This window comes from Ascaphus truei, unplaced genomic scaffold (genome assembly GCF_040206685.1).
Source record: "Ascaphus truei isolate aAscTru1 unplaced genomic scaffold, aAscTru1.hap1 HAP1_SCAFFOLD_395, whole genome shotgun sequence".
NCBI classification, from domain to species: Eukaryota; Metazoa; Chordata; class Amphibia; order Anura; family Ascaphidae; genus Ascaphus; species Ascaphus truei.
The window spans coordinates 2874-74962 of record NW_027456725.1 but is presented as its reverse complement, the minus strand read 5'-3'; the positions used below and the strand labels follow the sequence as shown (position 1 = coordinate 74962).

At 50.2% G+C, this 72089-nt stretch overlaps 1 protein-coding gene across 1 annotated transcript; it reads right to left on the bottom strand.

Moving 5' to 3' along the window:
* Positions 1-50498: 50498 nt before the first annotated feature.
* On the bottom strand, positions 50499-71475 carry LOC142483927 (von Willebrand factor A domain-containing protein 7-like). The gene is given in 8 exon segments (XM_075583850.1): positions 50499-51565; positions 53290-53455; positions 56682-56818; positions 64774-65029; positions 66165-66249; positions 67788-67808; positions 67811-67915; positions 71190-71475. Coding segments are annotated over 8 exon segments (1314 nt in total). The 5' UTR covers positions 71356-71475; the 3' UTR covers positions 50499-51187.
* Between the last annotated feature and the right edge of the window lie 614 nt (positions 71476-72089).

The following is a 72089-nucleotide window of genomic DNA, read 5'->3' as shown; positions in this document are numbered from 1 at the left end:
TGTCTCCAGTGATTTTTGGAGCTTAGCATGGAGCTCCTCTAAAAACTCCTTTGTGATTCTGCCATCTGGCGAGGGGGGAGTCTCAGCGGGGCTCGCCGGGCTAGTGAGGCCTTGTGTGCCTCGTGCACCTGATGTCTGGGCGCCATCTTGCCGCCTGCTTCCCGCTTCAGCAGTTTGTTTAGCAGGGGTAACGAACCTTCCAACCCCCTGGGGCTGCTGATTTTTTCCCCTGTTCGCCATCCCTGCAGATTCAGGGAGGGATTGTATACAATTTAAGGTGTTTTTGGCCGGGTGGAAAGGTCTAAATTCAACGATTATACAGAGGGGTCTCCAGAGCTCGCCCTCTACCCGACTGTCCTGGTTGACGTCATAGACACGCCCCCGCGATCAGGTATACTTTAACCAGGGGCCCTTTAGGATTAAAGTGAACCGGACATAGTGCAGACTGTACATAGAATATTTATAAAAACAAGCAAAATCCAATCAACTCACATGGTGATGGAATTAAACAGGCGTATAGATCACAGTGTGGATCTCTGCAAACCGGAAGAGTGATGTCTCGACTGTTCCTCTGTTCTGGTATGCGTGTCACGGATGCGTCTCACCGCGGACCGGAAGTGACGTCATCCGCTTCCAGAGGCTCCAGTTTCGTCTTAGGGCATCACTCTACGCGTTTCACCTTGTCGGTTTCTTCAGGAGTGATATTGCATGGTGTATGAGCAGTTTAAATACTCTAACCTCTACTCTCATAGGTGGGGAGTAAATTGGATAATCGAACCACTTAAGTATAATTGAGATAGCCAAATGTTGCTGGTATAGACAATACTATGTTAATTTAATGAACATATCATGATAAAACCTAATTACAAACATGTTTATACAATAAAAATGGCATTAAATGGCCATGAGTAAGATAGCCTAAGCTATAATCAAAGTTAAATCTATTGCATCTGACATATGCAAAAGACCCAAAAAACCTAAATATACGTGCATTTAATATTAAAAAACTGTCATTAAAACTGATAATATAAAATATAAAATATAATGGCGCAAATCTAGTAGAAAGAACAAAAGTGGAAAAACATGATTAGGGAACAAGGCAGAAACCATATTAATATTGGTGTTATAAAAATGGTTTGAGATCAAATTCTAAATTTAAACCTGAAGGTGCTAGTGTTTTTAACTCAAACATCCAAAATGATTCTCTTTTAAGAAGGGCTACATTCCTATTGCCACCTCTCCAGTTGGGCATGACTTGTTCAAAAGCTTTGAATGTTAACCCTTTAGGATCTGAGTTATGCACCAATAAAAAGTGATTAGAAACACTATGTGTTGATATTTTCCTCTTTATGTTACTAATGTGTTCTAATATTCTAGTTCTAAGGGGGCGGATCGTTTTGCCTATACTGCTGCGGCCGAGTTTATTCGAGCATTTGCCCGTTCTCGGCCGCGGCAGTAACCTGGCGCGCGCCGGAGGATGCCGGGCGCGCGCCGAAGCAGCGGAGGAGCGCCCTCCGATCGGGGCTTTCTTCCTCCCGCTGCCGGGTCCGCCGGGTCCCCCGGAACCCCTTGCCGCCGTCCCCCACATCGCGGGACACCAGGGCTCCCTCGGGGAGCCCTGGACGCGCGTGCAGGGGGTGCAGGCACCCGATGACGCATGACCGCGCATCGGTGACGCGCGGCACGCCGAGGGGCTGCCACTAGCAAGCCGGGAAATCTCCCGGCTTGCGGATCTGGCCGCAGTGTGATAAAGTGTGTCGGTAGTGTATATTGTAGCCCACATGAGCATTCAATAAGATAGATGACAAAATTTGATCTACAATTCAGATGTTGTTGAATGTTATAATTTTTATGTGTCACATGTGATTGAAAGCTGTTAATATCCTTAGAACTAAACTTGCATGCAGTGCACATTCTACAGGTATAAAATCCCTTAGGGGGATCTAACCAAACAGAGCGAGTATGTACAGGACCCTTTCTAAGGGCACTAGGGGCCACTAAGCTTTTAATATTGGGAGCTTTTCTATACGCCATTTTAACTCTTTCAGGCAAGTGTTGGCCTAAGATGGGGTCATTCTTTAAAATAGACCAATGGGAATTAAGAATGTTGTTAATCTTGTGTGCATCCCTATTGTACTGCGTGATGAATGGTACATGTATCACATCACTTGGTACATTTTTGGCTGCAGGGATAAGCATGGTTTCCCTTGGTGTATTCGTTGCCTTAACCCAAGCTTTTCTAACCACATCATCCTTATATTTTCTCTCAGCAAACTTCTTGGTCAATACCGTAGATTGTTCTTTAAATATTGTATTGTCAGAACAATTTCTTTTTATTCTTCGGTATTGTCCATAGGGGATATTTGCAATCCACTTATTTAGATGACAGCTGGATTGCAAAATATAATTATTTGCATCAACTTCTTTAAAGAAGTTTTTTGTTTTGATGCTATTTCCCTCCAGATATATGGTAAGATCCAAGAAGTTTATACTGGAAGAACTTATGGAAGATGTGAATTTGAGATTCAATTCATTATTATTAAGGTACAAGAGGAATAGATCAAGGTCCTCTGATGTACCCTTCCATATAAAGATGATGTCATCTATATAGCGCCGCCATGTGACCAAATTTGCGTCCAGACCTATCCAAGACCATATATACTGATCTTCCCACATGGCCATCAAAAGATTGGCATAGCTGGGCGCAAATTTGGTCCCCATGGCGGTCCCACACAGCTGTAAATAGAACTCCTCACAGAACCAGAAAAAGTTTTTCTTCAAGACAAATTCAATACAAGTAATCAAAAAATCAATTTGAACTTCTGGAATGGTACCTTCCTGTTCTAGAAAATACCAAACGGCCCTACATCCATCTTTGTGTCTTATTGATGTATATAGTGCTGTAACATCAGTTGTGATCAATTGATAATGTTCTTGCCATTGGATATCTCTAAATAATAGAATTACATCTGTTGTGTCCTTCAAATAGGATCTTTGCTTTTTGACAATATTCTGTAAATAGCTATCCAAGTATTCCGATACATTGGCTGTCAGAGACCCTATACCGGAGATAGTTGGTCTCCCAGGTGGGTGTGTAGGATTCCTATGAATCTTTGGTAGGAAGTAGAAGACGGGGAACACTGGGTCCTCTATATTTAAAAATTGGAACTCATGATCTTCCAGTATTCCCCGTCTTCTACCATCCTCTAGGAGAGATTGTAATTCTTTTTTGAAAAGAGATGTGGGGTTGAATTTTAATTTCTGATATGTATCAGTATCCCCCAGAATCCTATTGGATTCCTTCATGTAATATTCATGATCCATGATGACCACACCCCCTCCCTTATCTGCGGGTTTTATAACTATTGTTTTATCCAATGACAATTCCTCTAATGCTATTTTTTCTTCTTTGGTTAGATTAGAGTGTTGTTTTGTCTTATTAGTGGTTAGGGCCTCTAAATCCTTAGTCACCAACTGAAAAAAGACATCTAGATGGTTTCCTTTAGCAAATTTAGGAAAAAAATGGGATTTGGGCTTAAATTTGGAATGAACAAAGTCTGTTGTAATTGACTTTGAAGAAGAAGGTCTTTCTATACTATCACTACATGTATTTGTCCAATTTCTGGTTTCTGCTTCTTTCCCTAAAAAGAATCTCTTTAATGTGAGAGACCTCAAAAAATTTTGTGCGTCTACATAAAGACCAAATTTATTTGGTCCAATGGTGGGAGCAAAAGTAAGTCCCTTACCTATAACTTTATTTTGACATTCAGTAAGAGTTTTGGTGCTTAGATTAAAAATATTTTTATTTTGTATGCTTAATACATTTTTCTTGTTTTTCCGTAGTCTACCCCCTCGTCTCCCTCGGACATGCGTCTTTTGTTTTGTTTTTTGTTTGTATTTGGAGTTGTCAGGGGGTGAAATGGGTTCCTGGTCTCTCATGAACTCATGCACCCCCTTTGTTCCAAAAAAAGGGGCTGTTCTTTCTGTTGCTCAGTGGTTGGATTCTCTTTATTAGAGATATCCATAATATCACTGATCTCCAAATGTTTAGTTTTCTCTTTAGCTTTTCCTGCTTTTGGAGGGTTTTTTACTTCTACTTTTTTAGTTAAAATCTGGGGTAAGAAACCAGCATGCGTTTTGGGATAATTGTCACTAAATCTCCCCCTATATGAGGTATCCATTGTGGAGGTAGATATAGGTTTACTTTCTTTGGGATCACGACCGTTTTTAGAATTTTTGTTCCAGGTCCTTTCAATACCTTTTTCATAGTCATCCTGATCCCTCCTAAACTTTTGCAATTTGATTTCAATTACCTCTTTTTTAAAAACATCTATGTTCTTTTGCATTTTGGCATCTCTCTCTGTGAAATCTTTAATGTTGTCTAAGGAACCTAATTCTAATCTTAGGTCCTCTATTTCTTTATCCAGTACTTTTAAATGTTTCTCTTGCTGTGTCATAATAATTTTAATCAAATTAAAAGAACATTCGTCTTGAGCACTATTCCATTTAGCTATAAAGTCCTCGTCACTTAAATCCATTGATGGATTTTTTTGGACCCTAAGTCCTCTGGGTATAATTTTATACTCTACATATTTTTTCAAAAACAGTAAATCGAGCCACTTTTTAGTGTCACGTATTAGTGTACGCTCTAATTTAATACAGGTAGTGTTAATCTTATCCTGATCTTCTCTAAAAGAGAGGTTGGCGTCTTTGAAATATGTATCTAAATTTAGGTTTCTATTGGTTCTGTTCTGAAACACATTAGAACTAGCCATTTGTGATTACTGTGATACTAACAGGTGCAGCCTTGATACAAAGAGGGGCAAAATGTGTACAAAAAACTTATCAATTAGTCGCGCTCAGTGTATATGGTTTAAATAAACATCAAATAAACCCACAGTGTAAAACATAAAATAAGGTAGTTAATGGTGATACTTATACAACCACGTGTGATATATGCCGCTGTGACCTGATGCAGGACTGCTCTTTCAATCCTCGTGGACAAGTGAAGGGTAGAAATCATCAAGAAGCGCAAATCATGTGGAAAACAAAAGACAACAAACTTATGGTGCAGTATTGTGTGAATTCTGTGTGGTAAATGGCACGGTGAAGTGTTCAGAATACTCACAAACGTGAGAGGTAAGTAGGCATATAAAGGTATCTTTAACCCATGGGATGAAGCCAGGTGTTAGGATAGGAACCACACTGATGAACAGGTACACTGTAGCGATCAGGTACACTTTAACCAGGGGCCCTTTAGGAATAAAGTTAACAGAGAGTAATTAGAAATGAGGTATTATTATTATTATTATTATTGAGGTATTATGTAATTGGTGTGCGTTCAGAGGGAACTCCTTTTGCGGGAAGTCTATTCTCCCGGCCAGCATTTCCAGTTTTTTAATTAGTTCCCTGTCCTCCACCCGCCCCCCTCACCCACTCACCGTAGACAGGTTTAGATTGCATTGTGATTATGGCTATTACACAGTAGTTACATAGTTACACTTTTACATTGTCACATAGTTACACAGTTACATAGTTACATAGTAGATGAGGTTGAAAAAAGACGTACGTCCATCAAGTTCAACCTATGCTAACTTTAGACATCAGATACTTTATCCTATATCTATACTTACTTATTGATCCAGAGGAAGGAAAACAAAAAACCCCAGAGTCCTATCATCCAATGATATCTCATACGGGGAAGCCTCTCCTCATAAGTTAGATTGTCCATCCTCTTTATTAATTTGGTGGCTCTTTTCTGCACTCTCTCTAGTTCCATAATGTCTTTTCTTAGGAGCGGTGCCCAAAATTGTACTCCATATTCAAGGTGCGGTCTTACTAATGCTTTGTAAAGGGGCATAATTATGTTTACTTCCCTTCCATCCATTGCCCGTTTAATGCAAGATAAGATCGTGTTTGCCTTTGCAGCTACTGCCTGACATTGGGCACTATTGCTAAGCCTGCAGTCTACAAGCACTCCTAAATCCTTCTCCATCAAGGATTCCCCCAATATATCTCCATTTAATTTGTAAGTCGCCTTTTTATTCTTGCTTCCCAGATGCATAACATTACATTTATCTGTATTAAACCTCATCTGCCATTTACCTGCCCACGTTTCCTGTCTCTCCAAGTCCTTCTGGAGAGAAATGTCCCCAGGAATCTGACCTGATTCCCGGATACATTTTTGGGGTGGAACCTGACATACAATGCTCCAAACAGTGGGAACTCTAGGGAAGAGGTACGGCTCCGTCCAGTCGATGAGGGGATTGTGGGTCTGGAGCCAAGGGAGACCCAAAATGATGTCCACGGAGGGGGTGTGAATAACGTCCAGTTGTATGGTCTCAGAGTGGAAGTCTCCGGTCGACATCCTAATGGGTGCGGTTTGGAGGGAGATAAATGTGGGCTGCAGTGGTCGACCATGGTCGACCTCCAGCCCTACCGGGCGATCCTTGGGTACCAAGGGTATTCGGTTCCTGATCGCGAATCCCTGATCCACGAAGTTTCCCCCCTGACCCTGAGTCCAGGAAGGCCCGTGTGTTGGTTCTGAAGGTATCTCCGGAAATGGAAATGGGAAGATGGATCCTAGTAGACCGTTGAGGAGGGGGTAAGGATGCGGTGCCCAGCATGATCCTCCTGACTTTCACTGGGCTGTAGCATTTCCTGGCCTCAGCGAGCAGGTAGCCACGAGGTGCCGGTGTGGCCGCAGTATAGGCACAAACCCGCACGCCTCCTACGTTGCCTCTCGCTTGGCGAAGACTGGTCCCTCCTAGCTGCATGGGCTCATCTAGAGTAGGTGCTGAGGAGCACACTGATCCTGTAGACTGAAAGAAAGAAGGTTGTGTACCTCGGGCACATTTGCCACTCTCCATTTTTCTCTCCCGAAGACGCTGGTCCATGCGGATGCAGAGAGTTACCAGGTCCTCAAGCCCGGCAGGTCGGTCGTGGGACGCTAGTTCGTCTTTGAGGCGTTCGGAGAGACCCTGCCAGAAGACTGCAGATAGAGCCTCATCATTCCAGCCCGTCTCAGTAGCCATGGTCCGGAACTCCAGAGCATAGCGAGCCACGGTACGATCCCCCATGGAGATGTTGTGCAAAGTGAAAGCAGCAGTAACCTTATGGCCTGGAGTACAGTATCAACCACCCTCCTGAACTCCGCGATGAAGAGAGCGATATCCGACATCAGGTCCCTGCGTTGCTCCCAAATTGGAGAGGCCCATGCCAGGGCGTTCACGGTCAGCAGGGATATGATATACGCCACCTTAGATTGTGGGGAAGAAAAGTGAGAGGGAAGCAGCTCAAATTGTATCGAACATTGGTTCAGAAACCCCCGACATCCTATGGGGTCGCCTGCATACCGGTTTGGGGTTGGCAACCGCGGTTCAAAGGTCGGGGTCATAGGAGCTAGAGTCGCTGGAAGTGGTCCGGGATTAATGGTGGTGGTCAAACGTCTTACCTGGTCAGTAAGGGTACCTAGGTCTTGCTTTAATTGGTTAAGTTGTTGGTCCTTACGGGCGAAAGATCCGGTTACTTGTTGAAACCACTCTTCATGTGTGTCTAAATCGTCGACCCACCCCAGCGGGGTCCATGTTTGTTGGGCTGAGCATATTGTCACTCTGCGCTCACCACAAACAGGACTAAGAACGCGGGGCTGGGGTGGGGATGTATAGGCACCGACCTGCAACCACGCAGCCCGGTCCGGAGTGCATAATCCAAGTCGTGTAGCTGGGTCAGGGTTGGAGAGGTCAGGGTTATTCAGGTACTTGCCGTGATTCAGTGTTGGAGAGTTGAGAGTGATCGATGTCCGTAAGCCGGGGTCCAGGGTTAGAGAGGGTACGTAGCCGGGGTCAAAGGGTTGGAGAGAGTAGGAATCCGAAGTGAAGCCAAGGTTCAGGGCTGGTGAAAGGACTGGTGAAACGCAAGCAAGGGTCAAGGCACAAACTACACAGGAACAAACGAACTGACCGCAGCGAGCACACGCATAAACCAAGTTTATGCTCAGCAATGAAGGAGTGGGAGAGCCCAGTATAAGAAGGGCATGGAGCCAATCAAGGAACAGGGGTGTGAGGGAATTCCTCCAATGGCAGAGCACAGAGAGGGTAGTAGGGGATCCACATCAGGTGAGTGCATTCCGGCGATCAGCTGATTGGTGATTCAGTGATGTGCGTGTGGGAGGTGCGCGGCGCGGCCTGATGACGCCACGTGATGGCGTGAGTGTGTTGCGTCCCTGGCGGGGTCGCGCCTCTGTGCCGCTCCTTCTATGTGCGTGCCAGCTGCGACCGCTACGTTCCTCGGCATGCAATGCCAGCCGCGACCGCTACGTTCCTCGGCACGCAATGCCAGTCGCGACCGCTACGTTCCTCGGCACGCAATGCCAGTCGCGACCGCTACGTTCCTCGGCACGCAATGCCAGCCGCGACCGCTACGTTCCTCGGCACGCAATGCCAGCCGCGACCGCTCCGTTCCTCGGCACGCAATGCCAGCCGCGACCGCTACGTTCCTCGGCACGCAATGCCAGCCGCGACCGCTACGTTCCTCGGCACGCAATGCCAGTCGCGACCGCTACGTTCCTCGGCACGCAATGCCAGCCGCGACCGCTACGTTCCTCGGCACGCAATGCCAGCCGCGACCGCTACGTTCCTCGGCACGCAATGCCAGCCGCGACCGCTACGTTCCTCGGCACGCAATGCCAGCCGCGACCGCTACGTTCCTCGGCACGCAATGCCAGTCGCGACCGCTACGTTCCTCGGCACGCAATGCCAGCCGCGACCGCTACGTTCCTCGGCACGCAATGCCAGCCGTTACCGCTACGTTCCTCGGCACGCAATGCCAGCCGTTACCGCTACGTTCCTCGGCACGCAATGCCAGCCGCGACCGCTACGTTCCTCGGCACGCAATGCCAGCCGTTACCGCTACGTTCCTCGGCACGCAATGCCAGCCGTTACCGCTACGTTCCTCGGCACGCAATGCCAGCCGCGACCGCTACGTTCCTCGGCACGCAATGCCAGCCGCGACCGCTACGTTCCTCGGCACGCAAAGCCAGCCGCGACCGCTACGTTCCTCGGCACGCAATGCCAGCCGTTACCGCTACGTTCCTCGGCACGCAATGCCAGCCGCGACCGCTACGTTCCTCGGCACGCAATGCCAGCCACGACCGCTACGTTCCTCGGCACGCAATGCCAGCCGCGACCGCTACGTTCCTCGGCACGCAATGCCAGCCGCGACCGCTACGTTCCTCGGCACGCAATGCCAGCCGCGACCGCTACGTTCCTCGGCACGCAATGCCAGCCACGACCGCTACGTTCCTCGGCACGCAATTCCAGCCGCGACCGCTACGTTCCTCGGCACGCAATGCCAGCCGTTACCGCTACGTTCCTCGGCACGCAATGCCAGCCGTTACCGCTACGTTCCTCGGCACGCAATGCCAGCCGCGACCGCTACGTTCCTCGGCACGCAATGCCAGCCGTTACCGCTACGTTCCTCGGCACGCAATGCCAGCCGCGATCGCTACGTTCCTCGGCACGCAATGCCAGCCACGACCGCTACGTTCCTCGGCACGCAATTCCAGCCGCGACCGCTACGTTCCTCGGCACGCAATGCCAGCCACGACCGCTACGTTCCTCGGCACGCAATTCCAGCCGCGATCGCTACGTTCCTCGGCACGCAATGCCAGCCGCGACCGCTACGTTCCTCGGCACGCAATGCCAGCCGCGACCGCTACGTTCCTCGGCACGCAATGCCAGCCGTTACCGCTACGTTCCTCGGCACGCAATGCCAGCCGTTACCGCTACGTTCCTCGGCACACAATGCCAGCCGCGACTTCTACGTTCCTCGGCACGCAATGCCAGCCACGATCGCTACGTTCCTCGGCACGCAATGCCAGCCGCGACCGCTACGTTCCTCGGCACGCAATGCCAGCCGCGACCGCTACGTTCCTCGGCACGCAATGCCAGCCGTTACCGCTACGTTCCTCGGCACGCAATGCCAGCCGTTACCGCTACGTTCCTCGGCACGCAATGCCAGCCGTTACCGCTACGTTCCTCGGCACGCAATGCCAGCCACGATCGCTACGTTCCTCGGCACGCAATGCCAGCCGCGACCGCTACGTTCCTCGGCACGCAATGCCAGCCGCGACCGCTACGTTCCTCGGCACGCAATGCCAGCCGCGACCGCTACGTTCCTCGGCACGCAAAGCCAGCCGTTACCGCTACGTTCCTCGGCACGCAATGCCAGCCGCGACCGCTACGTTCCTCGGCACGCAATGCCAGCCGTTACCGCTACGTTCCTCGGCACGCAATGCCAGCCGCGACCGCTACGTTCCTCGGCACGCAATGCCAGCCACGACCGCTACGTTCCTCGGCACGCAATGCCAGCCGCGACCGCTACGTTCCTCGGCACGCAATGCCAGCCGCGACCGCTACGTTCCTCGGCACGCAATGCCAGCCACGACCGCTACGTTCCTCGGCACGCAATTCCAGCCGCGACCGCTACGTTCCTCGGCACGCAATGCCAGCCGCGACCGCTACGTTCCTCGGCACGCAATGCCAGCCGTTACCGCTACGTTCCTCGGCACGCAATGCCAGCCGTTACCGCTACGTTCCTCGGCACGCAATGCCAGCCGCGACCGCTACGTTCCTCGGCACGCAATGCCAGCCGTTACCGCTACGTTCCTCGGCACGCAATGCCAGCCGCGATCGCTACGTTCCTCGGCACGCAATGCCAGCCACGACCGCTACGTTCCTCGGCACGCAATTCCAGCCGCGACCGCTACGTTCCTCGGCACGCAATGCCAGCCACGACCGCTACGTTCCTCGGCACGCAATTCCAGCCGCGATCGCTACGTTCCTCGGCACGCAATGCCAGCCGCGACCGCTACGTTCCTCGGCACGCAATGCCAGCCGCGACCGCTACGTTCCTCGGCACGCAATGCCAGCCGTTACCGCTACGTTCCTCGGCACGCAATGCCAGCCGCGACCGCTACGTTCCTCGGCACGCAATGCCAGCCGTTACCGCTACGTTCCTCGGCACGCAATGCCAGCCGCGACCGCTACGTTCCTCGGCACGCAATGCCAGCCGCGACCGCTACGTTCCTCGGCACGCAATGCCAGCCGCGACCGCTACGTTCCTCGGCACGCAATGCCAGCCGTTACCGCTACGTTCCTCGGCACGCAATGCCAGCCGTTACCGCTACGTTCCTCGGCACGCAATGCCAGCCGCGACCGCTACGTTCCTCGGCATGCAATGCCAGCCGCGACCGCTACGTTCCTCGGCATGCAATGCCAGCCGCGACCGCTACGTTCCTCGGCACGCAATGCCAGCCGCGACCGCTACGTTCCTCGGCACGCAATGCCAGCCGCGATCGCTACGTTCCTCGGCACGCAATGCCAGCCGTTACCGCTACGTTCCTCGGCACGCAATGCCAGCCGTGACCGCTACGTTCCTCGGCACGCAATGCCAGCCGCGACTTCTACGTTCCTCGGCATGCAATGCCAGCCGCGATCGCTACGTTCCTCAGAGCGGGACATAGAAACTTTTCGGAGTTCCGAATCCTTGAAGCTGCTATTTCAGACGAAGCATCTTTCTTGTGTTTCGTATTTGCCGCAGATGGTTTGGCGCTTAGAATCTGAGGTCCTGATTGGCTGCAAGCTTTCTTATAAGGTTTTGGGTCCCATTCACAAAACCTGCCAGCCAATCAGCGCGTGGGAACTGTACTGCCAGCCAATCACTGACTTGCCGGCATCTGAAGCCGGGCGGGCACTGATTTCGATTCTGCTAAGGGGCGTGCGCCAACCTGGCACATCTGCCTCTTAGCATAGCCAGCCCACCGCTGTTCAGATGCCCCAAAGTCTGGGCTTGGGCAAATGGTTGCCGGATAGCCCTGTGTTTGACCAGGGTGGGGGTACTCATTTTTAAGCAGGTTACCCCACCTGTTCTAACACCTTGGCATCGGCGTGCCTTTCAAGTCCGGGACTCGAGGAGACAGAGAGGCACCGACGTGGTGACCATCTGCTCCCTCGGAACCACAGACCTAGAAAGCCTCAACACAGTTGTAACGTATAATCACATATACATTCTATACCTCCACTTAATAAAAATATCACCCAAATATTTCTACGTTCTGTGTGGGTGTTTCCCTCCAACTGCCTGCCAATTTATTCTCAGAGCTCTGCGGGCTTCCTAACAGAAGTTAGCCAAAATGGTACTGTTGAACAACGCTTAGCCGCCCTCCCAAGCTCCTCGTGTTTTCACTGGAGCTGGACTTAGAAAATATTTCACTCTCACCCCCTTACACATGGTGGGAGATACGCCGAACCCTCATACCGGGTTCTGGGGAGTTGGGCATATACTGGGGGGACCCTTAGTACACCGGGGGGCTCCTGGGACGTGACCTATCCCCATGCCCCAGTTTGCTGTTCTGGTCTGTGCTGAAGCAGGGAAGCTTGGCGGTGAGTCGCGTAACAGCTTCCTAGGGAGGATTTCGTCTGGTGGTCTGTGTCTTCCTGTCCCCAGGAATCGGGTATGATTCCGGGGTACATTTTTTGGGGTAATCAGCAACTCTGGTCCCCTTCTACCCAGACACCCCCTGATAACATTTTTACCGTAAAATCCCCCCTGAAACGTACGCCCTGTGAATCTCCGCTGGTGGACTCTCCTGGAACAGTAAAACACACATAAATCGTTCATTCCAATACAGATCACATCCATAACTGGGTTGCAGAGCTGACACTTCAAACTCCCCAATATAGCTCAGGGGCACCCAGCCGGGCACAACCCGCGGAGTCTGGCTCCTCCACGTCTGCTGAGGCCAACAATCGCCCGAGGACTTCCATTCTTCTCAGGACATGGGTACTTGAGCCTTATCCTCAGGCACAAATGTTCTTCACACCCGGTGACTTTCATCTCCGATGTCTGAGTAGACATGCTGGCACCAAAGTGGTGGTAGCCCATGGGTCAGCTCGGAACATTGGTTTTGAAAGACCCAGCTCATTATACTGTGCACAAGCATATATGTTTATTAAACACACTGTTAATTAAAATATACACTTTAAAATCCTAAGTCTTTCTGGTTATGGGGAATAGAATAGAAAGCTGCACATTATTTTCTACAAGCCATATTCCCCACACACTATTACATAGACTTAGAATGGATTCTAAGACTCCCTTCACCTTATATTTATGGTTGGAGCACCTCAGAAACCCTATACAGGTTCTGGGTGACCAGGGCATTTACTGGGTATTCCCGTTAACCCAGGGACCCCATGACTGTTTCAGGGACACCTAATGCCCCATTTCCCTTTCTGGTCTGTGCTGAAGCAGGGAAGCCTGGCAGTGAGTCGTGTAACTGTTTTCAAGGAGAGATATTGCCGGGACAATGTGCCTATATGTATCTGGGAATTCGACCTTTTTCCCGGGTAAATTTTTGGGGGTATCCAGCAACTATGAACCCCAGCTAGCTTGTCTCATTCTGACAAAACTTTCTCCGCAAAAACCCCCCTTGAAACTCATAGCCTAGCAATCCCTGCTCGCTGGCACTCCTGGAAAGATTCAAACACAGTAATTCTTTATTGTCGCATAATTTTACAGAATGCATGTACAATAGTTAGGTTCAAGAGCTGACATTCTAGAACCCAAAAACATGGATCAGAGGTAACCAAATGGGCTTAATCTTAATTGTGAGCCTGGTAACCCCCTCACTGCCACACGTAGCATTTTCAGGTTCACAGCAGTGATAATCCCTGAAGGGAACACCCAGAGTTTGAGGCCCATGTAGGCCCATCCTGAGCTTTACCCCCTTGTAGGATAAAGGATAGATGTTATCCTCTCCACAAGGGGAGGGAAGAGAGCTCTGACTTCTGGGAGAGTGTCAGTATATACCCTGGAGGATGGGCTTGTAACCCTGCCCCATAACAGGGCAGGTCTGATACCGACAGGCATCACATTATGGCATCTGACCCAGCCAGTATCCTCCCCAGGGATGACACTCCCAGATTGTTGTTAGGCCCACCCCTGGATACAGCCAGTGTATCCAGGCTGCAACAACAAGCTAGGCCTTCATGAGAGAATTTACCCTTCACAGTGCCTGTACCTAACAGGACTTATACTGCTAGGGCCCAAAAGAAAGATAATAGCCAGAGGCCTAGGCTATATCCTCTCCCTGGTGAAAACTCTCACGTCCCCCCGCTGAAGAATACAGTATACACTCTACCAATATACTGTACCAACAACCACAAAATTGAACCTAACACATATGCATTTAAGTAACATGACAATGCAAACAGTATATGGTAACCACACACAACGGGTGCCTCCCTTTTTGGAGATATATAAATGCAGAAAAGCAAAACACAGACACCCTGAACACTTGAGAGGAACAGTACTTCTGATATCTTACACAGATTGTCTGTGGTTTGCTTTTCTGCATTTATATATCTCTCCTGCTCCCTCTGGGAATTTTCTATTTTGCCATTTAGCAAAGCATACTGATTGTGTTATTTGTGTGGGGGCTGTTCATTTCCTTTTGGGGCCTGACATTGTCTCTGTCGTGGGTGGCAGGGAAGTATGCCTCTGTTCTGCTGGAGCGAGGGGGAACGGGCCTGACGAAGGGGTGTTCCCCGAAACGTTGCCCCCCTGTTGTTTCCCCTTAGTGTACCCACCTCTGTGTTGTCCTGTTCCCCTTTTTTGTTTCCCCCCCCCCTTTTTTCCCTACCAAACCCCCCTTCCTTATCTCATTTCCCCATTATATTATATTATGCGTTTTTGATTTATTGCTACTTCTCACTTGATTGGCTTTAGGGTATGCGGTTCTGTTTTAGTTTTTTTGTGTGATATATTAAATTATAAAAAAAAATTGTTGGTATTATCCCGTTCTTGTATCCTGATTTCTATAGACAGTGAGTGCTGGACAAGTTTTTGTATTTGTTGTTGTATTGTATTGTATTGTTGATGTATTGTATTGTTGATGTATTGTTGTTGGAGGAATTGGGTCCTCTTTTGTCCTTGGCACCCTGCACTGTTACTGTTTTTTGTGAGTGCTGTTTATCACTTTTTGTTCTGACAATTATTGGTATCTTAAATACTTTATTGTACAACGTATACAATTGTACGTTATTTCCAACGCGATCCGCTTATAACGCGATGTGATTCTTTGGACCCCAAGCACCGCATTATAAGGGGGTTGAGCTGGCTTACCAGCCGGCACTACTTTGTGGAACACTTCCATAAGTCCCAAGGCCTCCACGCGCCTCTCTGATGCCTGGATATAGGTGCCACGGGAGACCACGTTTTATTAACACCTTAATACCGGGATCATTGACTGAGCAAAACAAGGAGGTAAAATAAATTGTAATTTATTTCACGGAATGACGAACACACAAAGTTTCACAATTACAATCAAAATACACTTACAGGGACGGGGACCAATGAAATAATTGGTTTCCAGAATAAAAACGGCAATTTTTACATCTTCCCTGCGGCTGTCTGTCATCCTTACTGGATCTATCGCGACGGCGCTGGGCGTCTGCGTATACACCACACATGGATACAGAGGGACACACCGGCTGCTGATGGAAGGAACAGCAGAGGTGAAGAGGGGCACAGCTCACAGCGGGGGCGTCAGCAACCGCAAATGATGAGGGCAACTCCAAAAATGAGGGTAAAAATATCATGCTTTAATGGTTCAGGGCTGGTGAAAGGACTGGTGAAACGCAAGCAAGGGTCAAGGCACAAACTACACAGGAACAAACGAACTGACCGCAGCGAGCACACGCATAAACCAAGTTTATGCTCAGCAATGAAGGAGTGGGAGAGCCCAGTATAAGAAGGGCATGGAGCCAATCAAGGAACAGGGGTGTGAGGGAATTCCTCCAATGGCAGAGCACAGAGAGGGTAGTAGGGGATCCCCATCAGGTGAGTGCATTCCGGCGATCAGCTGATTGGTGATTCAGTGATGTGCGTGTGGGAGGTGCGCGGCGTGGCCTGATGACGCCACGTGATGGCGTGAGTGTGTGCGTCCCCACCGGGGTCGCGCCTCCGCTCCGCTGTTTCTATGTGCGTGCGCAGCGCCAGCCGTGCGCGGGCCTGTACCACTGACGCGTGACGCGCCCGAGGGGTGGGGCTTCCTGCGGACCTTACAATGCCTAACTTAATGATCCCAGGACAAATATAAATACCTGTCAATGGGAGTATGAAGATGGTCAGCGCAAAACTCATGGACCTCACGATGTTGATGGAACAGAATGGAGTTGAATAAAAGATGGAAATAAAAATGGAATAAAACACAGTATTAGTGCATGCATCCACATGTGTGGGGGATGAGGGGGGAGGGCGGGAGGTGGAGGATGTGATGGATGGGGTGATAGTGGATTGCCACTAGATATACAATAAATGAAACGTAAACAATTCGTTTCAGTGACTCACACGGGCTTGTGTGAGACTTCACCCTCAACGCAGACTGTAGTTGGTAAGTGCAGACTCCTATAGTGGAGTAAAACAAAAAACTCACACGTCCTAATGTGAGTTCATTCCCTCAGAGGGTGATGTCAGCCTGTATACGTAGGTGATGCAGAATCAATGATTCTGTCAGTGGGGCCTACTAGAAAGTGATGTTATATACCTGGAGTGCTTAGAGCCTGATGGAGGGAAGAGAGGGTGTATGAGAGGGGACCCTGATCCGTTGGTGTGAGGGGGGGAGGGTTTGGGGGTGGATGTAGGGGGGGGGGGGTCACGGGGGGAAAAAAATAAGGGTAGGGGGGGAGTGAAGCAAAAAAAAAGGGGAGGGATGGGAGTAGAGGGAATGGTGCGATATCGGGACATCTTCTCTTTTGAGGGGGACCTGGGAGGGGGTGAGGGTGGGGGGGGGTCCCTGGGGACGAGAGGAATAGGGGATGGGGAGAGGGGGTGGGTACAGGATGAAACCGTGAACCTTCAGCGTTGTGCAGGAATCACAATTCACAATTTACACATTATGCATTTAACTTTGCGTAGGTGGTGAGCGGCCTCGTGTGGTGGTCTTAAGTACTGCGCCTGTCATGGCCATAGTCATGCCTGTGCATGATCAGGCAGGTTCAAGGGTGAGTGGGCCATCTCAGGGGGACGGGGTTTGGAAGGGGACAGGGAGAGGAAGGGGAGGGGTACATGGGGAGCAGAGGAGGGTGGGGAAACAGGGAAAGGAAGGGGAGGGGGGAGGGGTACAAGTTTATACATTCCACCTTAGGCCTTATACATAATTTACATTTTGCAATGTTAGTACCAGACCTTCGCTGTGGCCCAAGTGTTATGCGACCTCATGTGATGAGCCTGTGAGCAGCACGGATCAGGTCCAACTTTGTGAACGTGATCGGGCAGCCTGGGACGTAGGTGAGTGGTACTGCCCTGAGGGGGCTAGGGGGGGGGGTGGGTGCGGGCAAGGGTGGGGAGGGGGTAGGGAGGGCGGGGGTGTGTGGGGTAACCTCATGTGTTGAGGGGGGGGGCAAGGCAGTGGAAGTGTGGGGTAAGAGGGGGGGTAGGGTGGGGGGGGATAGGGTGGGGAGTGGGGGAGGGTGGGGACGGGGGGATAAGGGGGAGAGGGGAGGGGGGTGGGGCCTCTTCAACCGTAGCTCCTTAAACATTTTACAAGGGGAACCTTCGTTGCTATAGGTACCTGACAGTGACGGCACCGACCTAGGGGGGAGGGTTGAGGGGGGGGCCGAGGGGGGGGTCTCCGGGGGGGAAAGGGAGGGGGGGGTACGGGCTTGAATCTTGAACCTACAGCGTTGTGCCAGAATCACACTTCGCAATTTACCCCTTATGCATGTAACTTTGCGTAAGTGGTGAGCGACCTCGTGTGGTAGTCCCAAGTACTGCGCCTGTCATGGCCATATTCGTGCCCGTGCTTGCTCAGGTCGATACAAGGATAAGTGGACCCGCTCAGGGGGACGGGGTTGGAAAGGGGACAAGGAAAGGAAGGGGAGGGGTGCGTGGGAGGCAGGCAGGGGTAGGGAACCTGGGAAGAGTAGGGGGGGAAGCAGAGGGGGGGAGGGGGGAGGGAGAGGGGGCCCTGTACTGTGTCTGCCATCAGTGTCGGTATACATCACTTTCCTATGTATTCCAGCTTTGGTGGGGCAATGGAAGGGGGGTGGGGGGGTGTAGGGGAGGAAGGCAGGGGGTAAGGGGAAGGAGAGGTAGCTGGGGGAGGGATATGGGGTAGGGGGGGGAGGGTAGTGGGGGGGTACAAGTTTATACATTCCGCCTTAGGCTTTATACACAATTTACATTTTGCAGTGTTAATTCCAGACCTTCGCTGTGGCCCGAGTGGTATACAGCCCCATGCGATAAAGAATGGTGAGAGGAGGGGGGGTAAGGGAATGCCTATTAAGTTCAGTGTGAGCCCTTCTAACTTTGAGGGCGCGACCGCTGAGCCAATTAAGGCCAGCCGCCAAACTTGGGATTTTGGACAATGCTGTTAACGGGGAAAACCAGGGATAACATAGGGGGAACTGTGTTACAGACCCTCCGTGAGCGCCTCGCAGCCAGGAGCGATCGGGAAGTCCTGGAGCGTCTGTCCCTCCGCGGAGGGGGGGGGGGGTCAAGATCCCTTAGGGCCGTCGGGGGCTGGAGTATCAGCAAAGCCTCTTGACCCCCCCCCCCGGCCGAGGGGGGGAACCTGTACGCTATCTGGAAGCCGGGCTGCAGCATCGACTCCTCTGGCGCTCGGCACTCGATGACTCTGGTCTGGATCGACGGATCGGGGGCCACATGATGCGGAGAGTGGAGTCTGGATGTCGCACGCGGTGATGACGTCTGCTTCGTCTCGACCTCGTCCAGGGAGCCTCGTGGTGTTCCGCAGCGGAATGGAGATGTGACAGACGCCATCTTTGGGGAATCCGTTGCGCACGGGGTTGACTCATCTCCTCATTCTCCTGCGGTTTGGTGGGTGGCTCCTTCAGGGTGTCGTCGGGAATGAAGTCGGTCGTCCCTCTGGATGCCGGTAGGAGTCTCTGGTGAGAGGTTAGTGGTGTAGCTTCGTTTGACAGGGGCCCGCAGTGAGGATCCTCCCGACGCCATTTTAGGTGGTGTTAGGGGAAAGAGCGGTGATCTCCCGGGAGGGTCTCTCTGGGTGCTGGGTCATCTCTCTCTGGACTGTCGCTGCTCTGCGATTCGCTCGGAAGCTCTAACCGGGTGGTCCTCGCGTTCCCTGGGTCTGTTGTCGGGCTGGTAATCATGTTGGAAGGGTTCCACAGGGAGGCCCAGGGTTCTGGCCAGGGATTCCATATCTTCAGGTTGACGGATGGTCAGGAACTTTCCTTTGTGGGGGATATCCAGCTTGAAGGGGAAGCCCCATTTGTACTTTATTCTTTTTTCCCGGAGGAGGAGTGTCAGGGGGCGCATCGCTTTCCGTCTGTCTACGGTCAGTTTAGAAAGGTCATTATAGACCTGCAGAGGCTCATTCTGGAACATGATCGTGTCCTTGTCCCTGCAGGCTCCAATCAGCTTATCTTTGGTTGAAAAACTGTGGAGGCGCACGATCACGTCCCGCTTGCGATTTGGGTCTTCTGAACGTGGGCCCAGTGCCCTGTGAGCCCTGTCTATTTCGAGGTCCCGTGGGTCAAGATCAAGTGAGATTGCAAGGAAAAAATCCGTCAGATATGCCCTGAGCTGGGAGGGTGTTATCGCCTCAGGGATACCGCGGATCCGCAGGTTTTGCCTGCGGTCCCGGTTCTCCTGGTCCTCCAGACCATCTCGGAGGGAGTGGATCTCCTGGCCCAAGCGGATTATCTCCTCGTCCGCTTCCGATTGATGTTGAAGGGCTTCATCCAGCCTGGCTTCCAGGGTTGAGGTTCTCTCCTGCAGGCCCTGAATATCATGCTTTATCTCAGCCACTGCCTCTTTGATGTTTGTCTCCAGTGATTTTTGGAGCTTAGCATGGAGCTCCTCTAAAAACTCCTTTGTGATTCTGCCATCTGGCGAGGGGGGAGTCTCAGCGGGGCTCGCCGGGCTAGTGAGGCCTTGTGTGCCTCGTGCACCTGATGTCTGGGCGCCATCTTGCCGCCTGCTTCCCGCTTCAGCAGTTTGTTTAGCAGGGGTAACGAACCTTCCAACCCCCTGGGGCTGCTGATTTTTTCCCCTGTTCGCCATCCCTGCAGATTCAGGGAGGGATTGTATACAATTTAAGGTGTTTTTGGCCGGGTGGAAAGGTATAAATTCAACGATTATACAGAGGGGTCTCCAGAGCTCACCCTCTACCCGACTGTCCTGGTTGACGTCATAGACACGCCCCCGCAATCAGGTATACTTTAACCAGGGGCCCTTTAGGAATAAAGTGAACCGGACATAGTGCAGACTGTACATAGAATATTTATAAAAACAAGCAAAATCCAATCAACTCACATGGTGATGGAATTAAACAGGCGTATAGATCACAGTGTGGATCTCTGCAAACCGGAAGAGTGATGTCTCGACTGTTCCTCTGTTCTGGTATGCGTGTCACGGATGCGTCTCACCGCGGACCGGAAGTGACGTCATCCGCTTCCAGAGGCTCCGGTTTCGTCTTAGGGCATCACTCTACGCGTTTCACCTTGTCGGTTTCTTCAGGAGTGATATTGCATGGTGTATGAGCAGTTTAAATACTCTAACCTCTACTCTCATAGGTGGGGAGTAAATTGGATAATCGAACCACTTAAGTATAATTGAGATAGCCAAATGTTGCTGGTATAGACAATACTATGTTAATTTAATGAACATATCATGATAAAACCTAATTACAAACATGTTTATACAATAAAAATGGCATTAAATGGCCATGAGTAAGATAGCCTAAGCTATAATCAAAGTTAAATCTATTGCATCTGACATATGCAAAAGACCCAAAAAACCTAAATATACGTGCATTTAATATTAAAAAACTGTCATTAAAACTGATAATATAAAATATAAAATATAATGGCGCAAATCTAGTAGAAAGAACAAAAGTGGAAAAACATGATTAGGGAACAAGGCAGAAACCATATTAATATTGGTGTTATAAAAATGGTTTGAGATCAAATTCTAAATTTAAACCTGAAGGTGCTAGTGTTTTTAACTCAAACATCCAAAATGATTCTCTTTTAAGAAGGGCTACATTCCTATTGCCACCTCTCCAGTTGGGCATGACTTGTTCAAAAGCTTTGAATGTTAACCCTTTAGGATCTGAGTTATGCACCAATAAAAAGTGATTAGAAACACTATGTGTTGATATTTTCCTCTTTATGTTACTAATGTGTTCTAATATTCTAGTTCTAAGGGGGCGGATCGTTTTGCCTATACTGCTGCGGCCGAGTTTATTCGAGCATTTGCCCGTTCTCGGCCGCGGCAGTAACCTGGCGCGCGCCGGAGGATGCCGGGCGCGCGCCGAAGCAGCGGAGGAGCGCCCTCCGATCGGGGCTTTCTTCCTCCCGCTGCCGGGTCCGCCGGGTCCCCCGGAACCCCTTGCCGCCGTCCCCCACATCGCGGGACACCAGGGCTCCCTCGGGGAGCCCTGGACGCACGTGCAGGGGGTGCAGGCACCCGATGACGCATGACCGCGCATCGGTGACGCGCGGCACGCCGAGGGGCTGCCACTAGCAAGCCGGGAAATCTCCCGGCTTGCGGATCTGGCCGCAGTGTGATAAAGTGTGTCGGTAGTGTATATTGTAGCCCACATGAGCATTCAATAAGATAGATGACAAAATTTGATCTACAATTCAGATGTTGTTGAATGTTATAATTTTTATGTGTCACATGTGATTGAAAGCTGTTAATATCCTTAGAACTAAACTTGCATGCAGTGCACATTCTACAGGTATAAAATCCCTTAGGGGGATCTAACCAAACAGAGCGAGTATGTACAGGACCCTTTCTAAGGGCACTAGGGGCCACTAAGCTTTTAATATTGGGAGCTTTTCTATACGCCATTTTAACTCTTTCAGGCAAGTGTTGGCCTAAGATGGGGTCATTCTTTAAAATAGACCAATGGGAATTAAGAATGTTGTTAATCTTGTGTGCATCCCTATTGTACTGCGTGATGAATGGTACATGTATCACATCACTTGGTGCATTTTTGGCTGCGGGGATAAGCATGGTTTCCCTTGGTGTATTCGTTGCCTTAACCCAAGCTTTTCTAACCACATCATCCTTATATTTTCTCTCAGCAAACTTCTTGGTCAATACCGTAGATTGTTCTTTAAATATTGTATTGTCAGAACAATTTCTTTTTATTCTTCGGTATTGTCCATAGGGGATATTTGCAATCCACTTATTTAGATGACAGCTGGATTGCAAAATATAATTATTTGCATCAACTTCTTTAAAGAAGTTTTTTGTTTTGATGCTATTTCCCTCCAGATATATGGTAAGATCCAAGAAGTTTATACTGGAAGAACTTATGGAAGATGTGAATTTGAGATTCAATTCATTATTATTAAGGTACAAGAGGAATAGATCAAGGTCCTCTGATGTACCCTTCCATATAAAGATGATGTCATCTATATAGCGCCGCCATGTGACCAAATTTGCGTCCAGACCTATCCAAGACCATATATACTGATCTTCCCACATGGCCATCAAAAGATTGGCATAGCTGGGCGCAAATTTGGTCCCCATGGCGGTCCCACACAGCTGTAAATAGAACTCCTCACAGAACCAGAAAAAGTTTTTCTTCAAGACAAATTCAATACAAGTAATCAAAAAATCAATTTGAACTTCTGGAATGGTACCTTCCTGTTCTAGAAAATACCAAACGGCCCTACATCCATCTTTGTGTCTTATTGATGTATATAGTGCTGTAACATCAGTTGTGATCAATTGATAATGTTCTTGCCATTGGATATCTCTAAATAATAGAATTACATCTGTTGTGTCCTTCAAATAGGATCTTTGCTTTTTGACAATATTCTGTAAATAGCTATCCAAGTATTCCGATACATTGGCTGTCAGAGACCCTATACCGGAGATAGTTGGTCTCCCAGGTGGGTGTGTAGGATTCCTATGAATCTTTGGTAGGAAGTAGAAGACGGGGAACACTGGGTCCTCTATATTTAAAAATTGGAACTCATGATCTTCCAGTATTCCCCGTCTTCTACCATCCTCTAGGAGAGATTGTAATTCTTTTTTGAAAAGAGATGTGGGGTTGAATTTTAATTTCTGATATGTATCAGTATCCCCCAGAATCCTATTGGATTCCTTCATGTAATATTCATGATCCATGATGACCACACCCCCTCCCTTATCTGCGGGTTTTATAACTATTGTTTTATCCAATGACAATTCCTCTAATGCTATTTTTTCTTCTTTGGTTAGATTAGAGTGTTGTTTTGTCTTATTAGTGGTTAGGGCCTCTAAATCCTTAGTCACCAACTGAAAAAAGACATCTAGATGGTTTCCTTTAGCAAATTTAGGAAAAAAATGGGATTTGGGCTTAAATTTGGAATGAACAAAGTCTGTTGTAATTGACTTTGAAGAAGAAGGTCTTTCTATACTATCACTACATGTATTTGTCCAATTTCTGGTTTCTGCTTCTTTCCCTAAAAAGAATCTCTTTAATGTGAGAGACCTCAAAAAATTTTGTGCGTCTACATAAAGACCAAATTTATTTGGTCCAATGGTGGGAGCAAAAGTAAGTCCCTTACCTATAACTTTATTTTGACATTCAGTAAGAGTTTTGGTGCTTAGATTAAAAATATTTTTATTTTGTATGCTTAATACATTTTTCTTGTTTTTCCGTAGTCTACCCCCTCGTCTCCCTCGGACATGCGTCTTTTGTTTTGTTTTTTGTTTGTATTTGGAGTTGTCAGGGGGTGAAATGGGTTCCTGGTCTCTCATGAACTCATGCACCCCCTTTGTTCCAAAAAAAGGGGCTGTTCTTTCTGTTGCTCAGTGGTTGGATTCTCTTTATTAGAGATATCCATAATATCACTGATCTCCAAATGTTTAGTTTTCTCTTTAGCTTTTCCTGCTTTTGGAGGGTTTTTTACTTCTACTTTTTTAGTTAAAATCTGGGGTAAGAAACCAGCATGCGTTTTGGGATAATTGTCACTAAATCTCCCCCTATATGAGGTATCCATTGTGGAGGTAGATATAGGTTTACTTTCTTTGGGATCACGACCGTTTTTAGAATTTTTGTTCCAGGTCCTTTCAATACCTTTTTCATAGTCATCCTGATCCCTCCTAAACTTTTGCAATTTGATTTCAATTACCTCTTTTTTAAAAACATCTATGTTCTTTTGCATTTTGGCATCTCTCTCTGTGAAATCTTTAATGTTGTCTAAGGAACCTAATTCTAATCTTAGGTCCTCTATTTCTTTATCCAGTACTTTTAAATGTTTCTCTTGCTGTGTCATAATAATTTTAATCAAATTAAAAGAACATTCGTCTTGAGCACTATTCCATTTAGCTATAAAGTCCTCGTCACTTAAATCCATTGATGGATTTTTTTGGACCCTAAGTCCTCTGGGTATAATTTTATACTCTACATATTTTTTCAAAAACAGTAAATCGAGCCACTTTTTAGTGTCACGTATTAGTGTACGCTCTAATTTAATACAGGTAGTGTTAATCTTATCCTGATCTTCTCTAAAAGAGAGGTTGGCGTCTTTGAAATATGTATCTAAATTTAGGTTTCTATTGGTTCTGTTCTGAAACACATTAGAACTAGCCATTTGTGATTACTGTGATACTAACAGGTGCAGCCTTGATACAAAGAGGGGCAAAATGTGTACAAAAAACTTATCAATTAGTCGCGCTCAGTGTATATGGTTTAAATAAACATCAAATAAACCCACAGTGTAAAACATAAAATAAGGTAGTTAATGGTGATACTTATACAACCACGTGTGATATATGCCGCTGTGACCTGATGCAGGACTGCTCTTTCAATCCTCGTGGACAAGTGAAGGGTAGAAATCATCAAGAAGCGCAAATCATGTGGAAAACAAAAGACAACAAACTTATGGTGCAGTATTGTGTGAATTCTGTGTGGTAAATGGCACGGTGAAGTGTTCAGAATACTCACAAACGTGAGAGGTAAGTAGGCATATAAAGGTATCTTTAACCCATGGGATGAAGCCAGGTGTTAGGATAGGAACCACACTGATGAACAGGTACACTGTAGCGATCAGGTACACTTTAACCAGGGGCCCTTTAGGAATAAAGTTAACAGAGAGTAATTAGAAATGAGGTATTATTATTATTATTATTATTGAGGTATTATGTAATTGGTGTGCGTTCAGAGGGAACTCCTTTTGCGGGAAGTCTATTCTCCCGGCCAGCATTTCCAGTTTTTTAATTAGTTCCCTGTCCTCCACCCGCCCCCCTCACCCACTCACCGTAGACAGGTTTAGATTGCATTGTGATTATGGCTATTACACAGTAGTTACATAGTTACACTTTTACATTGTCACATAGTTACACAGTTACATAGTTACATAGTAGATGAGGTTGAAAAAAGACGTACGTCCATCAAGTTCAACCTATGCTAACTTTAGACATCAGATACTTTATCCTATATCTATACTTACTTATTGATCCAGAGGAAGGAAAACAAAAAACCCCAGAGTCCTATCATCCAATGATATCTCATACGGGGAAGCCTCTCCTCATAAGTTAGATTGTCCATCCTCTTTATTAATTTGGTGGCTCTTTTCTGCACTCTCTCTAGTTCCATAATGTCTTTTCTTAGGAGCGGTGCCCAAAATTGTACTCCATATTCAAGGTGCGGTCTTACTAATGCTTTGTAAAGGGGCATAATTATGTTTACTTCCCTTCCATCCATTGCCCGTTTAATGCAAGATAAGATCGTGTTTGCCTTTGCAGCTACTGCCTGACATTGGGCACTATTGCTAAGCCTGCAGTCTACAAGCACTCCTAAATCCTTCTCCATCAAGGATTCCCCCAATATATCTCCATTTAATTTGTAAGTCGCCTTTTTATTCTTGCTTCCCAGATGCATAACATTACATTTATCTGTATTAAACCTCATCTGCCATTTACCTGCCCACGTTTCCTGTCTCTCCAAGTCCTTCTGGAGAGAAATGTCCCCAGGAATCTGACCTGATTCCCGGATACATTTTTGGGGTGGAACCTGACATACAATGCTCCAAACAGTGGGAACTCTAGGGAAGAGGTACGGCTCCGTCCAGTCGATGAGGGGATTGTGGGTCTGGAGCCAAGGGAGACCCAAAATGATGTCCACGGAGGGGGTGTGAATAACGTCCAGTTGTATGGTCTCAGAGTGGAAGTCTCCGGTCGACATCCTAATGGGTGCGGTTTGGAGGGAGATAAATGTGGGCTGCAGTGGTCGACCATGGTCGACCTCCAGCCCTACCGGGCGATCCTTGGGTACCAAGGGTATTCGGTTCCTGATCGCGAATCCCTGATCCACGAAGTTTCCCCCCTGACCCTGAGTCCAGGAAGGCCCGTGTGTTGGTTCTGAAGGTATCTCCGGAAATGGAAATGGGAAGATGGATCCTAGTAGACCGTTGAGGAGGGGGTAAGGATGCGGTGCCCAGCATGATCCTCCTGACTTTCACTGGGCTGTAGCATTTCCTGGCCTCAGCGAGCAGGTAGCCACGAGGTGCCGGTGTGGCCGCAGTATAGGCACAAACCCGCACGCCTCCTACGTTGCCTCTCGCTTGGCGAAGACTGGTCCCTCCTAGCTGCATGGGCTCATCTAGAGTAGGTGCTGAGGAGCACACTGATCCTGTAGACTGAAAGAAAGAAGGTTGTGTACCTCGGGCACATTTGCCACTCTCCATTTTTCTCTCCCGAAGACGCTGGTCCATGCGGATGCAGAGAGTTACCAGGTCCTCAAGCCCGGCAGGTCGGTCGTGGGACGCTAGTTCGTCTTTGAGGCGTTCGGAGAGACCCTGCCAGAAGACTGCAGATAGAGCCTCATCATTCCAGCCCGTCTCAGTAGCCATGGTCCGGAACTCCAGAGCATAGCGAGCCACGGTACCATCCCCCATGGAGATGTTGTGCAAAGTGAAAGCAGCAGTAACCTTATGGCCTGGAGTACAGTATCAACCACCCTCCTGAACTCCGCGATGAAGAGAGCGATATCCGACATCAGGTCCCTGCGTTGCTCCCAAATTGGAGAGGCCCATGCCAGGGCGTTCACGGTCAGCAGGGATATGATATACGCCACCTTAGATTGTGGGGAAGAAAAGTGAGAGGGAAGCAGCTCAAATTGTATCGAACATTGGTTCAGAAACCCCCGACATCCTATGGGGTCGCCTGCATACCGGTTTGGGGTTGGCAACCGCGGTTCAAAGGTCGGGGTCATAGGAGCTGGAGTCGCTGGAAGTGGTCCGGGATTAATGGTGGTGGTCAAACGTCTTACCTGGTCAGTAAGGGTACCTAGGTCTTGCTTTAATTGGTTAAGTTGTTGGTCCTTACGGGCGAAAGATCCGGTTACTTGTTGAAACCACTCTTCATGTGTGTCTAAATCGTCGACCCACCCCAGCGGGGTCCATGTTTGTTGGGCTGAGCATATTGTCACTCTGCGCTCACCACAAACAGGACTAAGAACGCGGGGCTGGGGTGGGGATGTATAGGCACCGACCTGCAACCACGCAGCCCGGTCCGGAGTGCATAATCCAAGTCGTGTAGCTGGGTCAGGGTTGGAGAGGTCAGGGTTATTCAGGTACTTGCCGTGATTCAGTGTTGGAGAGTTGAGAGTGATCGATGTCCGTAAGCCGTGGTCCAGGGTTAGAGAGGGTACGTAGCCGGGGTCAAAGGGTTGGAGAGAGTAGGAATCCGAAGTGAAGCAAAGGTTCAGGGCTGGTGAAAGGACTGGTGAAACGCAAGCAAGGGTCAAGGCACAAACTACACAGGAACAAACGAACTGACCGCAGCGAGCACACGCATAAACCAAGTTTATGCTCAGCAATGAAGGAGTGGGAGAGCCCAGTATAAGAAGGGCATGGAGCCAATCAAGGAACAGGGGTGTGAGGGAATTCCTCCAATGGCAGAGCACAGAGAGGGTAGTAGGGGATCCACATCAGGTGAGTGCATTCCGGCGATCAGCTGATTGGTGATTCAGTGATGTGCGTGTGGGAGGTGCGCGGCGTGGCCTGATGACGCCACGTGATGGCGTGAGTGTGTTGCGTCCCCGCCAGGGTCGCGCCTCTGTGCCGCTGTTTCTATGTGCGTGCGCAGCGCCAGCCGTGCGCGGGCCTGTACCCCTGCCGCGTGACGCGCCCGAGGGGTGGGGCTTCCTGCGGACCTTACAATGCCCAAATATAAATACCTGTAGGTGTTAAAAGTCTTGGTCTCCCGTGACACCGGGGCCTGTAACTAGGGAAGCGGAGGATCCCCGGGCCAAAACCAACGCGGTTCTGCTACGGGGACCCTCTCCTACAATACTCTGTGATTAAAATTACATTTAAAAAATATTCATTATCTTAGTGGTGTAATGTGGTGAGCTGGGGAGATATTTAGTCTTAGGCCGCGCCTATAGTGCCGTCGATGGCGATACGATGGGTGACGTCACCCGTCGCATTGCGGGATTCCTGCAATTTGATTTGTTCAAGGAAAAATCAAATTTTGCCGGCGGTGGGTTTTCGCAACGGCTCCGTCGCTTGTCGCCGTCGCCAGCACTATAAGCGCGGCCTTAGGCTCCTGGGAATCATATTATTCATCAAATCCTTTTGGAGGCTGAAATTGCCTGGTCAGTAACAGGCAGAGGTCAGTATCAGGCAGAGGTCAGTAACAGGCAGAGGTCAGGGCAGGAAACGATGCTCAGTAACAGGCAGAGGTCAGGGCAAGAAACGATGGTCAGTAACAGGCAGAGGTCAGTAACAGGCAGAGCTCAGGGCAGGAAACGATGGTCAGTAACAGGCAGAGGTCAGGGCAGGAAACGATGGTCAGTAACAGGCAGAGGTCAGGGCAGGAAACGATGGTCAGTAACAGGTAGAGGTCAGGGCAGGAAACGATGGTCAGTAACAGGCTGAGGTCAGGGCAGGAAACGATGGTCAGTAACAGGCAGAGGTCAGGGCAGGAAACGATGGTCAGTAACAGGCAGAGGTCAGGGCAGGAAACGATGGTCAGTAACAGGTAGAGGTCAGGGCAGGAAACGATGGTCAGTAACAGGCAGAGGTCAGGGCAGGAAATAATGCTCAGTAACAGGCAGAGGTCAGGGCAGGAAACGATGATCAAAAACAGGCAGAGGTCAGGGCAGGAAACGATGGTCAGTAACAGGTAGAGGTCAGGGCAGGAAACGATGGTCAGTAACAGGCTGAGGTCAGGGCAGGAAACGATAGGTCAGTAACAAGCAGAGGTCTGGGCAGGAAACGATGGTCAGTTACAGGCAGAGGTCAGGGCAGGAAACGATGGTCAGTAACAAGCAGAGGTCAGGGCAGGAAACGATGGTCAGTAACAGGGAGAGAGGTCAGGGCAGGAAACGATGGTCAGTAACAGGTAGAGGTCAGGGCAGGAAACGATGGTCAGTAACAGGCTGAGGTCAGGGCAGGAAACGATGGTCAGTAACAAGCAGAGGTCAGGGCAGGAAACGATGGCCAGTAACAGGCAGAGCTCAGGGCAGGAAACGATGGTCAGTTACAGGCAGAGGTCAGGGCAGGAAACGATGGTCAGTAACAAGCAGAGGTCAGGGCAGGAAACGATGGTCAGTAACAGGGAGAGAGGTCAGGGCAGGAAACGATGGTCAGTAACAGGCAGAGGTCAGGGCAGGAAACGATGGTCAGTAACAGGCTGAGGTCAGGGCAGGAAACGATGGTCAGTAACAGGCAGAGGTCAGGGCAGGAAACGATGGTCAGTAACAGGCAGAGGTCAGGGCAGGAAACGATGGTCAGTAACAGGCAAAGGTCAGGGCAGGAAACGATGGTCAGTAACAGGCAGAGGTCAGGGCAGGAAACGATGGTCAGTTACAGGCAGAGGTCAGGGCAGGAAACGATGGTCAGTAACAGGCGGAGGTCAGGGCAGGAAAGGATGGTGTCATGGGAGAGGGGGTTTGGCCCGGTATTAAAGGGGTTACACCCCATTTTGCCACCCCCTGCTCTCACTTGGGCGGCAAGAGGTTAACTGGACTGCGGTCCAGTAATGTGTTTTTACCCTGCTTCAGCACCCAAATGTGTATTCCGCTGTAAATATGTATCGTTCCCATTCCAGTGTCTGCACCAACACATACACTGGGATCGATGCGGGAGGGAAAGGGTTAATAGTTAAGGAGTGATTATAGCCCTTTGTTCCATTTTCCCGCCTTTGCAGGCTCCATTTTGCAGCTCCCCATAGGTCGCCGTTGCAGCTCCATACGATCCTATGGGGAAACTGGCGATTTGGGTCCATTTTCATCAGAAGACCTGCAAGTGGCGCCCGAGAGGAGGAGCGGCGGTTCCCCATTGTAAGTCAATGAAGCCATTCATTTCAATGGGGATTCCTCGACGCCGACCTCCAGGAACGGATTGGCAGCCATCCAAACCGCAGACCGCAGAAGCGGATACATTGTCTAAAAAAGAGCATTGATCACATTAGGTTCAATCACAATGACATCTAATAGTTAGCAATTGATTTTATATATATACTTCAATTGTATTTTATATATAATTGTATTTTTTGAAGTGTTTAATTACTGCTATTTATAAGGTTTCTGGTCGTCTTCTTGCCAATTCATTGCATGTATTAGTTGATCACATTCATGTGTTTTCACTTAATATTGATCAGCCAGGAGGTGGTTTGATTAACATACACACTTATAAGTAGCTGTGACGCACTTCCGTCATATATCCCCTGATGAAATCACCGTTAGTGCGATGAAACGCGTAGGGAAGAATTTGTGAGCTACTGAGATTGTATATACCCTGCGCCTAACTGATACTGCTGATACTCCACGAACGCTTTAAAGACATTTGTCTACCATTGGTGCCCACATCTACCTCTGCGGGGTCATATTGTCATTACCTCCCATCCGGATGCTGCTGTGAGAGTGGTGGACTTCCGGGTTACATCGGGAGAGGTTGTACAGTTCCTGGACCCCTGCTGGACGGTGGCTCAGAGACGCTGGGACTTCACAGAAGGAGAGAGTGGCGTGCAAGCGGAGCTACATCATCGTGCGGTTGGCGAATGCGTATACTCATTACATGCTTTTACTTTTCATTCGTTTGTGAGTTTAAATTTGTTGGACCTACCATTTTTTATTAAAAGTGTATTTTTCATATTACACTAGGATCGGGCTCTTTCTTTTCATGTTGTTCACAGATAAATGTAAGGTTATGCATCTGGGAAGCAAGAATAAAAAGGTGACTTACAAATTAAATGGGGATAAATTGGGGGAATCCTTGATGGAGAAGGATTTAGGAGTGCTTGTAGACAGCAGGCTTAGCAATAGTGCCCAAAGTCATGCAGTAGCTGCAAAGGCAAACAAGATCTTATCTTGCATCAAACGGGCAATGGATGGAAGGGAAGTAAACATAATGATGCCCCTTTACAAAGCATTAGTAAGACCACACCTTGAATATGGAGTACAATTTTGGGCACCAATCCTAAGAAAAGACATTATGGAACTAGAGAGAGTTCAGAGAAGAGCCACCAAATTAATAAAGGGGATGGACAATCTAATTTATGAGGACAGGCTAGCTATATTGGATTTATTTACATTAGAAAAGAGGCGTCTAAGAGGGGATATGATAACTATATACAAATATATTCAGGGACAGTACAAGGAGCTTTCAAAAGAACTATTCATCCCACGGGCAGTACTAAGGACTCGGGGCCATCCCTTAAGATTGGAGGAAAGGAGATTTCACCAGCAACAAAGGAAAGGGATCTTTACAGTAAGGGCAGTTACAGTGTGGGATTCATTACCCATGGAGGCTGTGATGGCAGATATAATAGATTTGTTCAAAAAAAGGTTGGACATCTTTTTAGAAAGGAAAGGTATACAGGGATACACCAAATAAGTATACATGGGAAGGATGTTGATCCAGGGAGTAATCCGATTGCCAATTCTTGGAGTCAGGAAGGAATTTATTTTCCCCTTATGAGATATCATTGGATGATAGGACTCTGGGGTTTTTTGTTTGCCTTCCTCTGGATCAATAAGTAAGTATAGATATAGGATAAAGTATCTGTCATCTTAATTTAGCATAGGTTGAACTTGATGGACGTATGTCTTTTTACAACCTCATTTACTATGTAACTATGTGACTATGTGACTATGTAAATCAGTTATCAATATTTTTTTTACCATTCTCTATAATTCCCCCTACAACCACTAAGTGTAACTCCTCCTATTACTCCATACATCCCTATAACTCCCCATATTGCCCCATATCACCGCTCCCTATACCTCCTCCTATGACTCCATATAACCGCTCCCTATAATTCCTCCTATTGCCCCATATATCACGCTCCCTGTATCTCGGGTATTGCATATGTATTTTTATATACAGATATACCTGTTCCTCCTCTCTGTCACTGTCCCTTCACTCAGTATCTGTCCCCCCTCTCTCTCCCTCCCTCCCTTAAATACCCCTGTGTTCCTACAGACACAGCAAACCTCTCTCCTTTCATGCTGCATCAGAGAACCTGCTGCTCCCAATAACTAAAGGTAATATAAATTACTGTCTGGGTATATATAATAAGAGGGGATAGGGCATATGGTGAGGGGACAGTTCCCAATGTATGTTTTATTTACTGTTTGTACCTGTCAATCAGTTACGCTCATAAATTCATAGAAACAGATTACACACTACATACAACACTACATATAACACTACATACAACACTACAAACAACACTACAAACAACACTACATACAACACTACAAACAACACTACATACAACACTACATACAACACTACATACAACACTACATACAACACTACATACAACACTACATACAACACTACATACAACACTACATACAACACTACATACAACACTACATACAACACTACATACAACACTACATACAACACTACATACAACACTACATACACACAGAGATAATTATTATTAATAATAATAGCATGTTCTTGTATAGTTTTGCTAGTTTTACGTAGCGCGTTACAGAGACATTTTGCAGGCACGTTTCTCCCTGCCCCGTGGAGCTTACAATCTATGTTTTTTGGTGCCTAAGGCACAGGGAGATAAAGTGTCTTGCCCAAGGTCACAAGGAGCCGACACCAGGAATTGAACCAGGCACCCCTGCTTCATACTCAGTGCCAGTCAGTGTCTTTACTCACAGAGCCGCTCCTTCTCCCAGGCTCCCCTGCTTCACACTCAGTGCCAGTCAGTGTCTTTACTCACTGAGCCGCTCCTTCTCCCAGGTTCCCCTGCTTCATACTCAGTGCCAGTCAGTGTCTTTACTCACTGAGCCGCTCCTTCTCCCAGGTTCCCCTGCTTCACACTCAGTGCCAGTCAGTGTCTTTACTCACTGAGCCGCTCCTTCTCACAGGTTCCCCTGCTTCATACTCAGTGCCAGTCAGTGTCTTTACTCACTGAGCCGCTCCTTCTCCCAGGTTCCCCTGCTTCACACTCAGTGCCTGTCAGTGTCTTTACTCACTGAGCCGCACCTTCTCCCAGGCTCCCCTGCTTCACACTCAGTGCCTGTCATTGTCTTTACTCACTGAGCTGCTCCTTCTCCCAGGTTCCCCTGCTTCACACTCAGTGCCAGTCAGTGTCTTTACTCACTGAGCCGCTCCTTCTCACAGGTTCCCCTGCTTCACACTCAGTGCCAGTCAGTGTCTTTACTCACTGAGCCGCTCCTTCTCCCAGGTTCCCCTGCTTCACACTCAGTGCCAGTCAGTGTCTATACTCACTGAGCCGCTCCTTCTCCCAGGTTCCCCTGCTTCATACTCAGTGCCTGTCAGTGTCTTTACTCACTGAGCTGCTCCTTCTCCCAGGTTCCCCTGCTTCACACTCAGTGCCAGTCAGTGTCTTTACTCACTGAGCCGCTCCTTCTCCCAGGTTCCCCTGCTTCACACTCAGTGCCAGTTAGTCTCTTTACTCACTGAGCCCCTCCTTCTCCCAGGTTCCCCTGCTTCACACTCAGTGCCAGTCAGTGTCTTTACTCACTGAGCCGCTCCTTCTCCCAGGCTCCCCTGCTTCACCCTCAGTGCCAGTCAGTGTCTTTACTCACTGAGCCGCTCCTTCTCCCAGGTTCCCCTGCTTCACACTCAGTGCCAGTCAGTGTCTTTACTCACTGAGCCGCTCCTTCTCCCAGGCTCCCCTGCTTCACACTCAGTGCCAGTCAGTGTCTTTACTCACTGAGCCGCTCCTTCTCCCAGGTTCCCCTGCTTCACACTCAGTGCCAGTCAGTGTCTTTACTCACTGAGCCGCTCCTTCTCCCAGGCTCCCCTGCTTCACACTCAGTGCCAGTCAGTGTCTTTACTCACTGAGCCGCTCCTTCTCCCAGGTTCCCCTGCTTCACACTCAGTGCCAGTCAGTGTCTTTACTCACTGAGCCGCTCCTTCTCCCAGGTTCCCCTGCTTCACACTCAGTGCCAGACAGTGTCTTTACTCACTGAGCCTCTCCTTCTCCCAGGTTCCCCTGCTTCACACTCAGTGCTTCTTCCTCAGTTAACCAATTGTTCATTAATATGGAGGTTGTGGCTTCCTCCTGCTGCACTACTATTGATCTTGATTCTTCCCTGGTAAACACAGAGGCAAATAATTTGTTTAATACCTCTGCTTTTTCCTTATCTCCAATAATTTGCCTACCCATCTCTCACTGAAAGGGTCCTATATTTTCTTTTCTCATTATTTTTGTTATTAAGGTACTTAAAGAACATTTTAGGGTTGACCTTACTTTCTATTGCAATCCTTTTTTCATTATCCATATTTGCTAATTTAATTGCCCTTTTGCAAATTTTGTTACTTTCCTTATAATTCTGATACGATGTCTCTGTCCCTTCTGACTTAAAGAATCTAAACGCCTTCCTCTTCTTGTCCATTTCCTCCCATACCTGTTTATTTAGCCACATTGGTTTTGACTTATTTCTTTTATACTTATTACCCAAGGGTATACACTGATACGTGTGCTTTTCTAACAATGTTTTAAAGACTGCCCATTTATCTTCTACATTTTTCCCTGCAAAAACATCATACCAATATATTACTACTAGATTAGATCTCAGTTTATTCAAATCTGACTGTTTAAAATGTACAATCTTTGTGGAACCCAAGTAATTTGTTTTTTGATAATTTATTTCAAATGAGACCATGTTATGATCACTGTTACCCAAATGTTCCCGGACGTGAATATTTGTTATTACTTCTACATTGTTTGATATGACCAAATCCAGTACTGCCCCTCTCCTGGTTGATTCCCCAATAATTTGGGTCATATAATTGTCTTTAAGCACCCCCAAAAATCTGTTTCCAATCTCACAGGTTCCCCTGCTTCACACTCAGTGCCAGTCAGTGTCTTTACTCACTGAGCCGCTCCTTCTCCCAGGTTCCCCTGCTTCACACTCAGTGCCAGTCGGTGTCTTTACTCACTGAGCCGCTCCTTCTCCCAGGTTCCCCTGCTTCACACTCAGTGCCAGTCAGTGTCTTTACTCACTGAGCCGCTCCTTCTCCCAGGTTCCCCTGCTTCACACTCAGTGCCTGTCAGTGTCTTTACTCACTGAGCCGCTCCTTCTCCCAGGCTCCCCTGCTTCACACTCAGTGCCTGTCAGTGTCTTTACTCACTGTGCTGCTCCTTCTCCCAGGTTCCCCTGCTTCACACTCAGTGCCAGTCAGTGTCTTTACTCACTGAGCTGCTCCTTCTCCCAGGTTCCCCTGCTTCACACTCGGTGCCAGTCAGTGTCTTTACTCACTGAGCCGCTCCTTCTCCCATGTTCCCCTGCTTCAAACTCAGTGCCAGTCAGTGTCTTTACTCACTGAGCCGCTCCTTCTCCCAGGTTCCCCTGCTTCACACTCAGTGCCAGTCAGTGTCTTTACTCACTGAGCCGCTCCTTCTCCCATGTTCCCCTGCTTCAAACTCAGTGCCAGTCAATGTCTTTACTCACTGAGCCGCTCCTTCTCCCATGTTCCCCTGCTTCAAACTCAGTGCCAGTCAGTGTCTTTACTCACTGAGCCGCTCCTTCTCCCAGGTTCCGCTGCTTCACACTCAGTGCCAGTCAGTGTCTTTACTCACTGAGCCACTCCTTCTCCCAGGCTCCCCTGCTTCACACTCAGTGCCAGTCAGTGTCTTTACTCACTGAGCCGCTGCTTCTCCCAGGCTCCCCTGCTTCCAACTCAGTGCCAGTCAGTGTCTTTACTCACTGAGCCGCTCCTTCTCCCAGGTTCCCCTGCTTCACACTCAGTGCCTGTCAGTGTCTTTACTCACTGAGCCGCTCCTTCTCCCATGTTCCCCTGCTTCAAACTCAGTGCCAGTCAGTGTCTTTACTCACTGAGCCACTCCTCCCAGGCTCCCCTGCTTCACACTCAGTGCCAGTCAGTGTCTTTACTCACTGAGCCGCTCCTTCTCCCAGGCTCTCCTGCTTCACACTCAGTGCCAGTCAGTGTCTTTACTCACTGAGCCGCTCCTTCTCCCAGGTTCCGCTGCTTCACACTCAGTGCCAGTCAGTGTCTTTACTCACTGAGCCACTCCTTCTCCCAGGCTCCCCTGCTTCACACTCAGTGCCAGTCAGTGTCTTTACTCACTGAGCCGCTGCTTCTCCCAGGCTCCCCTGCTTCCAACTCAGTGCCAGTCAGTGTCTTTACTCACTGAGCCGCTCCTTCTCCCAGGTTCCCCTGCTTCACACTCAGTGCCTGTCAGTGTCTTTACTCACTGAGCCGCTCCTTCTCCCAGGCTCCCCTGCTTCACACTCAGTGCCAGTTAGTCTCTTTACTCACTGAGCCGCTCCTTCTCCCAGGCTCCCCTGCTTCGCACTCAGTGCCAGTCAGTGTCTTTACTCACTGAGCCGCTCCTTCTCCCAGGTTCCCCTGCTTCACACTCAGTGCCAGTCAGTGTCTTTACTCACTGAGCCGCTCCTTCTCCCAGGCTCCCCTGCTTCACACTCAGTGCCAGTCAGTCTTTACTCACTGAGCCGCTCCTTCTCCCAGGCTCCCCTGCTTCACACTCAGTGCCAGTCAGTGTCTTTACTCACTGAGCCGCTCCTTCTCCCAGGTTCCCCTGCTTCACACTCAGTGCCAGTTAGTCTATTTACTCACTGAGCCGCTCCTTCTCCCAGGTTCCCCTGCTTCACACTCAGTGCCAGTCAGTGTCTTTACTCACTGAGCCGCTCCTTCTCCCAGGCTCCCCTGCTTCACCCTCAGTGCCAGTCAGTGTCTTTACTCACTGAGCCACTCCTTCTCCCAGGTTCCCCTGCTTCACACTCAGTGCCAGTCAGTGTCTTTACTCACTGAGCCGCTCCTTCTCCCAGGCTCCCCTGCTTCACACTCAGTGCCAGTCAGTGTCTTTACTCACTGAGCCGCTCCTTCTCCCAGGTTCCCCTGCTTCACACTCAGTGCCAGTCAGTGTCTTTACTCACTGAGCCGCTCCTTCTCCCAGGCTCCCCTGCTTCACACTCAGTGCCAGTCAGTGTCTTTACTCACTGAGCCGCTCCTTCTCCCAGGTTCCCCTGCTTCACACTCAGTGCCAGTCAGTGTCTTTACTCACTGAGCCGCTCCTTCTCCCAGGTTCCCCTGCTTCACACTCAGTGCCAGTCAGTGTCTTTACTCACTGAGCCGCTCCTTCTCCCAGGTTCCCCTGCTTCACACTCAGTGCCAGTCAGTGTCTTTACTCACTGAGCCGCTCCTTCTCCCAGGTTCCCCTGCTTCACACTCAGTGCCAGTCAGTGTCTTTACTCACTGAGCCGCTCCTTCTCCCAGGTTCCCCTGCTTCACACTCAGTGCCAGTCAGTGTCGTTACTCACTGAGCCGCTCCTTCTCCCAGGCTCCCCTGCTTCACACTCAGTGCCAGTCAGTGTCTTTACTCACTGAGCCGCTCCTTCTCCCAGGTTCCCCTGCTTCACACTCAGTGCCAGTCAGTGTCTTTACTCACTGAGCCGCTCCTTCTCCCAGGTTCCCCTGCTTCACACTCAGTGCCAGTCAGTGTCTTTACTCACTGAGCCGCTCCTTCTCCCAGGTTCCCCTGCTTCACACTCAGTGCCAGTCAGTGTCTTTACTCACTGAGCCGCTCCTTCTCCCAGGTTCCCCTGCTTCACACTCAGTGCCAGTCAGTGTCGTTACTCACTGAGCCGCTCCTTCTCCCAGGCTCCCCTGCTTCACACTCAGTGCCAGTCAGTGTCTTTACTCACTGAGCCGCTCCTTCTCCCAGGTTCCCCTGTTTCATACTCAGTGCTTCTTCCTCAGTTAACCAATTGTTCATTAATATAGAGGTTGTGGCTTCCTCCTGCGGCACTACTATTGATCTTGATTCTTCCCTGGTAAACACAGAGGCAAATAATTTGTTTAATACCTCTGCTTTTTCCTTATCTCCAATAATTTGCCTACCCATCTCTCACTGAAAGGGTCCTATATTTTCTTTTCTCATTATTTTTGTTATTAAGGTACTTAAAGAACATTTTAGGGTTGACCTTACTTTCTATTGCAATCCTTTTTTCATTATCCATTTTTGCTAATTTGATTGCCCTTTTGCAAATTTTGTTACATTCCTTATAATTCTGATACGATGTCTCTGTCCCTTCTGACTTAAAGAATCTAAACGCCTTCCTCTTCTTGTCCATTTCCTCCCCTACCTGTTTATTTAGCCACATTGGTTTTGACTTATTTCTTTTACACTTATTACCCAAGGGTATACACTGATAAGTGTGCTATTCTAACAATGTTTTAAAGACTGCCCATTTATCCTCTACATTTTCCCTGCAAAAACATCATCCCATTGTATTACTACTAGATTAGACCTCAGTTTATTCAAATCTGACTGTTTAAAATGTACGATCTTTGTGGAACCCAAGTAATTTGTTTTTTGATAATTTATTTCAAATGAGACCATGTTATGATCACTGTTACCCAAATGTTCCAGGACTTGAATATTTGTTATTACTTCTACATTGTTTGATATTACCAAATCCAGTACTACCCCTCTCTTGGTTGATTCCTCAATAATTTGGGTCATATAATTGTCTTTAAGCACCCCCAAAAATCTGTTTCCAATCTCACAGATATTTGGTGGTTTATAGCATATTCCCACAAACATTTTCTTTATACTTTTACCTCCACTGCTAATTTCTATCCACAATGTCTCTACATTTTCATCATTCCCTTCATAGACATCATCCCTTATAATAGGTTTTAGATACGGTTTAACATATAAACATACTCCACCTCTTCTTCTATTTGCTCGATCCTTCTGAAAAAGGGAATAACCCTCTAAATGAACTGCCCAGTCATGAGTTTCATCCCACCATGTTTCAGTAATGCCTATGATATCATACTGCTCCCTTGCAGCTATTAATTCAAGCTCCCCCATTTTATCTGTCAGGCTTCTTGCATTAGCAAGCATGCATTTCAGTTTTTTTCAGCCTGTACAATTATCTTATCTGCTCCTTCCTTTCTGCTCCCACTTGGTTTAGTCTTTAGAAGTTTTCTAGTATTATCTGTATTTACTATGGGTGTCTCACTGCTTGTCAAACTTGCACTTGCCCCCATTCTACCTCCATAACCCCTTCCTCATCTATTCTATTCAGTTCATTATCTGTATCATTCCCCTCCCCCCTCCATCCTAGTTTAAAATCTCCTCCAACCTTTTTAGCATTCTCCCCCCTAGCACAGAAGATTCCTCTTCATTGAGGTGCAATCCGTCCCTAGAATAAAGATGGCACCTCTCAGAAAAGGAGTCCCAGTGCTCTAAAAACCCAACCCCCTCCTTCCTGCACCACTTTCTTAGCCATGCATTAACCTCCCTGATCTCTGACTGTCTCCCTGCGGTAGCGCATGGCACTGGTAGTATTTCAGAAAATACTACCTTGGAGGTTCTTGCCTTAAGCTTTCGACCTAGATCCCTGAAATCATTTATTAGGACCCTCCATCTTTCTCTAACTTTGTCATTGGTGCCAACATGTACCAAGACCGCCGGGTCAATCCCAGCCGTACAAGTGCACAGACATGTGGCAAGATGTGCACTGAGTGGCATTCTCATTCCTGCTCATTCTATCAACTATGAAGTTTATAAGAACTAACAATGAGCTGTGCTTCAATATACTACTATACCTTGTTTAAACTGCTTCTGGGTCTATCTGCACACTTAATACAACCAGCACTGGTCACACTCTCTCTCTCTCTGATCTCACTATCCCTCCTCTTGGTCTTTGTCTCTCCTATCTCTCTACTCTGTCTTTGTCCTTCCTCTCTATCACTGTCCATCTTCTCTCACTGTCCCGCCTCTCTATCTCTCTCCCTTCTCTCTGTCTCTGTCCCTCCTCTGTCTCTATGCCTCCTCTCGGTTAAAAACTAGACACTTCTAGGTGCAGGGAATTGTAAATAAGGATTTTCCCCTGACCGAGACTTAGCCCGAAATGTACTGGAACTAAAATCGGCATGCAATTTCAGACGCCTCTGCTATGTTCTCTTCTGGATGCCTGGTTTTGCTTGACCGGGACGTAGTACCATACTCCATGGAACTAAATTCGTCTTGCAATCCCAACCACGACCGCTACATTAAATTCTTACAACTTGGTCGCAAAAAGCTGGACTTAGACAATTTTACGGGCAGGCTGTTCTGAAGCCGGTGCCTAGCTATTTGCGCAAGAGCCCTTTTGAAAAGCCCGCCCGCGCTCTTTCTTGCTGGAGAAATCTGATTGCATCGATACTTATAGTATTTCTGGCTACCATTCACAAAATATTACAGCCAATCAGAGCGTGGGAACTTTCCCAAGCAGCAAATCAGAGACAAGCCGGTAGAAAAAGCCGGGTTAGCTGAAAATCTGAATGAACCAAGTGGGCATTGTGCAACTTGGCACCTCCAGCCCTGGTTCCCTTAATGCCACCCACGGTGACAGGCACCTCCAAGTCTGGCAGAACAACTGGTCGCCCGGAATAACTGCCATTGATCCCCTGGACCTGGGTGCTCAGCCTTTTCCTGCTGCCCATCTGCTTCTCACACCTCTGGCATCCTCTGGCTGCTTTGAACTCCGGTGTCCCCCAGACTGAATGGCACCTAACTTGGTAGCCCTGGCAGTCGATGGGACATCGGTTCCGAAAGCCCCCTGCATTACAGTGCATAACACTACACTGCAGTACATTACATGTATTAATAAAATAAACCTTAAATACATCCCTTATCCCTGGGTTAGGGATACCCATGAACCTAATACTGGTTCTGGGCTACCTGGCACTTACTTGGCTAGCCCTATATTACCTAGGGATGCCCCCAGCTACAGGGACACTTTACATCCCTGTGCCTCATTTTACCTTTCTGGCTGTGCTGAAGCAGGGAACCCTTAGTGGTGAGTCACGCAAGCGTTTCCAAGGGGAGGTATTCCCAGGACAACGTGCCTACATGTATCCGAGAATCGGGCATGGTTCCCGGGTACATTTATGGGGGAACCGACAACTCTGGACCCCGACTACCTAGGCACATTCTGACAACGGTTCCTCCGCAGAATCCCCCTTGAAACTCATCCCCCAGTAATCCCTGGTTGCTGGCACGCCCGGAAACTCATCCCCCCAGTAACCCCTGCTCTCTAACATGCCCGGAAACTCATCCCCCAGTAACCCCTGCTCTCTAACAAGCCCGGAAACTCATCCCCCCAGTAACCCCTGCTCTCTAACATGCCCGGAAACTCATCCCCCAGTAATCCCTGCTCTCTAACGTGCCCGGAAACTCATCCCCCAGTAATCCCTGCTCTCTAACATGCCCGGAAACTCATCCCCCAGTAATCCCTGCTCGCTGGCATGCCCGGAAACTCATCCCCCAGTAATCCCTGCTCTCTAACATGCCCGGAAACTCATCCCCCAGTAATCCCTGCTCTCTAACATGCCCGGAAACTCATCCCCCAGTAATCCCTGCTCGCTGGCATGCCCGGAAACTCATCCCCCAGTAACCCCTGCTCTCTAACATGCCCGGAAACTCATCCCCCAGTAATCCCTGCTCTCTAACATGCCCGTAAACTCATCCCCCAGTAACCCCTGCTCTCTAACATGCCCGTAAACTCATCCCCCAGTAACCCCTGCTCGCTGGCACGCCTGGAAACTCATCCCCCAGTAACCCCTGCTCGCTGGCACGCCCGGAAACTCATCCCCCAGTAATCCCTGCTCTCTAACATGCCCGGAAACTCATCCCCCAGTAACCCCTGCTCGCTGGCACGCCCGGAAACTCATCCCCCAGTAATCCCTGCTCTCTAACATGCCCGGAAACTCATCCCCCAGTAACCCCTGCTCTCTGGCATGCCCGGAAAGAGGAAAACCACCAAAAATATCTTTATTACAGGTTATGCATTTCAAAGATACAATGTTACTGGTTCCAAGAACTAACCCTCTTAAGCCCATATACACAGATCAGGGGTAACCATTCATGGGCTGGACCTTTAGTGAGAGCCTGGTTACCCCTTTACCATCACAATTAGTCCTCCTATTACTCCCTATAACTCCTCCTATTACCCCTCCCTATAACTGCTCCTATTACCCCATATAACCTCTCCCTATAACTCCTCCTATTAGTCCATATAACCCCTCCCTATAACTCCTCCTATTAGTCCATATAACCCCTCCCTATAACTCCTCCTATTACCCCATATAACCCCTCCCTATAACTCCTCTATTACCCCATATAACCCCTCCCTATAACTCCTCCTATTACTCCATATAACCCCTCCCTATAACTCCTCCTATTACTCCATATAACCACTCCCTATAAGTCCTCTTATTGGTCCGTATAACCCCTCCCTATATCTCCATGTATTGTCCCATATATCTGCTCCTTATAACTCCTCCTATTGCTCCCTATAAAAAACTACTTATTACTCCTCCTATTACTCCATATCTATTACTCCATATAATTCCTCCCTATTACTCCATATATTTCCTCCCTATTACTCCATATAATTCCTCCCTATTACTCCATATAATTCCTCCCTATTACTCCATATATTTCCTCCCTATTACTCCATATAATTCCTCCCTATTACTCCATATAATTCCTCCCTATTACTCCATATAATTCCTCCCTATTACTCCATATAATTCCTCCCTATTACTCCATATATTTCCTCCCTATTACTCCATATATTTCCTCCCTATTACTCCATATAATTCCTCCCTATTACTCCATATAATTCCTCCCTATTACTCCATATGATTCCTCCCTATTACTCCACTTATTGTCCCATATATTTGTTCCTTATAACTCCATATATCCTCTCCCTATAACTCCTCCTTTAGCTCCATATAATTACTCCTTATAACTCCTATTGCCCCAAAAAACCACTCCCTATAACTCCCCCTTTTGCCCCATATAACCCCTCCCTATAACGTCCCCTATTACCCCTGTGAAGTCTGCATCACGTCGCAGTATCTTTTAGTCCCGATTAAGACCGGAAACATTGTATTTCTCTGCACTGGGTTTATTTACAGGGTTAAATTTTACACTAACAGGCCCACCGTCCCTTGAAGCCAAAACAAATCATAAAAATAACACCTACTCCTTCATAGGAGTCTAACTTTACAGTAGCTGCAGCCCTTTCTAACTGGATGGCCAGCTAAGCTGGTTACCACCCCAAAACATGTACGATTATATGTAAACGATATACACAGTCTCTAGGCACAGCAATATAAGGTTTATCTCTTATCTCTTTCTGTTGGGGCTCCAGGTAACTCCCTCTGGACCCTGCAAGAGTTCAGAGAATCCCTCTTCCCTGCAGTTCCACTGTTATGGACAGGACATCCCTGCTTCAGTGCAATCTCGTGTCCTTTATTCTTCTTCCTGGTATTAAAACCCAGGCATTTCCTGCAGACACCACGTCCAGAGACGGTGATTGTATCACACCCCATTTAACCCTTCTCTGTATTTCCTCTGACCGTTTTTCAGAAATAAACCATGGGCCAACACAACACCCACGTCGCCAACAATTACGGACAGTGGATCTCGGTGGTAGTCACTCACCCCTCTGGGCATAAGGATACGTTTTCCGTGGAGCCGGGGCATGTGCGCAATGTGGCAACTGGATTAGGAACGGTCACCGTCGCTCTCTTCGACCCTGATAACCCCAGCAATCCTAACACCGTAGAACAGAGGAGCATCCCCTCCGATATCAGCGTCATGGTAGTAAAGACCCCCAGTGGGAGGCCAAGAATTGTCAAAGTTCTACACGGGACTCTCTGGGAAGCAAAACCGTACGATAATGAATGAAGACAGATCCCCCTTATAAATGTGTTGGTAAAATAGCTGTGTGTGGAAGATAAGCTATGCACAATGATATATTAAATGGTATGATGGCTTACTGCTTCGGGTCCAGTCTCATTCATTGGTGGTCTTACTCATTAGAAGGGTGTCTCTTTCAGGAGGCAGTCTCATTCATTGGAAGGCAGACTCACTCTGTAGAAAGAAATCTACTTCGTTGTAAGGTAGTCTCGCTTATTGTAAGGCAGTCTCACTGATCGTCAGTGTGACGGTGCTCGTCTCCAATCAGGAAGCGCACCCGCAAGGCTGACGTAGGGATGCAAATAAACCAACCAGGGCCCCAGGACAGAGTCCTGTAAGAGTATCCGTAGTCGGTATGGAAGCAGGGGTCATGGCTGGCGGCAGAGTTGCAGAAGGGTGTGGAGTTAATCTTGGAGTTGAAATTGGAGGTGAAGATTGTAGGAAGATCGGGACTCTGAACAACAACTTTACAACTGTGAGAACTTTACTTTCTAAAAGCTGTGATTGTTTGTACTCTTCCTATCCTCCAATACCTGGGAAGTCTCTCCTCCTGTATCTCACTATGCCCTCCCTATTGCATTTTCTGTTGAGTGTTTCCTCACTCCTTGGTGAATGTCCCTGTTCTCTCCAACTTCCCCACTCCACCATTATTTATACACCTCTCTCCCAACTACGTCTTTACCCCTCAATAAAAAGCACCCCCACAAATCCTCTATTCACGCCCTCTATCTACTCCTTCCTGCTGCTGGGGATCTCCCCTAAGCCTGAAGCCAGACATACACACCTGATCTCACCCATGCCTCCCTGCCATCTCTTCCCCTGTAAATGGTGTTAACCTTTTCATTTAACACTGACTAACCTTAAAACTTGCCCCACAAATGAAGAATCCCTATAACTTGCACCCATGGCTATTGTCCCACAGTCACTTATACCACCCATTGTGGCCAAGCACATCCATCTACAGCACTTATTCCCTCCCCTGCTGTCTCTGTAAGTTTCCCCTCAAACCTCTTAGATTGTAAGCTCTTCCGGACAGGGATTTCCCTTCCCATTGTCTAAATTTTGCTGCACTTAATGTATTTTTAAAATTCCCTGTACGGTATTCTTTGTGAAGCACTGAGTACACTTTTGGCGCTATATAAATAAAGACATACAATACAATACAATCCAGGAGACAGGCAAGGATCAGGGCAGGTGGAAGGCAGAGAGGTCGGGGTCACGGTCCGGGTCCAGCATCAGGGAAATCCAATGAACAGTGAAGAAACAGGGATAGGCATGCCACCGCAACAGGCAGCCACATGGAAGGCTCAAGAACGGGGAAGGCACAGGAACGAGAAGGCTCAGGAACTAGAGCCCAGGGTGATCAGGAACATAGCTAAATGCAATCAACGCTCGGGCTGGGACACGGAGTCACTGGCTGCTATTTAAGCCCTGGAACAGGTGCAGCCAATAAAGCAGGCTGCCAGTAACCAAAATGTCCACAGCAGCCAGGTAAGTGTGGGTTCCAGCCAAAGCCTGGACTGGAACCCTTACATTATCCCCCCCCTTCAGGAGAGACCAGTGGGCGATCAGGACCTGGCTTGGTCAAAGATCTTGGCGACCTGAAATGATTGCAGAAACTTGTTGGACAGGCAGTAGATTTGAGCCAAGACCGTTCCTTAGCGTGTACTGCCTCCGAGACAGAAAGTGGTGGTACTGCAAGTTTTTCAAAGCCAGAACACTAAAAAGCCATTTTCTGCACTCGCCTGCACATGGGTATTCCGAAGGTATAAACCGCGTGACTTCGTAAAATTATGGCCGCTGCATCTGTAGATAGCTGGGGTCCAGAGTTGCTGGCCACCCCAAAAGATGAATCTGACCTGATTCCCGGGGTACATATAGACACACCACTCCGGCCAAAAGTCCTCCCTTGAAAACAGTTACGCCACTCACCGCCAGGTTTCCCTGCTTCAGCACAGACCAGAAAGGTAAATGGGGCATAGGGATGTGTATCCCGGGTACAGTCAGGGGTCCCTAGGTTAATGGGAATTCCCCAGTATATGCCCAGATCACCAGAACCCAGTTAAGGGGTTCTGGGGTGCTCCAACCATCCATAAGGTTACGAGGCTGGTTTGTGACTACGTCCAGTTTTCAATGTATTTAGAATGTACAGTAGCCCTTAAAATGACCCTGAGTTTTTTTTCGTTCTACTTTTAAAACTTTTTCAGGATATAGAGGTCTAGGGCTGCTGAAAAGGAACGTGCGCGTCTTTTCAGTCAATCCCTGTAACCGAAGGACTTACAGCAGAAGAAACATGTGAAACTATATTTTATTAACATTGTGTGTAAGGGGAAATGCTTATGCACTATATATAGAGGCGACACGTTTAATTTGCACAGGGCTAGTACCGAAGCCGGGAGATGTCCCGGCTTGCTAGCCGCATCCCCTCGGCGTGCACGGTTCCGGGAGACCATGTGGCTACCAGGCTTGGTGCTCGGGTCCCGGACATGAAAGCCCCAGAGGTTGCCAAGGTGTGAAAGCGGGTGGAGTACCGGAGTTAGGCTCAAGCACTCACGTCCTGGGGTGAATGGAAGTCATCGCACCACCATTTGCCCCAGCCTAGACTGTGAGGAGCCTAACACTGCGGGTGGGTTCTGCATACCAAGTGGCAGAGGTGCCAAGTTGGCTCATGCCCTGGACAGAATCCAATTCCGTGCTTGCACCGGCTTCAGGAGTCTTGCAAGTCTCTGATTGGCTGGTAGGAACTTTCCCACGCTTGGATGGGCTGTAGTATTTCATGAATGAACCTGAAATACTACAAGAAACCCAGCAGCCAATCAGGTAGAGATTTATCCAAGATTCGAGTGCCAAGACAGCAGCGGCAAATTCGAATTGACCAAAAGATACTCTGTATCATACTCGCGGTCAAGTTATTTCAAGGCTTCGGAGCTCGTACAGCGGTGGCGTGTGGAACTTCATGCCGATTTGACTTCCAGGACATTTCAGGCTAAGTCCCGGTCAACTACAAACTTTGTTTTATGGACTGTAAAAGCTAGGAAAGTCTAGTTTTTTCACCCAGACCCCCAGTAAGTGTGTTTTTCTTCTGTATTTTGTAATCCATTGTGTGTACATCTGTTTCTATGGAATAAATGATCATTTGTTTTACTCACCTGTTTTGCTCAGTGAATGATCCCGGTAAAAAGGTTTAAATTACCTGGTCTCCCATGACAGGCTTATTTATTGGTGGCAGCGGTGGGATCATTGAGCCCTATGTTTTAAAATCCTGCGGGTTCTTATAACATAGAGAGAAACTCATACATTGCGAACTCTCAAAACAAGTAGCAACGTACACACGTTTTACAAAAGCAAAGAGAGCACAGGTTCTCATTTGTCACTTGCAGTAGTATAGTGCCATCAGGCGAACATGGACAGAAGGTCATGGGTCATGGGACCGCACCAAGATTGTTGCCAGATGCGAGAGCTATGGACTGCCTACTGACAGACAGTCAAAAATGTTGCTTGAGGAGCATTGCTTCACCTGTTTTGGCTGTTTTGCTCTGACATTCCGCAGGATATCCGATTTCAGAGGTGTTATGGTCCCAATGGACCGGGGTTATCAGCCGAATCTGTTTGCTTACAGCCTCGCTGTCTGTTTGATCTTTTGAGGATACGTTGTCCATTTGTGCAGTTTTTGTATTAAATCTCTATATTGGTATCTGTAATTTCTGTATTATTCTGTGCGCTTCCCTGTGTTGGTGATATTGTAGGTGCAGTAATATAGGCTGATTCTTACCGTTGGCTCTTCTCTTTAGGTTTCTCTTGGTGTATCAGGGACCGTTTTGATTTTCTTGTTTGTTTTTTTCTGCTTTATTAATCTTTGTTTCTTGCTTTTATTGTTCAGTTTTTATTGAAAGACTGTTTTTTTGGGGGGGGGGGTTTCTTTTTTTTGCAAATTACTGTAGCTCACTGAGAAGGCATAAAGTTGAGACGCGTTAGGAGCTCATCTTAACACCCGCTTCTCTCTCCATCCCCTGGATTCTCTCTGCATACACTACCAGCAAAGACAGCACAAAGGCACTACACTCTGCTGCCACCCTGAGGCGTTTCGAAAGAATGCAGTAACAGACGCCTTTATTTTCAGTTGCAATGTTGCCCTTTGGCCCCTTACACTGATATGTGAGTACACTTATAAATACAAGACAAGCACCCCAAGGACCAAAACGAATTATCCTTTGGTAGGACTCTGCCTGCCAGATAAAGACCAATATCTTTATAAAAAAAAAACAAGTAATTATTTTTTTTTCACCAAAAACGTAAAAGTGTCATTTTATACATCATTATAAAATAAATGTAGATAGATACAGTATGTTGGTATAAAAATGTCATATCATCCAGATATGGATGGCATTGACAATGTATCCCCACTCAGAGGCGGCTCTTGCTATTTTTAGCCAGTCCTGTTTATGTATGCTTTTATTTCCGATTTGCTAATCGCCTGTCGGTCCACGTCACACAGAGTTATCCATGTTTCCTGTTATTAATTCTATCACTAGAATTACGTGGGCACAGTTTGTAGATCTCACATATTTTTAAAAGGTACATCAACATTAAAAATTTATTTTTAGATTTTTCACCACCTGTGTGCTGTATAGGATCCCTTCATCCAGCGGGCTTTTCCCAAGGGCAGTACAAAGGACTCGGGGCCATCCCTTAAGGTTGGAGTAAAGGAGATTTCACCAGCAACAAAGGAAAGGGTTCTTTACAGTAAGGGCAGTTACAGTGTGGGATTCATTACCCATGGAGACTGTGATGGCAGATACAATAGATTTGTTAAAAAAAAAAAGGTTGGACTTCTTTTTAGAAAGGAAAGGAGGTATCCATCAGTACACTGGCGACACACTTTATTCGAGCTCGGCTAGTCCCACGAATTCGGGTATACCCGGGTGTATTGAGGTTTGTGACTGTTTTCTGCCCGAGTGCATTGAGTTATTTTCCGGCAGGGATTGAAGCATTTTATTCCCGCTGGCTGCAATACTGCACAGTATATATATATATAAACTGCATTACAATTCATGAATTTATGCCATCTGGTAGACACGCGAAGCATTGCAGCCTATTAAATCCTAATCATTATCATTTAACAGATCAGCCGCCCATCAGCCAGGCATGAACCCAGGCTGGGAAGGCAAATGCAACGGGGCTTGTCAGAGGTGAGGAGCGGCGCATTCCAGGTATCTGCCAGGTACATACCGGGTATTTGCTCGAATAAAGTGTGTCGGTGCAGTATGTACACAATTACAGAGATGTCGCTGCAGAGAACTTGGTCTGCTATACAAATTGATACTAGTGTATCCAAGAACTCTGTTGACGTGGGAGCTTCTATCTGGTATTCGCTTTCTATCACACCCTCATCATTACCACGTTACAAACGCTATAGCCACAGGAAAGCTTTGCCTGCTGCCTGAATATATACTGACGAGTCTCACAAGTTCGACAATGCTAGTGTTACGTTCCCGTGAGAGAGACACAAATCTCCCAGCTCACAATCCATGAAAATCAGGGTCAGCCCGTTCTCCAGCGAGAGGGGAAATCTGGGAACAGAAAATACTCACCAGCCCTGCACGGGGCATATGTAAGCTCAGCAACAACTACTTATACCCTGAACAAGTCCACCTGTAGTTCTGTGGGTTTGTGACTTGGGAACCCCTCCCCCCATTAATGCTTACACTGCGTGGGTTATTGCGTCTACAGGGATCCACGCATTGCGTCATGTATTTTTTAATGTGATTTTTAGTATGTCAATGAGTCAATTTATAAAGTTTTTTTTAAATTCATTTTGACTGATGTTTTTTTTCCTCTTTTTGCGCTTCCTTTGTTTTGTTAAATGTTCCAGTTTAACCGCGCTGATCACAGAGAGGGATTTTGGTTGGGACAGCGCACACTTCTTTTCGTGTCTCGTGATATTATCATTAATGGCGGAGTGCGCGTGGAAGGGGGGGGGGGGCTTCTTTGATCTTCTCCCCTCCGTCTTTTAGGATAGTTTCTTGTCTTCTACATATCTTCCCTTCGTGAAGCTTCCTTTAGTGTTTCACTGAAGGTGCAGCGGGCGCCAATTCTGTGTTCCATCAAGGCAATGACCAAACTTTCGGCAGTAACTACGTCTTTGGATACGGGGTCATCTCACTCGTTTAATATTTACAACCTCAAAGTCCAGTGTATTTATATATATACACACATATTTTTAGGGTCACCAGGGGAGAGCGAGGTATATATTGTTTTCACATCATTTATTATGCACACGCAGTATACACACGTATTGTACGTGAGATTTCGGCAGCGCGGGTCTCCCCGTGTCTCTTTAACCAATCTCTGAAGTTTGGGCATCTTCTCTGGGACTTCAACACATGGAGCAGGCCAAGAAATGGCAGCCTGGTAACCGAGAGAGGGGGGGGAGGGTGGACAAAGAGAGGATGGGGGAAAGAGAGAGAGAGGGACAGACAGAGAGAGTGGGGGAGAGAGAAAGAAAGAGCTGGAGGGCTAGGGAAAGAGATGGAGGGGTGACGGGTTAGGGATAGGGGGAGAGAAGGAGGAGAGGCACACAGAGTGGAGGAGAGAGGAAGGGAGATAGAGATGGGGCAATGAGTGAAAAGAGCAAAGGGGGATAGAGTGAGAGGAGAACAGAGCGAGAGAGAAAGATGGAGGGTAGAGGAAGGAGGAAGGAGGAGGGAGGAGGGAGGAGAGAGGGTAGAGGGAAGGAGGAGAGGAACACAGAGTGGAGGAGAGAGAGGAAGGGAGAGATAGAGATGGGGCACTGAGTGAAGAGAGCGAAGGGGGGGGATAGAGTGAGAGGAGAACGGAGACAGGGAGAGAAAGAAAGAGAGGGGGAAAGAGAAGAAGAACGAGACAAGGTTGAAATGAGTATAGAGAGAGAGAAGGGATCCCCTGTATATTCTGAGGGGCGTCACTGAGACATCAATGCACATATTATACTGAGGAGCAGCACCCAGGCCCCACTGTGCCTCAGCTGGGGGGCCGTGGACGGGGCTGTTAGCTGGCAGTGCCCCGTTGCCCCCCTATAGTTGGTGAGGAGGAGCTCAGCTTGGGGGTTGCAGCAGTTGGATGTGTACAGGATCCGTTCTGAGGTCCCGTCCGGCCCGTGAGAGACAGAACCAGAACCGGAGAGGACACGGGCGGACCGAACACCGTCAGGGTCCGAGACACGGAGGAGGGAACTCCAAGTGTGGCCCTGACACAGCCGGGGGGGCAGGGCGAGGGGGCAAGAGCCAGAGAGAGAGAGGAGGGAGCAAGAAGGGGAGCGAAGGGGTGAGACCTCAGAGAGCTGAGGAGAGGGAGAGGGGGGCAGGAGAGGAAGGGGGAAGAATAGGGAATGGAGGTGAAGGAGAGGGAAATAGGCGGGAGAAGAAAAAGGGGGAGAGCAAAGGTGGAGGCAGGGAGAGAGAGGAGGAAGGGAAGGGGGAGGGAGGAGAGGGATGGAAGGGAGGGGGGAAAGAGGAGGGGGGAGAGAGGAGGTAGAGATGGGAGATAGGAGGAAGGTGGGGGAGAAGAGGAAGGGGTGAGAAGAGGAAGGGAGGGGTGAGAGAGGAGGAGGTTAATGAAAGAAAGGAGGAAGCGAGGGGGAATAAGGAGGTAGATGGAGAGGAGGAAAGGAGGGGGGACATGGAGGAAGGGATGAGGGAAATGAAGGATGGGGAGGGAGGAGGAAGGGAAGGAGGAGAGAAGGAAGGGAAGGAGAGGGAAAGAGGAAAAAGGGGGACGAGAGGGAGAGAGAAATGATAGGGAAAAGGTGAGAGGGAGAGAGGAAGGATAGGGAAAAGGGGAGGGGGAGAGAGGAAGGATAGGGAAAAGGTGAGGGGGAGAGAGGAAGGATAGGGAAAAGGTGAGGGGGAGAGAGGAGGAGAAAGGGAGGTGGAGAGAGGAAGAAGGTAGGGAGAGAGGGGAGAAAGGTAAGTGGTAGAGAGGGGAAAATGGGAGGAGAGGGAAATAGGGAGGAGGGAGGAGGGAGTGGGGAGAAATAAGGGAGGTAGAGGGATGAGAAATGAGGGAGGGAGTGGGGGGAGAGAAGAGGTGGGGAAGAATAGGGAATGGGGGGAGGTGAGGGAAATAGCCGGGAGAAGAAATGAGAGGAGGGCGGGGGTGAGGGGAGAGAGTGAGGGCCAGAGAGGGGAGAGAGCAAGAGGTAAAGCAGAGAGAGGTGAGGGAGGAGGGAGGAAAGGAAGGTAGGGGAGAGAGGAGAAGGAAAGAAAGACAATGGTAACTTTTGCAATATATTACAAGAACTAAACATATAGTAAACATGTGGTAACTACTAAAGTCAGTAAACATATGGTAGACATGCAGTAACTGTACTAAAGTGAGCAAAAATATAGTAAACATGTAGTAACTGTACTAAAGTGAGTAAACACGCCGTAAACATGTAGTAACTGTACTAAAGTGAGCAAACATATAGTAAACATGTAGTAACTAATAAAGTGAGCAAAAATATAGTAAACATGTAGTAACTTTACTAAAGTGAGCAAACATATAGTAACTGTACTAAAGTGAATAGATATATAGTAAACATGTAGTAACGCTACTAAAGTGAGTAAACACAGTCAGCATGTAGTAACTGTACTAAAGTGAGAAAAATGTAGTAACTGTACTAAAGTGAGCAAACAGTAAACATTTACTAACTAAAGTAAACATTCACTAACTAAAGTGAGTAAATGTATAGTAAACATGTAGTAACGGTGCTACCGTGAGTAGACATATAGTAACGGCACTAAAGTGCATACATATGTAGTAAACATGTAGTAATTAAACTAAAGTGAGCAAACGCATAGTAAACATGTAGTAACTATACTAAAGTGAGCAAACGTATAGTAAACATGTAGTAACTGTACTAAAGTGAGTACACGTATAGTAAACTTATAGTAAAGGTAGTGCACATGTAATTAACATGTAGTAAAGTTAATGATCATGATATAAATGTGTTGATTACTGCGTGTGGGTATATACTTATATTATATATACACACGGGGGAGTCCAGCTCCACCGCTGAATTACCTCAGGTTTCGCCATCACTATCAGAGGCAGGAGAGCGAAACAAGATGGCGTCTCCTCGCAGCTCGTAGCCTGCGCCATCACTGTGATAACTGTACTGGGCACGGTGTCACCGGGGACCTGCATCCAGAACTCCGCCTCCTGCGTCTCCTTCTGACCAATCAGCATCCTGCAGCCAGGGCACAGGTAACAGGTTGTCAGAGGGGGCACAGGGGTGTGACGAAGCAGCGGGAACAGGGACAGGGAGTGAGAGTGACAGGGGGCACAGGAGTGACAGGGGGCACAGGGGTGTGACGAAGCAGCGAAAACAGGGACAGGGAGTGACAGGGGGCACAGGGAGTGAGTGACAGGGGGCACAGGGAGTGAGTGACAGGGGGCACAGGGGTGTGACGAAGCAGCGGGAACAGGGACAGGGAGTGACAGGGGGCACAGGGAGTGACAGGGGGCACAGGGAGTGACAGGGGGCACAGGGAGTGACAGGGGGCACAGGAAGTGACAGGGGGCACAGGGAGTGACAGGGGGCACAGGGAGTGACAGGGGGCACAGGAGTGACAGAGGGCACAGGAGTGACAGAGGGCACAGGGAGTGACAGAGGGCACAGGGAGTGACAGAGGGCACAGGGAGTGACAGGGGGCACAGGGAGTGAGAGTGACAGGGGGCACAGGGGTGTGACGAAGCAGCGGGAACAGGGACATGGAGTGACAGGGGGCACAGGGAGTGATAGGGGGCACAGGGAGTGACAGGGGGCACAGGGAGTGAGAGTGACAGGGGGCACAGGGAGTGACAGGGGGCACAGGGAGTGAGAGTGACAGGGGGCACAGGGAGTGAGAGTGACAGGGGGCACAGGGAGTGAGGGTGACAGGGGGCACAGGGAGTGAGAGTGACAGGGGGCACAGGGACAGGGAGTGACAGGGGGCACAGGGAGTGAGAATGACAGGGGGCACAGGGAGTGAGAGTGACAGGGGGCACAGGGAGTGAGAGTGACAGGGGGCACAGGGAGTGAGAGTGACAGGGGGCACAGGGAGTGAGAGTGACAGGGGGCACAGGGAGTGAGAGTGACAGGGGGCACAGGGAGTGAGAGTGACAGGGGGCACAGGGAGTGAGAGTGACAGGGGGCACAGGGAGTGAGAGTGACAGGGGGCACAGGGAGTGAGAGTGACAGGGGGCACAGGGAGTGAGAGTGACAGGGGGCACAGGGAGTGAGAGTGACAGGGGGCACAGGGAGTGAGAGTGACAGGGGGCACAGGGAGTGAGGGTGACAGGGGGCACAGGGAGTGAGGGTGACAGGGAGTGAGGGTGACAGGGGGCACAGGGAGTGAGGGTGACAGTGGGCACAGGGAGTGAGGGTGACAGTGGGCACAGGGAGTGAGGGTGACAGGGGGCACAGGGAGTGAGAGTGACAGAGGGCACAGGGAGTGAGAGTGACAGAGGGCACAGGGAGTGAGAGTGACAGGGGGCACAGGGAGTGAGAGTGACAGGGGGCACAGGGAGTGAGGGTGACAGGGGGCACAGGGAGTGAGAGTGACAGGGGGCACAGGGAGTGAGAGTGACAGGGGGCACAGGGAGTGAGAGTGACAGGGGGCACAGGGAGTGAGAGTGACAGGGGGCACAGGGAGTGAGAGTGACAGGGGGCACAGGGAGTGAGAGTGACAGGGGGCACAGGGAGTGAGAGTGACAGGGGGCACAGGGAGTGAGATTGACAGGGGGCACAGGGAGTGAGAGTGACAGGGGGCACAGGGATTGAGAGTGACAGGGGGCACAGGGAGTGAGAGTGACAGAGGGCACAGGGAGTGAGGGTGACAGGGGGCACAGGGAGTGAGAGTGACAGGGGGCACAGCGGTGTAATGAAGCAGCGGGAACAGGGACAGGGAGTGACAGGGGGCACAGGGAGTGACAGGGGGCACAGGGAGTGACATGGGGCACAGGGAGTGAGGGTGACAGGGGGCACAGGGAGTGAGGGTGACAGGGGGCACAGGGAATGAGGGTGACAGGGGGCACAGGGAGTGAGAGTGATAGGGGGCACAGGGAGTGAGAGTGATAGGGGGCACAGGGAGTGAGAGTGACAGGGGGCACAGGGAGTGAGAGTGACAGGGGACACAGGGAGTGAGTGACAGGGGGCACAGGGAGTGAGTGACAGGGGCCACAGGGAGTGAGAGTGACAGGGGGGAGTGAGAGTGACAGGGGGCACAGGGAGTGAGAGTGAAAGGGGGCACAGGGAGTGAGTGTGACAGGGGGCACAGGGAGTGAGTGTGACAGGGGGCACAGGGAGTGCGTGTGACAGGGGGCACAGGGAGTGAGTGTGACAGGGGGCACAGGGAGTGAGTGTGACAGGGGGCACAGGGAGTGAGTGACAGGGGGCACAGGGAGTGACAGGGGGCACAGGGAGTGACGGGGCACAGGGAGTGACGGGGCACAGGGAGTGACGGGGCACAGGGAGTGACGGGGCACAGGGAGTGACGGGGCACAGGGAGTGACGGGGCACAGGGAGTGACGGGGCACAGGGAGTGACGGGGCACAGGGAGTGAAGGGGCACAGGGAGTGAAGGGGCACAGGGAGTGAAGGGGCACAGGGAGTGAAGGGGCACAGGGAGTGAAGGGGCACAGGGGGCACAGGGAGTGACGGGGCACAGGGAGTGACGGGCACAGGGGGCACAGGGAGTGACGGGGCACAGGGGGCACGGAGTGACGCGGCACAGGGGGGACAGGGAGTGATGGGGCACAGGGGACAGGGAGTGACAGGGGGGACAGGGAGTGACAGGGGGGACAGGGAGTGAGAGGGAGCGAGAGGGAGCGACAGGGGCCACAGGGAGTGAGAGTGACAGGGGCACAGGGAGTGAGAGTGACAGGGGGCACAGGGAGTGAGAGTGACAGGGGGGACAGGGAGTGAGAGTGACAGGGGGCACAGGGAGTGACGGGGCACAGGGGGCACAGGGAGTGACGGGGCACAGGGAGTGACGGGGCACAGGGAGTGACGGGGCACAGGGAGTGACGGGGCACAGGGAGTGTCGGGGCACAGGGAGTGACGGGGCACAGGGAGTGACGGGGCACAGGGAGTGACGGGGCACAGGGAGTGACGGGGCACAGGGAGTGACGGGGCACAGGGAGTGACGGGGCACAGGGAGTGACGGGGCACAGGGAGTGACGGGGCACAGGGAGTGACGGGGCACAGGGAGTGACAGGGGGACAGGGAGTGAGAGGGAGCGACAGGGGGCACAGGGAGCGACGGGGGGCACAGGGAGTGACGGGGGGCACCACAGGGAGTGACGGGGGCACGGGGAGCGACAGGGGGCACGGGGAGCGACGGTGGGCACGGGGAGCGTCAGGGGGCACAGGGAGTGACAGGGGGCACAGGGAGTGACAGGAGGCACAGGGAGTGACAGGGGGCACGGGGAGTACCTGGGTATAGTGCTGTTCATGACGAAGACTCTGTCGTTACTCAGGGTGATGGAATAGCAGTGGGACGCACCATAATTAGTGATCCTGACCGATGCCCGGTGTGCGCGGCCCGGGGTCACCGGAGACTCGCTAACTATCTGCAGGGTATGGAGTGATTAGCAAAGAGTACTGGTGTGTATATGTATAGTAAATCCATAAGAGTGCAACAGTGTCATAAAGTAAGTGTACTGTATATCAGTGTAACGTGTAGTAATGTTAGTGTACAGTGTAACCGTGTAGTAAAGTTAGTTCCCTCTATATCAGTGTAACATGTAGTAACGTTAGAGTACTGTATATCAGTGTAACGTGTAGTAACGTTAGAGTACTGTATATCAGTGTAACGTGTAGTAAAGTTAGTTCCCTCTATATCAGTGTAACATGTAGTAATGTTAGAGTACTGTATATCAGTGTAACCGTGTAGTAATGCAAGTGTACTGTATATCAGTGTAACGTGTAGTAATGTTAGAGTACTGTATATCAGTTTAACGTGTAGTAATGTTAGAGTACTGTATATCAGTTTAACGTGTAGTAATGTTAGAGTACTGTATATCAGTTTAACGTGTAGTAATGTTAGAGTACTGTATATCAGTGTAACGTGTAGTAATGTTAGAGTACTGTATATCAGTGTAACGTGTAGTAATGTTAGAGTACTGTATATCAGTGTAACGTGTAGTAATGTTAGAGTACTGTATATCAGTGTAACGTGTAGTAATGTAAGTGTACTGTATATCAGTGTAACCGTGTAGTAATGTAAGTGTACTGTATATCAGTGTAATGTGTAGTAATATAAGTGTACTGTATATCAGTGTAACGTGTAGTAATGTTAGAGTACTGTATATCAGTGTAACGTGTAGTAATGTAAGTGTACTGTATATCAGTGTAACCGTGTAGTAAAGTAAATGTTCTGTATATCAGTGTAACCATGTAATAAAGTTAGTGTACAGTGTAACATGTAGTAATGCTATAGTACTGCATATCAGTGTAACCGTGTAGTAATGTTAGAGTACTGTATATCAGTGTAACCGTGTAGTAATGTTAGTGTACTGTATATCAGTGTAAACGTGTAGTAATAGTGTACTGTATATCAGTGTAACCGTGTGTGATAGTGAGGGGGTAACCAGGCTCAATAATAAAGGTTAACCCCACTTGGTTACCCCTGATCCATGTATTGGGGTTCGGGAGTGTCAGCTCTTGAGCCCAGTGATTGTCTATGCATTGTACAAAATTATGCTACAATTAAGAATTTTCTGTGTTTTACCTTTCCAGGTCTGCCAGCGAGCAGGGATTGCTGGGCTATGAGTTTCAGGGTGGGGTTTGCGGAGAAAGTCTTGTCAGATTGTGCCTAGGTAGTCGGGGTCCAGAGTTGCTGGATACCCCAAAAATGTACCCGGGAATCAGGTCGGAATCCCGGATACATAGAGGCACATCACTCTGGTCAAAATCCTGGCCTGAAAATGCTTTCGCGACTCACCGCCAGGATTCCCTGCTTCAGCACAGACCAGAAAGGTAAATGGGGTATAGGTGTGCAAGGTATCCCCAGAACGGTAAAAGGGTCCGTATAAGGGGGGATGAAGCCCAGTTAATTCCCTGATCACCAAGAACCTGGTATAGGGGTTCTGGGGGTGCTCAAGCTATACATAAGGTTGTGAGGTGATTTAAAAGCCAAGTCAGGTTTGCAGTGTGTGGGGGATATGGCTAGTGGGAATAAAAGTAAAGATTCTCAGTCTATCCCTCATAACAAAAAGACTTAGACAGTATAACAGTGTATGTTTAAAGTGTATAAATGCTTGTGCACAGTAATATGAGCTGGGGACTTCCAGGTCTGTGGTTCCGGGAGACCATGTGGTTACCAAGCCTGGTGCCATCAAGTCTGCTTGGGTCCCGGACATGAAAGTCTCAGAGGTTGCCAAGGTGTGAAAGTCATTTGGGCAGCGGAGTTAGCCTCAAGTACTATCGTCCTGGGATGAATGGAAGTCATCAGACTACGATTTGCCCCAACCCGGACTGTGAGGAGCCTAACTCAGCGGGTGGCTTCTGTCTGACAAGTGGCCGAGGTGCCAGGTTGGCGCATGCCCTTATCAGAATCCGAATCCACGCTTGCCCGGCTTAGATAGACTGGCAGCGCTCTGATTGGCTGGTAGGATTCTTCCCACGTTCGGATTGGCTGTAGTATTTCATGAATGAACTCTGACATACTATAAGAACCCTCAGCCAATCCGGTGATGAGATTCTAAGCGCGAGAACAGCAGCGGCAAATTCGAAATCACCACAAGATGCTTGCAACGGTGAGGGGGGTAACCAGACTAATAAAGGTTAAGCCCACTTGATTGCCCCTGAGCTGTGTGTTGAGGTCCTAGAGTGTCAGCTCTTGGACCGGGAATGCATTCCTGTGACTGTGTGCAAATGATGAAACATTAAAGGATATTTTGTGTTTGTGCCTTTCTCGGGGTGCTGGGGCCGGGAGATTTCTAAGCTGTAAGTTTCAGAGTGGGTTTGAAGGAGAAAGTCTTTACAGAATGTGTCTATGTATCGGGGTTCCAAAGTTCAGGATACCCCAAAAGATGTATCTGGGAATCAAGTAAGATTCTCGGATATATCAAAGCACATTGCTCCGGGCAAACTCCTACCCTGAAAACGTTCTTGCGACTCACCGCCAGGATGTCCTGCTGCAGCACAAAGTGGAAAGGTAAATGGGGCATGAAGGGGTTAATGTATCCCTGCAACATACACAGGGTCCCTAGTATAAAGGGGGGATGCCCAGGTACCCTGAATCCAGTATAGGGATTCAGGGGAGTGCTCCAGCCAGGTATAAGGCGGAGGAGTTTTTTTTATTAGAATAAAGAAAAAGTCTACATTTGCAGAGTACATATGGCTGGTGGGGACAGGCAGTTTAGTTCTCCCTCTATCCCTCACACCAAAACGACTTCGGGGATTTCTAATAAAGTATGCCAAGCATTTTAGAATGTTTGCCTGCCTCTGGTATAGGTGTTCAGGGGTGCTCCAGCCATGTATAAGGCTGAGCAGGTTTTTATTAAAATAAGAAGTTTATTTATTGAGTGTCGGAGATATGGCTAGTGGGGGAAAACACTTACAGTTCTCTCTCTCTCTAGCACAATTTAAAAAAAGAAGAATAGAAAACTATAGGTTATTAAAGCTGGTATGGTTTAAAATGTTATATACTTTCTCACTGTAACATAAGTTGGGTCTTTGTCCTGCAACACTCAGAGGGGGAGGGAAGGGGGGGGCTTATGGCTACCAGGGTGTGGAGCCATCAAGTCTGATTCTGAGTCCTTAGATCAAAGTCACACATGCTGGCAGAGGTGCGAAAGCCATCTAAACAGGATGGCTGTGTTAAGTGTCCGTGTCCTGGGTGGATTGCAAGCCATCCTGGCCAGCAGTCTCCTCCCTAGACAAACAGGCACCCGAGCCCTGCGGGGGCTTTGCATGACAAGTGGGCAAGATGGCGATTTTCGTACATGCCCCTGTGCCATGCTGAAGCCAGAGATGCCCGGCTTCACAGGACTGGCAAGCATGTGAATGGCTAGCGGCAAAAGATCCCACGTTCCGGGTTGGCTGTAATACTGCGGGACTGATTTGGTGAAAGTGATAAGAAGGTCCGTTGCCAGCCCCCAGAGATGAGATCAGAACACCTGATCCGGTCTGTGATTCCAAGGTCCGAAGTGTGCAACCTTCACGGAGGGGGTCGACCGACCCAAAGAAGTCTTTGCGGAGACAGCCAGGAAACAGCAACAGGACTTTAAGCAGAAAAGTTTCTAAGTCCCACTCTCAGCTCCATTTCCAGCGGACAGCGGCTGAAGTCGGGAGCCAGATATTGTCTAAATCAGACTTTCAGCACCATTTCCAGCGGACAGCGGCTGAAGTCGGGAGCCAGATATTGTCTAAGCCAGACTTTCAGCTCCATTTCCAGCGGACAGCGGCTGAAGTCGGGAGCCAGATATTGTCTAAGCCAGACTTTCAGCTCCATTTCCAGCGGGCAGCGGCTGAAGTCGGGAGTCAGATATGGTCTAAGCCAGACTTTCAGCACCATTTCCAGCGGATAGCGGCTGAAGTCGGGAGCCAGATATTGTCTAAGCCAGACTTTCAGCACCATTTCCAGCGGACAGCGGCTGAAGTCGGGAGCCAGATATTGTCTAAGTCAGACTTTCAGCACCATTTCCAGCGGACAGCGGCTGAAGTCGGGAGCCAGATATTGTCTAAGCCAGACTTTCAGCTCCATTTCCAGCAGACAGCGGCTCAAGTCGGGAGCCAGATATTCTGTCAGACTTTCAGCACCATTGGGAGTGGAAAGTGCGGGAGCTGCTCGGGGCTCCGGCCAATTTGAGCTGCAGGACTTTTCGGGCTAAATCCTGGTCCACCCACTGACTATTTAAAGACAGACGCCCCCAGCTTTTGACAGGAGCAGGACTGCTGAGTTCCACTAGACTGACTGTGGTTTGCATTTTTGCCTCACATCATTTATCCTGCTCTGTTTGATTTTGCAATTTCACATACCATATTGGTTATTCATTTGCACTTTATTATACTATTTGTGTGGGGGTTGTTTAGTCTCCTTTTGGGACTTGACGTTATTATTGTGGGTCTGGGGGACAGTTAAGTACCCCTCTGTTTCATTGGAGAGAGGGGGAACGGGCCTGACGAAGGGGTGTTCCCTGAAACGTTGCCCCCCTGCTGCTTCCCCATTTTTTGTACCCACCTATGTGGTGTCTTGACCCTATATTGTATCTGTGCTCACGTACCCTATTCTCTGCCCCCTCCCCCCTTCATTACTCCTTCTGGTTTTGCCTGTTATATGTTTTTATTATTGTGTGTTATCGTTGTTTGATGTAGGGTATGTGGTTCTGCTTATGGTGGTTTGTGTTACACATTAAATCTCATTTCATTTCTTTTGGCATTATCCCTTTCATTTGTTCTATTATCTATAGACAGTGTGTGCTGGGCTATTGTGTTACTTATATACTTATATTGGAGGAATTGGGTTCTCCTTAGCCCCTGCAAAAAATTCTCTTGCTGTCCAGTGTGTGCTGTGTATCACTGTCCTGTTCTATTTAAAGACTTTGTTTCAAATCAGGAATGTTAGTTTTTCAACCCCAAACCCCCGGCAAGTGTATTTTCTTCTGCCTATTGTAATCCAACGTGCGTTTGCCTGTTTCTGCGGAATAAATCACAATTTATTTTACTTATCGGCTTTGCTCAGTGATACGATCCCGATGTGAAGGTGTAAGTACCTGGTCCACCCGTGACAATGCTCAGAGCTTCAGAAATTTCAAGTCGCACTTTTTGGGGCCACGTTCTGGGAATGGAACGTAGCGGTCGAGGCTGGGATGGCAAGCCTGAAAAACCGTTCCAGGATGGTTGGGACTTGCTCCCGGTCAAGGGATTTCAGCTTCTCCGGAAGGCAGAGGGAGGTGGCACTTGATGCCGATTTGAGTTCCAGGACATTTCGGGCCAAGTCCCGGTCAACCTAAAGCCTTTGTTTCTGCTTGGTAGCCCTGACCCCCAGTAAGTGTGTTTTATCGTGTATTTTGTAATCCACTGTGTGTACATCTGTTACTATGGAATAAATGACAATTTATTCTACTAACTTGTTTTGCTCAAAGATATGATCCCGGTAAAAAGGTGTAATTACCGGGTCCCCGTGACATCCCGTGTAGTAACGATAGTGTACTGTACATCAGCGTAACGTGTAGTAACGATAGTGTACTGTATATCAGCGTAACGTGTAGTAACGATAGTGTACTGTATATCAGCGTAACGTGTAGTAACGATAGTGTACTGTATATCAGCGTAACGTGTAGTAACGATAGTGTACTGTATATCAGCGTAACGTGTAGTAACGATAGTGTACTGTACATCAGCGTAACGTGTAGTAACGATAGTCTGCTGTACATCAGCGTAACGTGTAGTAACGATAGTGTACTGTACATCAGCGTAACGTGTAGTAACGATAGTGTACTGTACATCAGCGTAACGTGTAGTAACGATAGTGTACTGTACATCAGCGTAACGTGTAGTAACGATAGTGTACTGTACATCAGCGTAACGTGTAGTAACGATAGTGTACTGTACATCAGCGTAACGTGTAGTAACGATAGTGTACTGTACATCAGCGTAACGTGTAGTAACGATAGTGTACTGTACATCAGCGTAACGTGTAGTAACGATAGTGTACTGTACATCAGCGTAACGTGTAGTAACGATAGTGTACTGTACATCAGCGCAACGTGTAGTAACGATAGTGTACTGTACATCAGCGTAACGTGTAGTAACGATAGTGTACTGTACATCAGCGCAACGTGTAGTAACGATAGTGTACTGTACATCAGCGTAACGTGTAGTAACGATAGTGTACTGTACATCAGCGTAACGTGTAGTAACGATAGTGTACTGTACATCAGCGTAACGTGTAGTAACGATAGTGTACTGTACATCAGCGCAACGTGTAGTAACGATAGTGTACTGTATATCAGCGCAACGTGTAGTAACGATAGTGTACTGTACATCAGCGTAACGTGTAGTAACGATAGTGTACTGTACATCCGCGTAACGTGTAGTAACGATAGTGTACTGTACATCAGCGTAACGTGTAGTAACGATAGTGTACTGTACATCAGCGTAACGTGTAGTAACGATAGTGTACTGTACATCCGCGTAACGTGTAGTAACGATAGTGTACTGTACATCAGCGTAACGTGTAGTAACGATAGTGTACTGTACATCAGCGTAACGTGTAGTAACGATAGTGTACTGTACATCAGCGTAACGTGTAGTAACGATAGTGTACTGTACATCAGCGTAACGTGTAGTAACGATAGTGTACTGTACATCAGCGTAACGTGTAGTAACGATAGTGTACTGTACATCAGCGTAACGTGTAGTAACGAGTGTACTGTACATCAGCGTAACGTGTAGTAAAGTTAGTGTACTGTACATCAGCGTAACGTGTAGTAACGATAGTGTACTGTACATCAGCGTAACGTGTAGTAACGATAGTGTACTGTACATCAGCGTAACGTGTAGTAACGATAGTGTACTGTACATCAGCGTAACGTGTAGTAACGATAGTGTACTGTACATCAGCGTAACGTGTAGTAACGATAGTGTACTGTACATCAGCGTAACGTGTAGTAACGATAGTGTACTGTACATCAGCGTAACGTGTAGTAACGATAGTGTACTGTACATCAGCGTAACGTGTAGTAACGATAGTGTACTGTACATCAGCGTAACGTGTAGTAACGATAGTGTACTGTACATCAGCGTAACGTGTAGTAACGATAGTGTACTGTACATCAGCGTAACGTGTAGTAAAGTTAGTTGCCTCTATATCAGTGTGAAATTAGCGCAGGGCGCCCAGAGGTTAGCGCAGGGCGCCCAGAGGTTAGCACAGAGAGATTAGCACAGGGGGCAGAGAGATTAGCACAGGGGGCAGAGAGATTAGCACAGGGGGCAGAGAGATTAGCACAGGGGGCAGAGAGATTAGCACAGGGCAGAGAGATTAGCACAGGGGGCAGAGGGATTAGCACAGGGGCCAGAGAGATTAGCACAGGGGGCAGAGAGATTAGCACAGGGGGGCAGAGAGATTAGCACAGGGGGCAGAGAGATTAGCACAGGGGCAGAGAGATTAGCACAGGGGCAGAGGGATTAGCACAGGGGCCAGAGAGATTAGCACAGGGGGCAGAGAGATTAGCACAGGGGGCAGAGAGATTAGCACAGGGGCAGAGAGATTAGCACAGGGGGCAGAGAGATTAGCACAGGGGGCAGAGAGATTAGCACAGGGGGCAGAGAGATTAGCACAGGGGGCAGAGAGATTAGCACAGGGGGCAGAGAGATTAGCACAGGGGGCAGAGAGATTAGCACAGGGGGCAGTGAGATTAGCACAGGGGGCAGTGAGATTAGCACAGGGGGCAGTGAGATTAGCACAGGGGGCAGTGAGATTAGCACAGGGGGCAGTGAGATTAGCACAGGGGGCAGTGAGATTAGCACAGGGGGCAGTGAGATTAGCACAGGGGGCAGTGAGATTAGCACAGGATACCTCAGCCATGCACTCCACTGCCGCGCCGCGCTGCGGGGCCTCTCTGTGCAGTGCTGACCCCATTCCATCATCGCCGCTGACCCCGATACTGAACCCCCCGCCGGGGACCCGCCCCACCCGCGCCACCAGGAGCCCCGTCCGATTGGCGGGTTCCAGCTCCACCTTCAGCGGCTCCCCATTGGCCGGGGTCAGGGTCACATGATCCAGGTGGGCAGAGATAGGGAGGCCGACGACATCGACGACCAAGATGGCGGCGCTTCCTGCGCAAGGTCACAAGGAAAGGTCAGCGGCAGAGCACAGGAGGGGGGGAGTGACCGAGTTCACACAGAGAGACAGCGGCAGAGCACAGGAGGGGGGGGGGGAGTGACCGAGGTCACACAGAGAGATAGTGGCAGAGCACAGGAGGGGGGGGGGGGGAGTGACCGAGGTCACACAGAGAGATAGTGGCAGAGCACAGGAGGGGGGGGGGAGTGACCGAGGTCACACAGAGAGATAGTGGCAGAGCACAGGAGGGGGGGGGGGAGTGACCAAGGTCACACAGAGAGACATTGGCAGAGCATAGGAGGAGAATGAATGACCGAGGTCACATAGAGAGACAGTGGCAGAGCACAGGAGAGGGGAGTGACCGAGGTCACACAGAGAGACAGTGGCAGAGCACAGGAGGTGGGGAGTGACCGAGGTCACATAGAGAGACAGTGGCAGAGCAGAGGAAGAGGGAGGAGTGACCGAGGTTATACAGGGAGACAGCGGCAGAGCACAGGAGAGGGGAGTAACCGAGGTCACACAGAGAGACAGTGGCAGAGCACAGGAGGTGGGAGTGACCGAGGTCACACAGAGAGACAGTGGCAGAGCACAGGAGAGGGGAGTGACCGAGGTCACACAGAGAGACAGTGGCAGAGCACAGGAGGTGGGGAGTGACCGAGGTCACACAGAGAGACAGCGGCAGAGCATAGGAGGGGGGGGGGAGTGACCGAGGTCACACAGAGAGACAGTGGTGGAGCACAGGAGGGGGGAGTGAACGAGGTCACACAGAGAGACAGTGGCAGAGCACAGGAGGGGGGAAGTGACCGAGGTCACACAGAGAGACAGTGGCAGAGCACAGGAGAGGGGAGTGACCGAGGTCACACAGTCAGCGGCAGAGCACAGGAGGGGGGAGTGAACGAGGTCACACAGAGAGACAGTGGCAGAGCACAGGAGGGGGGGGAGTGACCGAGGGTCACACAGAGGGACAGTGGCAGAGCACAGGAGGGGGGGGGAGTGACCGAGGTCACACAGAGAGACAGTGGCAGAGCACAGGAGAGGGGAGTGACCGAGGTCACACAGTCAGCGGCAGAGCACAGGAGAGGGGGTAGAACACAAGCCCCCGTTACCCTAATTTACATACCTGCGACGGTTGGTTGTTGAGTTTGAAGAGCCCGGGGTGGGAACCATTCACAGGAACCCCAAAATAATACAGGAAATCAACAGAGCTACGGCCTGAGAGATAGAGGGGGGCGGGGGGATAGAGAGGGGCGGGGGGGATAGAGAGAGAGGGGCGGGGGAGATAGAGAAGGGGGCGGGAGAGAGAGGGAGGGGCGGGGGAGATAGAGAGGGGCGGGAGAGAGAGAGAGGGGGCGGGAGAGAGAGAGAGAGGGGGCGGGAGAGAGAGAGAGAGGGGCGGGAGAGAGAGAGAGAGGGGGGCGGGAGAGAGAGAGAGGGGGCGGGAGAGAGAGAGAGGGGGCGGGAGAGAGAGAGAGGGGGCGGGAGAGAGAGGGGCGGGGGCGGGAGAGAGAGGGGCGGGGGGGATAGAGAGGGGGCGGGAGAGATAGAGAGGGGGGCGGGAGAGAGAGAGAGGGGCGGGGGGAGATAGAGAGGGGGGCGGGAGAGAGAGAGAGGGGCGGGAGAGAGAGAGAGGGGCGGGGGAGATAGAGAGGGGCGGGGGAGATAGAGAGGGGCGGGGGGATAGAGAGGGGGCGGGGGGATAGAGAGGGGGCGGGAGAGATAGAGGGGGGGCGGGGGGGATAGAGGGGGGGCGGGGGGATAGAGAGGGGGCGGGGGGATAGAGAGAGGGCGGGAGAGAGAGAGAGGGGCGGGGAGACAGAGAGTGGGGCGGGAGAGAGAGAGAGGGGCGGGGGAAATAGAGAGGGGGGCGGGAGAGAGAGAGAGGGGCGGGGGAGATAGAGAGGGGGGCGGGAGAGATAGAGAGGGGCGGGGGGATAGAGAGGGGGCGGGGGGATAGAGAGGGGGCGGGGGGGATAGAGAGGGGGCGGGAGAGATAGAGGGGGGGCGCGGGGATAGAGAGGGGGTGGGAGAGAGAGAGAGGGGCGGGGGAGATAGAGAAGGGGCGGGAGAGAGAGAGAGGGGCGGTGGGGATAGAGAGGGGGCGGGGGGGATAGAGAGGGGGCGGGGGGGATAGAGAGGGGCGGGAGAGAGAGAGGGGGCGGGGGGATAGAGAGGGGGCGGGAGAGAGAGAGGGGCGGGGGAGATAGAGAGGGGGGGCGGGAGTGAGAGAGAGGGGGCGGGGGGATAGAGAGGGGGTGGGAGAGAGAGAGAGGGGCGGGGGAGATAGAGAAGGGGCGGGAGAGAGAGGGGCGGTGGGGATAGAGAGGGGGCGGGGGGATAGAGAGGGGGCGGGGGGGGATAGAGAGGAGGCGGGGGGATAGAGAGGGGGGCGGGGGGATAGAGAGGGGGCGGGAGAGAGGGGGGGCGGGGGGAGAGAGAGGGGGCGGGGGGAGAGAGAGAGGGGGCGCGGGGAGAGAGAGAGGGGGCGTGGGAGAGAGAGAGGGGGGCGGGGGAGAGAGAGAGGGGGGCGGGGGAGAGAAATGGGTCAGGGGAGAGAGAGAGGGGGGGCGGGGGAGAGAAATGGGTCAGGGAGAGACAGAGGGGGCGGGAGAAATAGAGAGGGGGAGAAGAGATAGAGAAGGGGGGGAGAGATCAATAGACAGAAAGACAGCTAGATGTATAAACAGCCAGATGGACAGATACACAGACAGACGCAGACGGACGGACACACTAATTGATAGGGGTCCCCTCACCTTGTACACGCAGGGTGTGGGTCCTTTGGTTGTCATGGAGACTCTCCACTCCCCCGCGGTCAGAGGGGGCGAGAGAGGGACCCGTCTGAACTTGCCATAGACGTCATGGGAGCCATCTTGCATGCGGCCTAGTCGGGCATAGAGAATTCTACCAAAAGTACAGCAGACCATTGCCTCCTTACTTATACCCCTTCCCTCCCAGAGACCCGCAGAGCGTCGCTCCCTCTTATACCCCTTCCCTGCCAGACCCGCAGAGCGTCGCTCCCTCGTTATAACCCCTTCCCTGCCAGACCCGCAGAGCGTCGCTCCCTCGTTATACCCCTTCCCTGCCAGACCCGCAGAGCGTCGCTCCCTCGTTATACCCCTTCCCTCCCAGAGACCCGCAGAGCGTCGCTCCCTTTTAACCCCTTCCCTGCCAGACCCGCAGAGCGTCGCTCCCTCGTTATACCCCTTCCCTGCCAGAGACCCGCAGAGCGTCGCTCCCTCGTTATACCCCTTCCCTGCCAGAGACCCGCAGAGCATCGCTCCCTCGTTATTCCCCTCCCTGCTAGAGACCCGCAGAGCGTCGCTCCCTCGTTATACCCCTCCCCTGCCAGAGACCCGCAGAGCGTCGCTCCCTCGTTATACCCCTCCCCTGCCAGAGACCCGCAGAGCGTCGCTCCCTCGTTATACCCTTCCCTGCCAGAGACCCGCAGAGCGTCGCTCCCTCATTATACACCTTCCCTGCCAGAGACCCGCAGAGCGTCGCTCCCTCGTTATACCCTTCCCTGCCAGATCCCGCAGAGCGTTGCTCCCTCGTTATCCCCTTCCCCGCAAGAGACCCGCAGAGCGTCGCTCCCTCGTTATACCCCTTCCCTGCCAGAGACCCGCAGAGCGTCGCTCCCTCGTTATACCCTTCCCTGCCTGAGACCCGCAGAGTGTCGCTCCCTCGTTATACCCTCCCCGAGACCCGCAGAGCGTCGCTCCCTCGTTATACCCTTCCCTGCCAGAGACCCGCAGAGCGTCGCTCCCTCCTTATACCCCTTCCCTGCCAGAGATCTGCAGAGCGTCGCTCCCTCGTTATACCCCTTCCCTCCCAGAGACCCACAGAGCGTCGCTCCCTCGTTATACCCCTTCCCTGCCAGATCCCGCAGAGCGTTGCTCCCTCGTTATCCCCTTCCCGCAAGAGACCCGCAGAGCGTCGCTCCCTCATTATACACCTTCCCTGCCAGAGACCCGCAGAGCGTCGCTCCCTCGTTATACCCTTCCCTGCCAGAGACCCGCAGAGCGTCGCTCCCCTCGTTATACCCTTCCCTGCCGCAGACCCGCAGAGCGTCGCTCCCCTCCTTATACCCCTTCCCTGCCAGAGATCTGCAGAGCGTCGCTCCCTCGTTATACCCCTTCCCTCCCAGAGACCCACAGAGCGTCGCTCCCTCGTTATACCCCTTCCCTGCCAGATCCCGCAGAGCGTTGCTCCCTCGTTATCCCCTTCCCCGCAAGAGACCCGCAGAGCGTCGCTCCCTCGTTATACCCCTTCCCTGCCAGAGACCCGCAGAGCGTCGCTCCCTCGTTATACCCTTCCCTGCCTGAGACCCGCAGAGTGTCGCTCCCTCGTTATACCCTCCCCGAGACCCGCAGAGCGTCGCTCCCTCATTATACCCTTCCCTGCCAGAGACCCGCAGAGCGTCGCTCCCTCCTTATACCCCTTCCTGCCAGAGATCTGCAGAGCGTCGCTCCCTCGTTATACCCCTTCCCTCCCAGAGACCCACAGAGCGTCGCTCCCTCGTTATACCCCTTCCCTGCCAGATCCCGCAGAGCGTTGCTCCCTCGTTATCCCCTTCCCCGCAAGAGACCCGCAGAGCGTCGCTCCCTCGTTATACCCCTTCCCTGCCAGAGACCCGCAGAGCGTCGCTCCCTCATTATACACCTTCCCTGCCAGAGACCCGCAGAGCGTCGCTCCCTCGTTATACCCTTCCCTGCCAGAGACCCGCAGAGCGTCGCTCCCCTCGTTATACCCTTCCCTGCCGCAGACCGCAGAGCGTCGCTCCCTCCTTATACCCCTTCCCTGCCAGAGATCTGCAGAGCGTCGCTCCCTCGTTATACCCCTTCCCTCCCAGAGACCCACAGAGCGTCGCTCCCCTCGTTATACCCCTTCCCTGCCAGATCCCGCAGAGCGTTGCTCCCTCGTTATCCCCTTCCCCGCAAGAGACCCGCAGAGCGTCGCTCCCTCGTTATACCCCTTCCCTGCCAGAGACCCGCAGAGCGTCGCTCCCTCGTTATACCCTTCCCTGCCTGAGACCCGCAGAGTGTCGCTCCCTCGTTATACCCTCCCCGAGACCCGCAGTGCGTCGCTCCCCTCATTATACCCTTCCCTGCCAGAGACCCGCAGAGCGTCGCTCCCTCCTTATACCCCTTCCCTGCCAGAGATCTGCAGAGCGTCGCTCCCTCGTTATACCCCTTCCCTCCCAGAGACCCACAGAGCGTCGCTCCCTCGTTATACCCCTTCCTGCCAGATCCCGCAGAGCGTTGCTCCCTCGTTATCCCCTTCCCCGCAAGAGACCCGCAGAGCGTCGCTCCCTCGTTATAACCCCTTCCCTGCCAGAGACCCGCAGAGCGTCGCTCCCTCGTTATACCCTTCCCTGCCTGAGACCCGCAGAGTGTCGCTCCCTCGTTATACCCTCCCGAGACCCGCAGAGCGTCGCTCCCTCGTTATACCCCTTCCCTGCCAGAGACCCGCAGAGCGTCGCTCCCTCGTTATACCCCTTCCCTGCCGGAGACCCGCAGAGCGTCGCTCCCTCATTATACCCATCCCCGGCCAGAGACCCGCAGAGCGTCGCTCCCTCGTTATACTCCTTCCCCGCCAGAGACACGCAGAGCGTCGCACCTTCGTTATACCCCTTCCCCGCCAGAGACCTGCAGAGCGTTGCTCCCTCGTTAACCCCTTCCCCGCCAGCGACTCGCAGAGCGCCGCTCCCTCGTTAACCCCTTCCCTGCCAGAGACCCGCAGAGCGTCGCTCCCCTCGTTATTACCCTTCCCTGCCTGAGACCCGCAGAGTGTCGCTCCCTCGTTATACCCTCCCCGAGACCCGCAGAGCGTCGCTCCCTCGTTATACCCCTTTCCCTGCCAGAGACCCGCAGAGCGTCGCTCCCTCGTTATACCCCTTCCCTGCCGGAGACCCGCAAGAGCGTCGCTCCCTCATTATACCCATCCCCGCCAGAGACCCGCAGAGCGTCGCTCCCTCGTTATACTCCTTCCCCGCCAGAGACACGCAGAGCGTCGCACCCTCGTTATACCCCTTCCCGCCAGAGACCTGCAGAGCGTTGCTCCCTTGTTAACCCCTTCCCCGCCAGCGACTCGCAGAGCGCCGCTCCCTCGTTAACCCCTTCCCTGCCAGAGGCACCCGCAGAGCGTCGCTCCCTCACCTTCGGGGTTCTGTATATGGAAGTCCCTCACCTCCCCGTGTATATAGAGGGAGACATCTCGCAGGAAGCCGTCCAAGTGGAAGGCGTAGGTCACATGACCGGGTTCCGTGCTCTGCTTGTGGAGGAGGGTTACCTGTGGGGGGGGGAGGGGGTGGGGGCAGAGCATCACTTCACACAGCTGCAGGGTATCGCCATGGCTAAAGACCGTAACTCTGGGGGCGTGTCCAGGACGCCGATGAGGACGGTCGGGTAGGAGAGGAGCTCCTCAGACCCCAGAATAAAAACAGCTAAATAAGCGCTTTCCCCCCCCCCCAAAAAAACAAAAAGACAACAGATTACCTTGCAGGCAACTCCCGCGATTGAAATGACGGGCAGACCGAAAGCCCAAGCGCTCAAGGAGTCACCCCGGTTCTTCTCCCCGTCGCAACGGAGCTCGTAGGCTGCTTCAAAGAGCCAAGATGGCGCTGGCCCCACACACACACGCGGGCCTAAGCAGCCAACAACGGAGCGCGACCGCACCAAAACTCCCCCTCCACCAGACGAAGGCCTGACACGGGAGGACATGCAGGAGCTGATGGCCTCCATGCTTAAACTTCACGCCTCACTACAGGCAGACTTAAGAGCCGCGGTCTCCGAACTGAAACCAGAAATCTCAGGCCTCACGGAGCGCACCGCGGTTCTAGAAACCAAAATGGCCGACGCAGTCCCAAGAGGAGGCGGCAAATGAAATCTACCGGCTGGGAGCTGAAGTGAGCAGCCTGAGGGACAATATGGAAGACCAGGAGAACCGCGATAGACGTCAAAACGTCAGAATCCGGGGCATACAGGAATCGGTTCTCCCGGCCCAGATCAGACCTTACCTCCTAGACTTTTTCCAGTGGGTGTGCTCAGATCTCACAC